Source organism: Schistocerca serialis, chromosome 1 (assembly GCF_023864345.2).
Source record: "Schistocerca serialis cubense isolate TAMUIC-IGC-003099 chromosome 1, iqSchSeri2.2, whole genome shotgun sequence".
Classification (NCBI taxonomy): Eukaryota; Metazoa; Arthropoda; class Insecta; order Orthoptera; family Acrididae; genus Schistocerca; species Schistocerca serialis.
The window spans coordinates 359,361,733-359,433,821 of NC_064638.1; the positions used below are offsets into that span (position 1 = coordinate 359,361,733).

The 72,089-nt window shown below is 41.8% G+C and overlaps 1 protein-coding gene across 1 annotated transcript; it reads left to right on the top strand.

Moving 5' to 3' along the window:
* Positions 1 to 1,823: 1,823 nt before the first annotated feature.
* On the top strand, positions 1,824 to 42,892 carry LOC126473483 (basic proline-rich protein-like). The gene is made up of 3 exons (XM_050100600.1): positions 1,824 to 1,895; positions 27,470 to 28,318; positions 42,818 to 42,892. The coding sequence occupies exons 1-3, from the start codon at positions 1,824 to 1,826 to the stop codon at positions 42,890 to 42,892; spliced, it is 996 nt and encodes a 331-aa protein (XP_049956557.1).
* The last annotated feature ends 29,197 nt before the right edge of the window (positions 42,893 to 72,089 follow it).

Consider the following 72,089-nt stretch of genomic DNA (forward strand, 5'->3'; position numbering starts at 1 on the left):
GATCCTTACCAGGTGGGATTGACGAAGGACATCGAAAGGGTGCAAAAAAGGGCAGCTCGTTTTGGGTTATTACGTAATAGGGGAGAAAGTGTGGCAGATATGATACGCGAGTTGGGATGGAAGTCATTAAAGCAAAGACGTTTTTCGTCGCGGCGAGATCTATTTACGAAATTTCAGTCACCAACTTTCTCTTCCGAATGCGAAAATATCTTGTTGAGCCTAACCTACATAGGTAGCAATGATCATCAAAATAAAATAAGAGAGATCAGAGCTCGAACTGAAAGGTTTAGGTGTTCGTTTTTCCCGTGCGCTGTTCGGGAGTGGAATGGTAGAGAGATAGTATGATTGTGGTTCGATGAATCCTCTGCCAAGCACTTAAATGTGAATTGCAGAGTAGTCATGTAGATGTAGATGTAGATGTAGGTGAACCACTGATTTTCAACACTAAGCCACACCGTGGTGCACGACGCTTGCTAAACGAACCTGTCGTTAAACGTGCGGCTCTTCTTTGGATCTTCTGTCCTTCCTATATACGTCATATCTAGTGCCACAGGCTGGAGAACAACTGTCAAGTAATGGTCGGGTGACGGTTTTGTAAGGTACTTTCTTTGTGGGTGGATCCTTAAGATTCCTCCAATGAGTCTCAGGAATCTGTCCCACCTGTAGTTAGTTTTAAGTGACCGTTCCACTGTGTCTGTATACGTAATGGATATGACTGCTAGAGCTACAGTCCGGAACGCGCGACCGCTACGGTCGCAGGTTAGATTCCTGCCTCGGGCATGGATGTGTGTGATGTCCTTAGATTAGTTAGGTTTACGTAATTCTAAGTTCTAAGGGACTGATGACCACAGCAATTAAGTCCCGCAGTGTTCAGAGCCATTTGAACCTTTTTTTGACTGCTCGAGTGTTTGTTCTGCCATCGTGGAATCATACAATAATGGGTCTTTCCACCTATTCATGAACAGTGTGTCCTAGGAGGCATGGTCATTGTTCAGGGATATGACGGGAATAGTCATTCGAAGCAAAAGAGTGTTGTAAAAATGGGCTCTGAAATGCATATCTTAAGAGCTATGAACGCTTCCATCTTCGATACTGTGAAAGAAAATCTCTTTTACTGCAGGCTCTTCGATTTCCATACTTTGACAGGTGATAGTATGTAACAAAGAAGAACAAGAAGAAAAAGCTCTAAAGAGTAGGCCTGAAGAGGTATGAGGTCTTGTTCATTTTCACTTCTGTGAAACATATCTCTTCTACTGAAGAAGTACTCAAAGCTCATGTTTACTGGACTTCTTTTTTTCGAATGATCGATCCTGTGATAACCTTAAATGTCGACCATTTCTCATGGGACACAGTGTACATGTTTATGACGATGGTCAACTGCCAATCCCTGCAACAAGTGCCCACCCTCTCCACGTCTTTCTCCAGTTCGTTGTAATTTTCTAGCGTTCCGACTTCTCTGTACACAACAGCAGCATCATTAATGCTGTGAACTGGTGTATAACATTCCATTTGGACACGTCTGGACTCTCTTTAGTGTCAGAAGATTCCTCTCCGTTAAGAATGACGTGCTGTTTTCCATTTTGTAGTAACTCTTCATTCCATCACAAAGTTAGTCTGGTAATCCGTACGCTCGTATTCTGTTCATTAGGCGTCTACGCGGATCCGTACGGAACGCATTCCGCGGATAATGTTTGAACCGAGGGGATGGCGGAGATGCGAGTACAGAGGGGGCGAGGAGCCTGACCGCTGATGGTGACGTCTGCAGGACTGGCCGCCGCCGCCGCCGCCTATATACGACGCCGGCCGTGGCCAGCCGCCAGGAGATGGCGACCCGTCAACGCCCGCGGCCACCCATGCTGCTGCCGCTGCTGCTGCTTCTCGCCTCCGCCCTCCAGGTATTGTCTCTGCCTCCTCACACAGGCCACTACCACTTTCTATCTTATAAATACTTCGTATGCTTGGAAGTTTATTATAAATATGCAGGGCTTAATTTCGGCGTGAATGGAGTTCCGTTACCTCCCAGATATTTTTTTGGAACAAATCAGCACCGGAGATTTAACATAGTACGCCGGCATTAAACTGAGAAGTAACTATTCGCTCCTTAGTTGTGATCGGCACATATCGGCAATCTTCGTGCAGGGCTGTAGCTGTATTTTGTTTACGACTGCCAGCAACCTCAGAGATCTACAAAATAATCAAGATAAGTTGAGCTTAGTTCATATTATAGGACGTTCGTGTTAAAGGGTGGTTTATTTGCTGTGATGAATATGAACTTAGATCGGTACCTAGTAACATCTCCCAATTTGTAAAATACTAACGATATTTATAGCATTTACTAACATCTAACTTGGTATCTCTCATGTCACATCGTGTTTTGGTTTTGCTAACTTTTCGGGAAGTCAGAATTGCACGTGACCCCGAGAGGCCAGGAATTTTTTGTCTTCATTCGCCGCTAAATACTTCATTAATTAACAACTAGAACAACTAGAACACAACTGTTCGAAGTTTGCTGCTGGCAGCAGTTGGAAAATGACGTCATAGCCACGGAGACTGCCAACTTGTGCCGATACGTGTCGAGCGGAGCTATGGAGCAAAGTGAATCTGCTATGGGGACAGACACCTGTTGTTTATTTTAAATATTGTGAGTTTATTGTTTAGATTTTAAGAAACAACGTTTTATAAACCTGAATTTCTGAACTGTATTTTGCAGAAAATTATTTCTCATTGTATGCTTTACCAAAGGTTTTTAAAAATCGAATCTTGCATTTTAATGGCTGCAGGGGAGGGGGGGACCGGGGTGGAGGGCGAAGGTAATATGATTGAAGAGATACTTAAAATTTTAGAAATTAAGCGCTGCAAATAGGTGTAATAATATCATTAGCTCAAGATATATACTCTCCTTATAGAAATCTGCCATAATATTGTTAAGTACTCATTTTTTGCTGTAGAATTTTATAATCGCCAGTCCTTACCACGTTTAATGAATTCTCCCACGCTGCTTGACAGGACATAGCAATAATGGTAAAAAGGAAACTCTGACCAGATGTTCCGCAAATATTATTTATTTGATGGCGAATTGGCTTCCAGCTTCTTAGGCAACAACTCAATATTGAAAACCACAGATAACATGGCGCGCGGCTTACTGAGATATTACTGATACAGCTACAAAACATACATGATGAGATTCAGATGCTTACAAACGAAAGAACAATATTTAAATGTTGTATGGTCATCACTACGTTTAACAGGAAAATGAAAAAAAAGGAGTTTACTGTTGACCTCTAACATTTTCGTAACTCACATATGATTTAACAGATGGGAGCGATATTGTATTTGGCCATTTGAAACAAAACTAGCAGTCTATGCTATTCTTGTAAACAATATACAAGCGACACAGGACGCAATCTTAGTTTTAAATGATCCAAAACAATCTCCTTTTTCTCCGTCTATCAGTTTAAGAGTAAGTTACGTCAACGTATGATTTAAATAGTAATTTCAACTTTCCTTGTCTTTTTTTGTTAAATATGACTACTTCCACAGGATATAGAAAAGCAATATTTTCCTCCTGAAAGCTGTGTATTTCATCATGTTATGAATCTTCTGTGGCTGTATCAGTAATTCATGCATTAATCGCGTGCCTTTGCATTTATAGTTGCGACATTCAGTTGTCACCTTACGATCGCCTAAGAAGCCGAAAGCCAGTTCGTCATCAAGTAAATAATTAAACGCCAACCGGTTTCACATAAACGGTAGGTACATTGACCTAGGTTTCGACATCTACTAGGGGTGTCTTAATCAGAATAATTTATTCAGAATAATTTATTCAGAATAGTTTATTCTGATGAAGACACCCCTCGTAGGTGCCGAACCCTAGGTCAGTATACATACCGTCTATGTGCAAAGGGTTGGCTGTTTACTCCTATGTTGAAACCAGTATACGGTTACAGAATAACAGCCTTGTCCAAAACCGTAAAATAAATAATATTTGCAGAGCATATCGAAAGTGTTTCGTTTTCGATATTCGTCAGTCTGAACACCCTGTTTTCTCACTTTGTGTTCTAACCTTGTCATATTCATATACATTTTTTGCCTAACGTCATCGACAATTTTTTGTACATTTTCAAGCGTTCTCTACCCTCACAATAATTGCTTCCTATTTCGGGGCATAAATCCTCGTCAGCTACAGTGGAATTTATTGTTTATTTATTATATCATAGCCAGTTTCGAGGCTAAAACCCCATTACCGAACCCTGTAATCATCATCATACAACCTTAACAATTGCAAACAGCCCAAAAAGTATGGAAATGAAGATTAGAATTACATATGATACCAAGCTGAAAAACCAAGACTGAGCCATACATCCAATAATAAAATAAGTATTATATTACCTAATTTTCGGTTAGTATTTCATACGATTATTATACATGGGAACATTAACTGTGAGCACTGTTACGTCTTCAGCTTGATGTTAGGCTTGGGTACGGGCACAGCCTGTGTTTTCTTTAGTTTGTTGCGAAATGTAAATTTGGCCTTCGTTTCGATTTTTGAGGCTGCTGCAAAGTTGTTAGGCATTTATGATAACGATGAGCAACTAAAGATAGAATAAATAAATAAAGTAATCCCCGTATCTGCGTGTTATGTTATCAGTTACGTACCCACGATGTCCTTCCCTGGAAGAATAGAGAATATTATAAATGATTATCGGAAATGAATTTCCATAAGCTTCTTTCATTGATTCATATTTTTAGTACTTCTTCGTTTAGTATCTTACCTGTTGACCTACACTTTCAAAACGGCTCTCTTGCACCACTTTTCAAATGTTTTCAGTTTGTTTTCTGCAGCTTTTAGCAATCAAAGTTTCATGTTCACTCAGCTCTGTGCTCCAGAGATATGGATTTAGACTCTTCTTGCTCAAAGGCATATCGATATCTTGTGCTTGTGGAGCTGCTTTCTTGCAGATAGTTTCCTTCGAATACGCCAATCTTCTCGTGATGCCTCCCTTTTATAGGTTATCTCGCGTAATCTTCCATTCTAGATAGAAAAATGCTTCCACTGTTCCTTTCCCAGTTATTTGTATTTAACAAGTACCTAGTGTCCTTTCTACTGCTATTCATCACTCTCTTTTCTTTCTCTTCTCTATTTACTCATCCCTAAGCTGTACTAAGCAGGTAGCCCAGATCATGTAACTCTAATAAGCCAACCTTATTTTCAGACATTAGAGCTATGTCAATTGTGGTCTTAAAGATTCGTTTCTGCCTGCCTTGTAATTCCTTTTTCCTGATTTGAAACGTTCTTCGACTTTCTTACTTGTGTCTTCGGCGTAGAAGCTAAGCAATAATAGTGTTAGACTGTACATCTCCATCACTATACGCACAATGTGACTTCGCGCTTTGCTCAGGATTTGCTGGAATCGATTTCGTGGTAAGTTTCTATGGGCAAAACTGCTAAGGTCATCGGTCCCTAGGCTTACACACTAATGCCCGAAGGGGATTCGAACCTCCGACAGGGGTAGCCGCGCGAACCGTGGCAAGGCGTTCAAGACCGCACGGCTACCCCGCGCGGCTGGGATCGATTCTCGCCTCTGGCGAACAGTACTTTCTCATGGCAGGCATCATACAAGATTAATGTACATCAGTGTTTCTACGAAAGCACAGGCAAGGCCTGAAGGTAATAATCATTGAAATGATTTTATGTAATCGAAACAGACGTCTTGTTGCTTCAAATTACAAAATACGACAGTAGAAAGCTACTGTGGACGCTATTATATGCTGACTAAGTTAGCACATTTCTCAAGAAAGATTCACCTACAGTTTACATGTTTCGGCACACTTTCCTGATACTCATGTGTAGTATGAAAAGATGTAGTCCTCAAAACACATAATAAGGAGTTACTTCTTTCTAACGGACTAAAATGCTGGAAAGGAAAGTTAGAACCTGGGTTGTGAGCTGGAAGCTATCATACTTCATCTTTGTTTGTAATCGTATTACCATTCCGTTCATCAAGAGTGGAAACAACCGTCATTTTTCTAGTTTCTATTTTGTTACTGAACTTTCCGTGCCATCTTTCTGTTACTTGTAATTATTAGCACTCCACACTTCATGTAACGGATACACAGTTTTAATCGCTATCAGTCTATTAAAAGGGATTAAGAAGGCCGCGTTAAGTATGGTGAACCTTTCCTATCATTTACGTTTAGGAGTAAAGTTCCTCGTGTTATATAAATTGCCAAATTTGAGAGCCGTCATTACACACTAAGCGAGTGTGTTAGAAAAATCTCAAAAGAGATCTGAAGTAGGCAGCGTAGTATGGTGGACATCGGGCTTGATAAACTATTGTTTCTCGGTTAAAGTTTTGTTTTGGATGAGTAATAAGAACCGAAGGGAGGCGAGAATGAAACTTGGTGCCGGTACATGTACTACGTCTCTCGAATTGCACCGAATGGGACTACGATCTTGACGTCCGCGTTTGATGGACTGGATCATTAGCGACACTGTTTTATGTTTTCACAGTAGTATGGAAAGTCATTTATATGTCTGCAGGGAAGTATTTTTTACCCTCAATAATCATACCAGGTGCATTCTAGCTGAGAGCCATTACATTTTTACGGTTTTTCGACGTCAGGCCTGGAATTATATGTGGCGCTATGTACGTAATTTAAAGTGAAAAGCGACAACAAACTGTTTTTCAGTTTCTTGGAGAAGTTTAGCATTCTCTCAGTACTTGGGTTATTGAAACTAGCTTAACATAAGGAATCCGTTGCTGAAATCAATAACACTTCTCACTTGCGCCTACATTTGTTCCGGAAATAATAACTTTGTTTCTCAAGAGATTTTTTAAATTGATGAATCTGGTATGCGGTGTCGCCCTTTTTCATCAGCACCGTGCAAATGAGGAACATTGTTGCTATATATGATGATTCCACGATGATGTTACGCCGGCCAGAGTGGTCGAGCGGTTCTAGGCGCTTCAGTCTGGAACCGCATGACCGCTACGGTCGCAGGTTCGAATCCTGCCTCGGGCTTGGATGTCTGAGATGTCCTTAGGTTAGGTTAGGTTTAATTAGTTCTAAGTTCTAGGGGACTGATGACCCTAGAAGTTAAGTCCCATAGTGCTCAGAGCCATTTGAACCATTTGATGATGTTACAAACTTTCAGGGATGATGAGGAATGGTAAATCTATCAATGCGAGGTAAGGGTCACTGGTACAGAAACGACCGAGTCGAAAGTTCTAAGCTAAAAATGTTGTGATACCTCTCGTAGTGGAGTACATTGCCAGTACTAATGTTGCTAAGATTATAGCGTTGCTAAGATTATAGCGTGGGAAACTCTGAGATGGCAGTGTGGACCAAAGCAAGAAAAACATGTAGTGAATATGCGCTCTAAAATGCATACTTTAAGAGCTGTGAGCACTTGTTCATCTTCTATACTGTAAAATACATACCTTGAGCTGAAAACCGTTTCTTATCATATTTTAGGAGGAGGTAGTATGGACCAAAACAAGAAGAAATTTTCCAGTAAATATAGGCTCTAAAATACGTATCTTAAGAACTATAGTTTAGACAAAAAGAGAATAGAAGCTTTCTAAATGTGGTGCTACAGAAGAATGCTGAAGATTAGATGGTAGATCACTTAACTAATGAGGAGGTATTGAATAGAATTGGAGAGAAGAGAAATTTGTTGCACAACTTGACTAGAAGAAGGGATCAGTTGGTACGGCATATTCTGAGGTATCAAGGGATCGCCAATTTAGTACTGGAGGGCAGCATGGAGGGTAAAAATCACAGAGGGAGACCAAGAAATGAATACACTAAACAGATTCAGAAGGATGTAGGTTGCAGTAGGTACTGGGAGATGAAGAAGCTTGTACAGGATAGAGTAGCATGGAGATGTGCATCAAACCAGTCTCTGGAGTCAATACCACATCAACAACAAAAGAAGAACTATGGGCACTTGTTCGGTAGAAGAGATGTGTTTCACAGTAGGAAAACGAATAAGTGGGCATAGCTCCTGAGGTACGTATATTAGAGCCTATATAATTACGTCTCATTTTTGTCCATACTAACACCTCTAAACATTTGCTACCCAACAGCCTTAGCAGCAACAGTACCGTTACATGTATTCCACCGTCATCGGTATCAGAACGATTTTCGCTTGTAGCTTTCGACTCGGTGGTTTCCGGGCCAGGGTCCCTTACTTCGGATACATTTACCTTTCTCCACCATCCCTGAAAATCTGTAACATCATCAAGCAGTCACACTGTACGGTGTACCATGTGTGCCATATATTGCTGCATCGAATCAAACAACTATTCCAGGAAAACACATGTTCCGTCTGATTACAAGGGCTGAGAGCTGGAGAACGTGTCACAAGAGTGACTTGTAAGCAGTCCCGTTCACTTTGCCGATTTTGCTTACCATGAGTGATGAACAGTATACGGTGGACAGGAAGACAGTGCAAAAGCTGCAATCGAGCAACCAGGATATCGCAGACGATCGATGCTGACATGATATTTTCTGCTGCCGACGACACACTCTTTGTAACGGCTCGGGAGACGATAAGCGCAGCGTAACCTAAGCGCTGGCTGACTACGATCCTCTCTCGACTGCTGCATAACAAACAACGACTTTCATAAAGAGAGCAATCCTCAAACGTAGCAGCTTTTCATGCTTTGTGATCACCATGTGGTGACTGAAGCACCGCTTGTGGTTGTGTGAGTTGCACGTGTACTCAAGAGACGTGAGGGGGGGCACTGCCTGATCAAGAAAATTCGTGTTTATGTGTGAGGATTAAACAGAAAGGGAAAGGAAAGAACTCACTCGGGAACCTTTAAAAGAAGCTGTGTCAGTGTGGACACGCGCAAAGACATTAATGAAAATCTAATCAGGCGACGACGAAGCGTAGCAAACAGAAGCTTCAAAGGGCGTTGTGAGAGTGGGAACAAGCAGAGCCTATTACATTTAGTGCAGTTTTTAGAAGGAAGGTTAGCGTTGGCCGTAATTTTGAAAGTTTATTGACAGGAAAATCGATTTTCATTCACATAATGATCGTCTTCAGTGCTATAGTGTACAAATTGAAACTCATAGGCACTGGTGCCAAGTTATTATCAGTAACCAAAGCTATGAAACGATCACAATTGTGAAGATGATCATTATGTGATTGAAAATCCATTTTGCTGTCAATAAACCATCAAAATTACGGCCAACGCTGACCTTCCTTCTAATTTCACGTATATGGTCGTTGTGCACACAGCACTCTATGGAGTCGCCAGTCAATTTAGCGCGCTTTTTGTTTTAGCAGTGTGTATGTTAACAGGGACAACAAGACACGAAGAAGAACCAGGGCTACAGCGCCGCACTGACTGCTTGCTACAGTCATGCAGGATCGCTGCTCACTTGTCAGTCTCTGCTGTAGCACCTGCTCTTCTTCGTGCTTTGCTGTTCCCATTAATACACTCCGCTAAATCGAATATCGCACTATACTGCTTTGGGAGCCTCCTATCGGATGGACACATGAAATTCTAGTTTAAAATATGATATATTTGCAACGAGGATAAAACCGATTTTTATTCTCGGCCATAATGGCTATGTTTGTGAACCGTGACTGTGTGGGATGATTATTTATGTGTAATTTCTGCTACCAGTCACTTTTTTATTTTTTGTTTTATGCTTAATCCAATATAATACAACGCGTTTCGAACATGTTATGGTCACCTTCAGGCGTTTATACATACATACATACAGAGAAATGTTACTTAAAAATAAGTCGTCTTAAACTAGATTAATATAGATCTCTTTGTCCATTGTTTGTTACTGTAGCGGCTGGTGTGGTATTTGGGGGGGGGGGGGGGAGGGGGGGGGCACTGGATGGCCAGAAATCGAAGGCAGTGATGTCTTCTGCTGCTTTTCTTGCTTGTGGTTGACTATGTATGGCCTGATTTTTTTTTTCAGTGGACCGTGGGCTATTCACAAAATACGTGAAGAGCAGTACTTGATCAGGCTGACTCTTTTAACACGTTGCAAAACTAAATTGCAAATATCTACTGAAACACTTGAGAAAATGCGCCTGATGACTTTTAGGAGAGTCAGCTAGTACTTAGCTAATTCCTCTACCTCAGCCCTCGTCATCAGCTACTCACAATGACTTAAGCACAAGCCCGAACTGAATCTTCTTCTTTTAAGATTTTCCGATTTAATTCTTTCCTTGCTCATTCTGTCAAATCGTCATAATATTAGCTTCCGCAAATTTTTTGTGCTTTATAAATCTCGTCGACTTGAATCTTCACATGTCTTCTACTGATGATTGTTAATTTCGTTTAACAGTTAATAACTGTTTAGCACAGCTCTGTAGAGTTTATTTTCTAGTTCATTTAAGTTTATTGTTTTAAATACACGATAATCAGTTTGTAGTTAGTAATTTTGAGAGATAGTACAACACATGTCAGCAGCTCACATATGCTAAGAGTGGTGTAACTAAAATTCACAAGTGGTAGCAGAGAAAACTAACATAGTAATTTCGCAATTGAAATGTTACATGACGACTGTTACAAATATAAAAGTTGGTGTATCGAATGACGCGTGGCTACTGATCGGCACAGAACTTTGTATGTTTTTGAATGAAGTCATTTCACTTTACATGTCGACTTCCGAATGGGGGCTAACTAACATAATAACTGTACACCTTGACTACCCAACCACGATATATTACGTGCCACTTACTTATAGATGCTCGTGATACAGAGCTTACAAAATATTGGGGTACGAAGCTATTACTGTTTATATTTTCACATAAAAGATAGAAAAAGTAAAAAAGGAGATGCATAAATGCACTATCAACGAAGTAAATTTGCATAACAATAAACTGTATCCTCTTAAATTAGTAAATATAGCGGTTCTCTTTTATGAGGCACAGGTTTTGGCATACACCTGGGTCTACAAATGCCCGTCAAAAATTTACTGAAAGTTAAATTTACTGATTCGATGTATTTCCCAAATTAATATTTTATTTTAGAAAAGTTATACATTTTTGCTAATCCTTAAACAAACATTAACTAGCGGTACGGATTCTGAAGTGTACTTAGTTTGCTTGATTAATATTGTGAATATCTCTTTAAATATAATTTTGTAGTATAAACTAATTGTACCATTATCATCAATAGCGTGAAAACTATGCTGTGTGTAATGAAGTTTAGCGAAATACAGCTTGTTACAGAATTAGGATATTTCAGCTACTCAATATCCTGTTTTATGTATGGATTAGAAACCAGGACAAAATAATTTGAGTGGAATGATAGTGAGTCAATCTAGTCCACCTTGCTACGTTTCAGTAAGCACTGCTGAATTCAATGCTGAGCGCCGTGATCCCAGTCACCAACAGCATTCTAATCGTCAACATCATCAGTCAGATGTCTCACACTGCTGGACAAAGCCGTTATTTAGATTATCCATGCATTTTGTTTGCCACCGATACGGATCCATAACGCTGTTGCGTTTTCTGTCACCTGTCCATCATCCAGTAGGTCAAGGTTATCTTGGAGTTCAGGTGAGACCTCAGTTGTCCCTCTACCATTTACCACTAATCCTTATGACTCTAAATCTTTTAATACCTTTCCTTGGCGTCACATTTGAAATACTTACTACTTTTCTACGGCCGAAATTTTATTTCCGTAATGTGCTTTAATGGAATTTTAGGTGTTTTTGTTTATTCTAATTGTAAGTATTGATATCATTGGACCTCTTTTGCTGAATTGTTTTTCACTTTTACCAATCTTCTGGCGGCGTATTCCTTGCTTCAGCCATATTATCTACTCCTATTCACTTCATCTAAAGCTTTCAACTCTTCTAGAGTGTTCTTCTCAGCTTTGATGTTTAGTAAATCATTATTCTTTTGCTATTGTTCTTCATCAATTTCATCTTAAATTTGTTTGATCTTGACCTATTATCATTACCACCAGCAACAATGTCCGAATAAACGAATCCGGACACCCTTCCCTCACCTGGAATTGAGCACAGTGGGCGTATGAGGCGGATGCGCAGCATAAAAGGGGACGCGAAGTATTGTGTTGTCAATAGAGAAGTAAACGGTGACGAGAGCTCAGTGACTTCGAACATGGATTAGTCATTGGATGTCACATGGCTAACAAATCCATCAAAGACAGTACAACCTTCCTAAGGCTGCCCACGTCTGTTGCTGGATGTAATCGTGAAACAGAGATCCGAAGGAACAGCTAAACCAAGTCCAGGCAGAACGTGGTGTACTGACAGACGGGCACCGTCGAACATTGCGGGAAGTGGTTGAAAAAATCCCATTAAATCTTCGGTAGGAATCACTCGCGAGCTACAAAGTGCTATCAGCAGTTCACCTAGTACAATTACTCTGTGTTGGGAGTTAAAAATAATGGGGTACAACGGTCGAGCAGCTACTCATAAGCCACACATTTATGCAGTCAATAATAAGCAACGCTTGAGGTGGTGTAAAGAGGGACGCCAACTGGACAGCGGATGACTGGAAGCGAGTGATTTGGACATGTTGACAACACGCTATACCCTGTAGCAATCCGCTGAGAGTGTTTGGTTTTGGCGAAAGTCTGGAGAACCGCACCTGCCACCACGCAGAATGCGAAGAGTGAAGTATGGAGGTGGTCGTGTTACGCTATGTGAGTGTTTGTCGTGTTAACGATGTGGTCGCTTTATTGTGCTTAAGGAGAGACTAAATGCGGAAGGATACGGACGAATTTTGTAGCATTGTGTACTGCGTAGAGTAGAGGACCAGTTCGGAGACGCGGGTGTTTGTATCAGCGTGACAATGCATCGTGTCATAAGGCAGCCTCTGTGGGCAATGGTTTGTGGACAATAACATTCCTGAAAAGAACTGATCCGAACCTCAAGACAATGGTACACTTTTGGGATTTAGAGCGTCAACTTCTGTACAGACCCCGGCGAACAACATCACTATCTCCTCTGATTTCATCTCTTGGACAATAATGTGCTGCCATCCCTCTGCAGACAACTCGCTGAGAGTGTTTCCAACAGGCGAAGGATGGACAGAACTAATGTTAATGTACACTAACAGATGTCCTATTACTTTGGTCCCATGATGTATTTAACATCAATTATTGGATAAAGGCTTCCTCAGTAGTTTGTCATAGAATACGTGTTTCAGCTACACGCATCTTTGTCTTTTCTTTTCTCTTGGAATCCTTGGTCCATCTGCAAAGTTCATTCACCTGGTTGCATGTCTCACCCACACCCTTTTTACCTTCTGTACCATCGTAATTACGTCTTCCATATCAGTCTGTTCCCTGTTCTACTTGTTAGTTCTCCTGTCTCTTCCAGTAATTTCAAAGACGAATGTCTCAGTTACTCACTTCGCAACTCTAAATTTTTCAATGATTTTTGCATTAAATGTGTATGTCTTAGTGGCATAATGCCAGATTTACGGGAAACAAGAACACAGTTCAGAAGAACTGCTTCGAGCGTTTTAGAGCTATAACTATTATCTGTAAAAATATGAGCAATTTTGACAAGATAAAAACTCACTAGTAGACGAATGCTACTTTTCATTTACGTGCAGTAAAGTGCAGTTCCCATGGCATTTCGAAAACAACAAACGATTAACCATTACGCAATTTAAAAATAGTCTCAGAATATCTCTAACAGTTTTCAGTTCCATAACGAAAAGGCTGTGAAAATTACTGTCACACAATAGATAAATTTTTTGAGCTCATCTATCAATTATAAAATGTTACAAACGAAAGAGTCATCATTCTATCTAATTTCTACCTGCAGTTGCATCAACGAGTGTCGAAATATGTTCAACGGAACTGTGTCTGAAACTCTGTTGGCATAATTCTAAAGCTAAGGTTTCAGATTCTAATCTTATCTTTTATACCAAACCTGCGACTTAAAGTTTCGGGTGCATTTCGTCTGTGTACGCTGATTATATCTAAAGTTTTGTAGCGTTGTTCTCCATTTTCCAATACTTGATTTCTGAGTTTATTGTAAGATAGCCTACACTGCAAAACTTTGAACTAACTTTCCGTATACTACTTTAGATAAACCTTCACCAGCAGTCGGTAGGATAGGACACAAAAGCGTACTCTTCAGTGTAGAACAGAGAAGCTAGAAAAATGAAGATGAGTAGTTTATCATGCAGTATGAGTCTGAAGAAAACACGAGTCATATATTCATACATTTTATAGGTAAGAGACGTCTCTACTATGGCATACAAAAGTATTTAATTCTTACTTTGTTTCTTACCAGTATGATCACAATGTGTAAAGACTATTTCTCGAAATTTAGCTGGCTGCAGAAGTCGATTTTATAGATTCCTCAGGTTGAGATAATTAACTTTACTGGAAAACAATTATCAATAATAATGATTTATTTTATAGTGGAAATGTTACATAAAGCAAGGACCATGAGTTCTAAAGTAAAATAGAGTTACTCCTTAGGCCACCTTTTTTTACGTGGGCTACTATAACGACCTGCTGGTCTTATGAGGGCATTATCCTATCAAGCGAGTAAAAATGAATTTATGTAGGAGCGTGGTGCGGGAAAAACGACATGGAAAACAAAACACAGAAGTCAAAGCGATATGAGAGTATCGTTTTCAACTGTAATTAGACAATCCATACATATAACAAAAAATGGATGTATGTATGTGTGTATTTTGCGCATCTCTTCCTAAACCACTTGACCGATTTCAACCAAACGTTCTACACATATCCCTTACTGTGACGCAAAAGTCACTGTGGGGATAAGACCCACTCTCATAGTTCAGAGATCTGACGTCATAACCAATGACATGCGTGAAGTCCGCCCCAGTAGCTGAGTGGTCAGCGTGACGGGTTGCCGTCCTCTGGGCCCGGGTTCGATTCCCGGCTGGGTCGGAGATTTTCTCCGCTCAGGGACTGGGTGTTGTGTTGTGTTCATCATCATTTCATCCCCATCCGGCGTGCAGGTCGCCCAATGTGGCGCCGAATGTAATAAGACCTGCGATATGGCGGCCGGACCTGCCCCGCGAGGGGCCTCCCGGCCAATGACGCCAAACGCTCATTTCATTTCATTTCACATGCGTGAAAAACTGCCGCATAACGCACGATCTTTAAATCTATTACTTCTTTGCTACTAACTCTATTCGCAACACATTTCGCAGATAATATACATATATGCTGCTGAATGTACCGACACGATTATATCATCACAAGACATATAATTCAAGAATAGGACGTCACGAGCTCTGCGATGCGTGAAAATTGCGCACCATGCATGGAGTTGTAATACGTTTATTCTTTATTACTAAGACACTCCTACAGCCGAGTCAGGTTACGGAAATTCATGACACCTAGCAGTGCTTTTGACATCTTTCAACTGCGACGCGCAAGGGACTCTAGGGGAAAAGAATAGCTGTCTGTAGAGCTATGAAAAGGCGTTGCCTTAGAGACGTTTACGAAATGGCGTTGTAGACACGGGAAGCAGCTGCGCCCATGGTACGGAAACTGTCCGGTATCATCTCACACCGAATTTACTGCATAATTTCGAAGCTGTTTTCACAAGCACATGTAAATGAATTTTTTTCAGTATTACACTACAAACACAGTTCATTTTTGAAACTTCCTGGCAGATTAAAACTGTGTGCCCGACAGAGACTCGAACTCAGGACCTTTGCCATTCGCGGGCAAGTGCTCCACCAACTGAGCTACCGAAGCACGACTCACGCCCGGTACTCAGAGCTTTACTTCTGCCAGTATCTCGTCTCCTACGTTCCAAACTTTACAGAAGCTCTCCTGCGAACCTTGCAGAACTAGCACTCCTGAAAGAGGAGTTCGAGTCTCAGTCGGGCACACAGTTTTAATCTGCCGGGAAGTTTCAAATCAGCACACACTCCTCTGCAGAGTGAAAATCTCATTCTGGAAACATCCCCCAGGCTGTGGCTAAGCCATGTCTCCGCAGTATCCTTTGTTTCAGGAGTGCTAGTTCTGCAAGGTTCGCAGGAGAGCTTCTGTAAAGTTTGGAACGTAGGAGACGAAATACTGGCAGAAGTAAAGCTGTGAGTACCGGGCGTGAGTCGTGCTTCGGTAGCTCAGTTGGTGGAGCACTTGCCCGCGAAAGGCAAAGGTCCCGAGTTCGAGTCTCGGTCGGGTACACAGTTTTAATCTGCCAGTAAGTTTCATATCAGCGCACACTCCGCTGCAGAGTGAAAATCTCATTCTGGAAACATCCCCCAGGCTGTGGCTAAGCCATGTCTCCGCAGTATCCTTTGTTTCAGGAGTGCTAGTTCTGCAAAGTTCGCAGGAGAGCTTCTGTAAAGTTTGGAACGTAGGAGACGAGATACTGGCAGAAGTAAAGCTCTGAGTACCGGGCGTGAGTCGTGCTTCGGTAGCTCAGTTGGTGGAGCACTTGCCCGCGAAAGCCAAAGGTCGCGAGTTCGAGTCTCGGTCGGGTACACAGTTTTAATCTGCCAGGAATTTTCATATCAGCGCACACTCCGCTGCAGAGTGAAAATCTCATTCTACAGTTCATTTTTGTTTTCGATTCTAATAGAACATTGACAAAATGAATACCCGGACAGTTCCATGTTTGTCAGCTGATAACCTGTATTACATAACTGAGCAGGACCTGAACTGCAGGAACTGTAAGACGAACTTTCGGTAACGGCAATATGGTGGAAATGATTTATTGTTACTTACATTACCTGGCTTTGTATGTAGCCCAACGACACACTAATGAGAGTTACAATGAAGAAATTACTCAAAAGTGTTTTGGAATCTCATTTCTTTCAGAAGTATTCACTCATCAAAGAATTTTTTCTGTGCCTAAAAAAGTTATCATTGAGTTGACGAGAAATCTAGTGACTCTAGTGGACAAGGAAGAGTTGCATGGTATGAATTGTGTAGTTTCGAGCTGTGCATTCAATGTGTAACTTGAGCTTGCTGTGAAGCAAATAAAACAACATTAATACAGGGTGTTTATAAATGAATGTCCGGGTTTTAACGCTTTATAATATTTATTACATTAAACTTACAGTAATAAATGATATGTGAAATGAAAGAGCAAGTCAAACAGTTTTACCAAGATCCTTATAAATGTTCAATGTGAGCACCATTTGTCACACGGCACACATCAAGTCTATAGCCGAGTTCTTCCCAAACGTTGATAAGTGTGTCTTCAGTGATAGTAGCAATATCTGCTTCAATCCGGTTTCTTAATTGATGGAGGTCTGCTGGTAGCGGAGGCACGTACACACGATCCTTGATGAAGCCCCAAAGGAAAAAATCGCATGGCGTTAGGTCGGGTGAACGTGGAGGCCATACAAAGCAAGCCCTGTCACTGGGGCCCTTGCGGCCTATCCAGCGCTTGGGTACAGTGAAGTTCAACCAATTGCGTACTTCGCTATGACAATGAGGTGGCGCACCGTCTTGCTGGGAAATGACGTTCTCTGGCTCATCTTCTTCCAACTGAGGGAAGAGCCATTGCTGTAGTGTATTAAGGTAAGGAGTGCCAGTTACAGTAGGTTCACCAAAAAAGAAAGGCCCATAAACTTTCCGCCAGGATACGGCACAAAAAACAGTCACTTTAGGGGAATCTCGTTGCATTTGTACCACCTCATGAGGATTTTCTGAGCCCCAGATGCGCACATTGTGAGTGTTCACATGTCCACTAAGGTGAAAGGTCGATTCATCACTGAAGACAACATGATCCAGAAAATCTTCATCATGAAACAGGCAGCCATTTGCGAAGTTGGCACATAATCCATGGTCTGCCGGCTTTAGAGCATGTAATAACTGTAAACGGCAAGGACGTAGATGCACACGTTTACTTAAAACTTTCCAAACAGTCGACACAGGAACTTATAATTCACGACTAGCCTTCCGGACTGATTCCTTTGGGCTACGAGTGAACGACTCTCTCACTCGCTGAACAGTCTCTTCACTAACTTTTGGTCGTCCTGTGCTCTTCCCATTACAAAGGCAGCCGGTATCTTCAAATTGATGACACCCTCTACGAATATTATTATCACTTGGAGGATCACAACCGAACTTCAGCCGCAACGCATGTTGCACAGTAACTACAGATTCGGTCTTTGCAAACTGCAAAACACAAAACGCTTTCTGTTCACTAGTCGCCATCTTCGCTACTACCGCTGTCTAGCGGATTGCGGCAGAAACATTGCGCGCTGCGTATCCGCACTGGTGCCAAAACCAACTGAGTTGATCTTTTATTTGACATATCATTTATAACTGTAAGTTTAATGTAATAAATATTATAAAGCGTTAAAACTCCGAATTCATTTATAAACACCCTGTATTTTCCAGTTTAAGGGACATAAAAATTTTAATATATTTCGTGCAATGCAAATGAAGTTTTTCCCAGTTTTGGAGAGAATATTAAGCGCTTTGTCAAGCGGCCATATCATCTTTACAGTGTGGGACGGATTTACACATAAGAGGCGCTTGCATAACGCCCGAATGGCTTGAAAAAATCCGTAAGTATGCAGCTCAATATTTACTACAGAAAGGGCGTTTTAAGTTTTAATTTACCATCGGACATCCATGGGACAAAGCTGAGAAACGAAATCGTCTGTGTTCTCCTCAAAGAAACTACTGCACCATTCGCTTTAATCGACTTAACGGTGATCCTATGTTTGGCTGACCAGCTAGGAATTTGAAACTCGTTCACCCAGGATGCGAGTAGAACGTCGTAAACCTTAAACATTGTGCCAAAATTCTACACGCTAGCCATTTATTAGGATGTATAAAGAAAGAGGTGACAGGGGATTCGAGATCTGAGCGCGTGCATTCGGCGGGCGGCAGTGTGTGGTTGAGCCCACAGGTTGCATCCTAGGCAACTATTCGGCTCTGTTCACCCGGACCCAGATCCCTGTGGAAATCTAACTACAAGTTGACTGCTTGTGAAGTGAGAAAATCCTGCTCTTTTCAGCCACATACGTAGCGAGATCTTCTCCCTGAACGCTGGGACTTTCCACTCTCCTTCTCATGGCGAACATTTTTATTGCTTCCGTAAGTCCATAAAAGAACCTTGTCTTAATTGAGGTCTCTTACTCGATAATAAGTGACTGCCTCCATTCCCATAAGGTAAATACGTTGATTTGTTTGATACTGAGCTCTGCAGCAAATCCTATAAAGAAGAAAATTATGTAATGTTCATCATGCAGATATGAATAAACATTATTTGTCTTTTGTAACTGAATGTTCATAACTGCTTTCAACCTAACACGTTTCACCTATTCGTATTAGTCGTCACCAGTGGTGTGTATAAAAAAAAGGCACAATAGTTTAAATATTTTGTTACGTTTCCTGTCAGCACATTTATGTTATCTCACTATTTACATTAGTGGGTTATGATTTAGCAAATGTGTGGGCACTAGATGGGCACAATATTAGTTTTTCGTTAACCGTATTTCACAATTAGTTTTTTCAATGAAAACAGCCATTTTTCAGTTTTAACACTTTGTTGGTAAAGGAGCAGCAAACTTGTTAATATTTAATGAAGCCTTTTATTAAGAAATCTGTCATAGTTGTAGTATGTATGTCTGGCGACTAGTTTCGAACCAACTTGTTCATTCTCAAGCCTAGCCTACTGAGGCTGCACTGAAAGAGCCTTATATTAATAACGAAAATCAGAATGGTGATAAATGCTTTATGAAATCTTCGCAGATGACAGTCGCAGTCAACAAAGCCTACTTAGCAAGTTAGAATAAAACTCAACGTTCCATTCTGACGTATATAGGCACATGTTGATTGTGATTACGTGTCATGCATATTACTTGACTGCCCCGCTTCGCCGACGCAAGTTGCAACTTTCTGCCGCTAGAGGGCTCCGAATTGCCGAGTGTATCATGACAGTGTGTAACGTAACTATACCGATGCGTGAGAAACAGCATGCTGTAATCGAGTTTCTAATCGAAGAGTTCGTCCACACATGGATCACCTTCTTCTTTAGCACGACAATGACAGTATGAGAACTAAGACTTCTGCAACAGTCCAACGCCTTGGGTTCACTGTCATCGACCATGCTCTATTTTTATGTGTTTCCAAAGCTCAAAGAACATCTTCGAAGACTTCACTTTGAGGGTGATAGAGCGGTACAAGCAAGGTGAAGTTGTACCTGCAAATATTAACAGCATAAAAATATTTTGCTGAATATGCTTTAGAATAGAAAACAGCCAGCCTAGCAGAGCGAACTGAAGGAGAGCATCGTAGATACGGTTTCCATATTAAAAACAAGTGCCGACAGGCTATAAAACCTGTCTGACTGCAGTGATCAGCAATCACTTGCGGCGTAACGTACTCTAATACTTCTTCCACGAGTAGCCACAAATTCTCAAACTACTGATACTTTATCTCAGTGTAACAGCAATTTAAAAGGTTTGCAAGAAAAAGTACGAGTAATTTCACACTGTGTATATTATTGCAACATACTCATTTTTCTATACGAATGGACGGAGTGTAGTCACCACAAATAGTGGGATATTCATGGGCGTTCAACAATGAGAGCAGTCATATCAATTCAGGCATTCACATTTATCGCCTACCAGCACTTACTTTTAACGTACACATCGTATATGAGCGCATCTTCCTTAAGTTTTTGAGCTATGCTAACTGTTCCCTCCATCTAAATTCTGCTATACCGTGTTCGGCTATATAATTTTATTCATTATGTAAGTATAATATGCTACGATTCTCCGAGAGTTTACCATACAAATTAACCCAATTATTCTAGAATAATGGAACAATCAATTTTTCGCAAAACACTTCAGTTACGATATGATCTACATACTAAAATATTACCGGAAGAAAAACCAGACGATAATTATAGTTGGCGGCTCAATGCAGAGTATGGCAGAACAAAATAACGCTGATATTTACATACAGCTATTACACACACTGAGGAAGTGGCTGTATGAACACGATCACACGTGTGAGTGTCACTCAGTGCCACTTCTGTGTTACAGCTACAGGAAGAGCTAGGGATTCTGTGCTTTCGCAGTTCCTTTTCTACAGAGACGGTTTGTCACCTACTGCGAAGCCTTATCAAAGAAGCTTAAGGATTATTTCACCGTAAGGCTGGCGTGATTTCCGGGTACCGACAGGATGCAACGGCAGGGCTGTGTCCCCACGTCACGGTACTGACCGTCCGGTGTATGCTCAGCAGAGGTGTAAGGCAGTTGCACAGACAGCTGCATAGTAGCGAAACACTATTTCGTCCAGACACATGACTCAGAAACCTCCTCTCGTTATCATTCCACACTACCATATAGGATGAAGCAAAATTCGCGCACTCGGATTTCGCAGCGACATTTTTCGCATACTTGCAATACAAAAATGTCACTCACAAAATTTCGCCCTGCGCATATTTCGGGCAGTAAATGGACGTTAAAGATGGGCAATCTGGCAACACTGTACTCACGTGTACGGCAACTACCTGTGTCAGGATATAACAGCAGTGCTCTGCAGTTGGTGCAGTAGATAGTGTTTTGGGTAAGGATGCTGGAGGCCGACAGTTGGATTCTGGGTAGAGGCTTATATATTTTTATTTACTAAAAGTAGTGTGCGTAGTCCTCTTAATCGTCATACAACGTTTACAGTCGGTCTTCTGCAAAACATTTGCAGTTACGTACTACGAACACAGAAATGGAAATGTTTTCATAGAAACTTTTTGCAGTCTTGCACGCGAATCGTTTCACACCACTGCATCTACTAGATTCCAAACGTTTTTGGGTGTATCCTCCATCGATGGTCCCATCGATTAATTATTCTTGCCAAGTTCAGGTCCGTTACATTTTGTTAGGGCTCTACATCACCAGTAGGGCTAGCAACATTCTTTGCAAATAATTTCGGTTGGACAATTGGGGGAGGGTACATAGAAAACAGATTTGGAATCTAGTAGATGCAGTGGCGGAACAATCGTGTCCATGACTTGCAAAAGGCTTCTTTAAATCTGACCAATAAAAAGATTGTATTTTCATTTCTGTGTTCATAGTATGCAATTGCAAACGTTTTGTATAAGATCGACTACAGTCACTATTTTGGATTAAGATGCCAAATACTGTACAAGCAGACTACTTTTAGCAAATAAAAGCAAATAAGCCTCGATCCAGAATCGAACCATCGACCCTCGACCTCTTGCATGCTAACACAGAACGCTATTCTCTGCACCAAGTGCACAGCACAACTGTTTTTGCTGACAGATGTAGTTACTGTACTTGTGATTACAGTGTTGCCAGACTGCCGATCTTTAACGCCCTTTTACTGCCCGAAATATGCGCAGGACGAAATTTTGTGACAGACGTTTTTGTATTGCACGTATTTGAGGAATCGCGTTGCGAAGTCCAAGTGCGCGAATTTTTCTTCAACCTGTATGTCGCTTGTGTGGAAAAATGTTCTCGAACTAGCTAGCACTGGTCTCACTTAGTAAACAGTAAATTAACTGAACACTATACAGCGTACTGTCACTACGCCGTAAGATCATCTAACGAACCAAATTACATTTCATAGCACAGCATTGTATTTCGCGACTTAAAAAGTCTACTTTTTAATGTCATAATATTTAAATACCTCATTTGCGGAATAATATTTTCTGGGGTCGGGTTCTTTGGATGCGAATGATAAAATGAGGTGAAATAAATGGACACAGAAAAGTAATATATTACATTTACTTTATTCCAGTGTCTACGTCTAAGGCGCTGCGGTCATGGACTGTGCGTCTGATCCCTTAGGATAATTTAAGTAGTGTGTAAGTTTAGGGACTGATGACCTTAGCAGTTAAGTCCCATAAGATTTCACACACATTTTTTTTTTTGCCTACGTCTAATGCAAATGTGCCCATTCTGCAACGACGCGTTCTTACTGCAATAACACGAAAACCAAATCGGAAAGTGATCTGTCATCGTCTCAAAAAGGAACAGAAAAATAAACCAGATCCACATCTACATACTATTCAGCACTTTTAAAACGGGGAAATATGTCTCGACGATAGGCGACGCATATACAATGATTGTAAAATAAAATTACGGCAACTAGTACTGTTTAGGACATAATTGTTTTAGGACATAATTGCAAAAAAAAAAAAAAAAAAAAGTTTCAAATGGCTCTGAGCACTATGGGACTTAACTGCTGTAGTCATCAGTCCCCTAGAACTTGGAACTACTTAAACCAAACTAACCTAAGGACATCACACACATCCATGCCCGAGGCAGGATTCGAACCTGCGACCGTAGCAGTCGCGCGGTTCCAGACTGAAGCGCCTAGAACCGCTCGGCCACACCGGCCGGCACATAATTGCACATTTGTAGATAGTGACAATTACTTTATATCCATTTTATTTTCCGTAAGAAGCTGAATAGTAATTAAGTGCTACTAACCGCAAATAATGCGGCTGAGGTGCTGAGATCGTTAGGTCATTCGACAACAGACGCGCTGGGTCCACAGATATCTGGTTTGAATCGTAAAGAGAGAAGAAATTCATCGGACTTTGGGTGGAAAATGATGGAAAGGTATTCTGTGAAATTCGTGATCACGAGACAATAACAATGTCCTGAGACAAATCACACACTTCTTCGCAAGCTCATGATAATATTAAACGTGATTCGTACTTCGTGTTTTCTGCCTGGCAATTCCTTCCTTCTATCTGGTGGAGTAGTCAATAAGTCATAACCATTTTTATTTGTCACTTTCAGTTCTGTAATTACAACAATATATAACAAAACAAACAAATACGAATAAAAATTTAACGTGAAAAAACATGACAGACGGGAAACACATTATTTCAAAATTCCAAACAAACAGTTCCAGTTAATCGGCTGGCTCCTTGCTTGTTCACCCTAGTGTATGCCCGCCGATTAACTCATGTTTAAGTATCTCTAAGTCATATCTTTTTATTTTATTTATAACATTATGTTCTCTAGCTATTCAATGAATATTCCTCGCAAGTTCTATGCTTAGCACCTTCACTTAGTAATTCGTCAGCCGTTGGAATTTGCCTCTGGTTGCGTTTTTTGATACTGTAACAACTAATTCTGATATATCACTAGCAGTGATATTACTTAGGCGATAGATATGCACACTCTTGTCAACTTCATAGGTCAAATCGTGACTTTTAATTCGAATGTGGATAGTTTTTCCCTAAGAACTACGGTGATTTTCATCAATATGAGTTATACAAATTTTTATGTAAAATGAAGACTAGACAAGCATTTTCGTTTGTGCGCCGGATTTTTTATAATGTCTGTTTTTGGTTTTTGGTGATGTTTGAAATACTCTATTGTAACTCTTCTACTTCAAAATAATTCCGATGCTAACCAGTATGTGTACATATTCTGCTTTGTTACGTCTCTTGTGCAGGTAGTCTTATTAACGCTAGTTGTTGCATTTTGTAGGTTTGAAGGAGTTTTACTATTACGCTTCATTTTCTATAATGCCAACTAGTGTTATAGCTTGAAATATACTACGCGTATACCCGTCGTTGGTAACTTGCAGGGGCATGAAGTTTGCCTTAATGAGATGCCGAAATTAGTCGTGTAATTGAAAACATATGGCTGTTTCGTGATTTTTTTGGCAAAAATTCTCAGTGTAAGCCAGCATCCTACACGACTGGCCATTAATATTGCTAGACCACGAAGAAGACGTGCTGCAGACGCGAAATTTAACCGACAGGAAGAAGATGCTGTGATATGCAAATGATTAACTTTACAGAGGATTCACACAAGGTTGGAACCTGTGGCGACACCTACAACGTGCTGACATGAGGAAAATTTCCAACCGATTTCTCATACACAAACAGCAGTTGACCGGCGTTGCCTAGTGAAATGTTATTGTGATGCCTCGTGTGAGGAGGAGAAAAGCGTACCATCACGTTTCCGACTTTGATAAAGGACGGATTGTAGCCTATCGCGATTGTGGTTTATCGTATCGCGACATTGCTGCTCCCGTTGGTCGAGATCCAATGACTGTTAACAGAATATGGAATCGGTGGGTTCAGGAGGGTAATACGGAACGCCGTGCCGGATCCCAACGGCCTCGTATCACTAGCAGTAGAGATGACAGGCATCTTACCCGCATGGCTGTAACGGATCGTGCAGCCACGTCTCGATCCCTGAGTCAACAGATGGGGACGTTTGAAAGACAACAACCATCTACACGAACAGTTCGACGACGTTTGCAGCAGCATGGACTATCAGCTCGGAGACCATGGCTACGGTTACCCTTGACGCTGCATCACAGACAGGAGCGCCTGCGATGGTGTACTCAACGACAAACCTGGGTGCACGAATGGCAAAAAGTGTTTGGCGACATCGCGGTGAACGCACATTGGAAGCGTGTATTCGTCATCGCCATACTGGCGTATCACACGGCGTGATGGTATGGGGTGCCTTGGTTACACGTCTCGGTCACCTCTTGTTCGCATTGACGGCACTTTGAACAGTGGACGTTACGTTTCATATGTGTTACGACCCGTGGCTCTATCCGTCATTCGATACCTGCGACACACTACATTTCAGCAGGATAATGCACGACCGCATGTTGCAATTCCTGTACGGGCCTTTCAGGATAAAGAAAATGTTCTACTGCTGCCCTAGCCAGCACATCCTCCAGATCTCTCACCAATTGAAAACGTCCTGTCAATGGTGGCCAAGTGACTGGTTCGTCACCATACGCCAGTCACTACTCTTGATGAACTGTGGTATCGTGTTGAAGGTGCATGGGCAGCTGTACCTGTACACGCCATCCAAGCTCTGTTTGACTCAATGCCCAGGCGTATAAAGACCGTTATTACAGCCAGAGGTGGTTGTTCTGGGGACTGATTTCTCAAGATCTATGCACCCAGATATCGTGAAAATGTAATCATATGTCATAGTACAGAGTGGCGCAGGGAAACGGGAAATTTCGAAATAACGTTATTTCCATGAATAAATTCATAAAACTAGTAATTTATTAACGAAAGTGAATGTATTCAGTATGCCATTATTCAGTATGTCTTTACAATCAAAATGTCCAAAAGTGTCTCTTTACTTTTTAATGATGACATCGGAAAGATGTGCTCCCATTCGGCGTTCACACTCTAACAGCCTTTTATGAAAACTCTGGAATGCGCGGTGTAGCCAGTCTTGGGGAATGGCAGTGATTTCGTTTTCAATGTTCTCCTTCAGATCATGGATTGTTGCAGGATGTGTACGGTACACCTTGCCTTTAAGATATCCCCACAGGAAGAAGTCGCACACACTAAGATCAGGGGATCTCGCAGGCCATGCAATGTCACCGTTACGTGAAATAATGCGTCTTCCAAACAATTGACGAACTGCTGCCATCGATTGTCGAGCATTGTGTGACGTGGCTCCGTCCTGCTGAAACCACATGTTTTCGACGTTAAGATTAAGCTCGTACAGTCTCGGTGTAAAGAATGTTTGAAGCATTTCAACATATCGAGCGGATGTTACTGTCACTGCACTACCATCCTCACGTTCAAAAAAATAAGGGCCAATAACACCATGACATGATGCAGCACACCATATCGTGACCTTGGCACTATGTAGTGGTCGCTGGTGAAACTCACAAGGATTGTCCTGTGCCCTATAACGAAAATTCTGTTTGTTCACGAATCCGTTCAGGTGGAAATGGCTTCGTCTGATATCCATAAGTTACCAAGGAAATTCGCGTCCTCATTGATTTTAGCCAATATCTGGCTACTAAACTCCATACGTGACGCTGGGTCTCGTTCATGTAAGTGTTGCACAATCTGCAACTTATAGGGATGGAAGTCTAATTCGTACAGTATTCTTTGTAAGCTTAATCCCTAGCGAAGATGCATGCTGTCGAACGGAGCGGCGAGGACTTCTCTCGATTGCAGCTCTAGCAGCTGCAATGTTCTCTGGGGTACGTACCGTTGAAATGCCACCTGGAGGTTTCTTTTTCAAGGCAGACCGTGTTTCTTTAAAATTACGCACCCACGTTGTAATCGCATGAGCAGATGGGACACGTCCATGACGTCCAAGCTGGTAATGCTGTCGAAATGTTCTCTGCGCTGCAGTCGCACTATCACCATTTTTGTAAAACGCTCTCACAGCTACTGCACGTTCCGCACCAGTCCATTTCTCCATGATTACTAAATGACAATGCGTTCACATCAACTGTGAAAAGTTTCGAACATCTGCCGGCGCTACAGTGCCGCCAACTGTAACGTTCAAAATTTCCCGTTCCCCTGCGCCACCCTGTACAATATATTTGTACAATGAATACCCGTTTATCGTCTGCATTTCTTCTTGGTATAGCAATTTTAATGGCCAGTAGTGTACTTTCATAACACGATGCTGGTTCTGATGATGAATCTAATGAGGCGAAACAGACAAACTATTGAAGTCCACCGAACGCGATCAAATCAGTTGTGAATAAACATTAAATTTCAGCAGTGACGTTGCGGAAACGTGTACAATGACATCCCTGTCTGGTTTCAGGGGCAGGCGTATCCGCAACCACTGCCCGCCTACCATGCGGACGATATGGGCATCGGAGGCGAGGACGGATACAGAGCGGCGCAGAGCCCTGTGGGGTTCCCGCCGAACTTCTTCCTGCCTTCGGCGTTTGGCCCAGGCTTGTTCCAGCCGCAGCGGCAGACAGACCCCTTCGGGCTGCCGCCTGGGCAACCACTTCCGCCTCCAGGGCCGCCACCACCACCATCAGCGCCAGCGCAGCCTCAAGCACCGCCCCCACCGCAGTCACCGCCACCGCCGCCTCCACAGCCAGACGGTCCTCCGCCACTGCCACCACTACCGCAGCCCCAGCCTCAGTTCCCACCCGGAGCTCAGTTTCCACCGTTTCCTCAGTGGCCACCGGGAGGGCAGTTCCCGCCGGGAGGCCAGTTCCCACCCAGCCTACCGTTCCCACCGGGAGGCCAGTTCCCACCCAGCCTACCGTTCCCACCTGGAGGCCAGTTCCCACCCAGCCTACCGTTCCCACCGGGAGCCCAGTTCCCACCAGTGATGCCGCAGTTGCCTCCCGGCTGGCCTGCGACGGGGTCTGGGAACCCTCTGTCGGCGGTGCCGATACTGTCGCCGGTCCCGACTGGGTTCGTGCCTCTCGGGTCGGGCCCCGTCCTGCCCATGTCCCTGCCCCCGCAACAGCTGTCGGCGCCGCAGCTCCAACAACAGGCTCCTCAGCCGGCGCCGGGAGCGCGCTCTGTAGGCCCTGACCACGCGGAGCACTCCAGGTCGTCGCACCTCCTGGAGCCGGCGAATCTCTTCAAGACTGCGCGCCACTGGCACCGCCCTCTCACCACGCTCGTGCTGCCGCCGCCCACCACCTACGTCCTCCCTGCGTCGCCGCCGCCGCCACAGCCTCAGCCGCAGCCGCTGCCACTGCCGCAGCCACTGCCACTGCCGCACCGAGGCTGGTGGCAATTCTGGCCATGGTAAGCCCACGCTTAGCTATCCATACTACCCAGGTACTAAGTCTTTTTTCAGCTAATTTTGATCTAGTTCTCCCCTGCTAGCTACTGCAGAGTCTTTTTCGTCTTCTTTAGTGTATCTCTCTTATGAGAGGTTTCAAATGGAGGCTCTCCATTGTGTCCTGTTCTGAGCATCTCCATTCATCAGTTTGTAGCAGGTGATCAAAAAGTCAGTATAAATTTGAAAACTTATTAAACCACGGAATAATGTAGATAGAGAGGTAAAAATTGACACACAGGCTTGGAATGACATGGGGTTTTATTAGAACCACCCATATTGCTAGATGCATGAAAGATCTCTTGCGCGCATCGTTTGGTGATGATGGCGTGCTCAGCCGCCACTTTCGTCATGCTTGGCCTCCCAGGTCCCCAGACCTCAGTCCATGCGATTATTGGCTTTGTGGTTACCTGAAGTCGCAAGTGTATCGTGATCGACCGACATCTCTAGGGATTCGGAAAGACATCATCCGATGCCAATGTCTCGCCGTAAATCCGCACATGCTTTACAGTGCTGTTCACAACATTATTCCTCGACTACAGCTATTGTTGAGGAATGATGGTGGACATATTGAGCATTTCCTGTAAAGAACATCATCTTTGCTTTGTCTTACTTTGTTATGCTAATTATTGCTATTCTGATCAGATGAAGCGCCATATGTCGGACATTTTTTGAACTTTTGTATTTTTTTGGTTCTAATAAACCCCATGTCATTCCAAGCATGTGTGCTAATTTGTACCTCTCTATCTACATTATTGCGTGATTTATTCAGTTTTCAAATTTCTACAACTTTTCGATCACCCGGTATGTTCGTCTCTTGCAATGTCAGTCATTATTTCAGGTCTCTTCCTATTTCATACTTACACTCCTTCCACTTTTCCCTCTATGACTCTTTGCTTTAGACAGTTCCGACGCAGTTATGTGCCAGCCAAAATTTCTTCCTCTGTCTGGTCACTACCAACAATCTTCTTCCTTATTCAAATGAAATTCCTCCAGCTGTACTTAATATTTTTTATTTACTTCGCTACTAGTTTGGGAGTTGCGTCAACGCCATCTTCAGGCCCGTACACTTTGATGAAATCAGTTGTGTGTGGCTCACTCTAGACTGAGCCATACACAAAATGTACAGGCCTGAAGATGGCGTTGACGCAACGCCGAAACTAGTAGCGAAGTAAATAAAAAATCTTAAGTACAGCTGGAGGAATTTCATTGTAATAAAAATTGTACCAGCTGTGGCCCACCTTGATCCAGTTTAAATATGGATGTACGAAGAATCTGCCTTCTTTCTCTATTTTCTTCATTCGTAAATAAAAAATCTTAAGTACAGCTGGAGGAATTTCATTTTAATAAAAATTATACCAACTGTGGCCTACCTTGATCCAGTTTAAATATGGATGTACGAAGAATCTGCCTTCTTTCTCTATTTTCTTCGTTACTTCTTCATTCTTAGGTCCATCAGTCCACTACACCTTAAGCATTTTTTCCCATTACCAAATTTCAGAACTTTATAAATATCTTTCTTCTTTCTTTTTAACTGTTCATGTTTCACTGCTGTATAGCACAACACTCCAGATGTAACGTTTAGTAAATCTTTTCCTTTCCTCTATCGGAATTCTTCTACATGATAGTAACTGCTTCAATTTTTCAAATGTTCACTTTCCCATAGATATTCTCCTTATTTCATCTGTAAAGCTTCTACTCCGCATCAATAAACTTCCCTGGTACAGAAATGATTACCTACTTTGCGTCTAGGAATATGTTAACTGCAATTTCCTTCTTGCTTATTCTCATCAGTTTTGTCTTTCTTTTATTTATCTTCATTTCATACTCTTTGCAATGCTCTTCAACATCTTCTGTAGCTCCTCTTCTGACTACCGCAGCACAGCTTGATCATTCGCGTATTTTACAGTCTTTATCCTTTCTCCTCCAATTACAGTGCTTCTTGAATGGTTATGGGCTTACGTATCAGCTCTTCTCCGTATATGCTGAACAGATTCTCTGACAGTGAGCACCCTTGCCTTACACCTTTTCCAATGATCATCTCTTCCGTATCCTCATTCCCTATTTTAACTGTCACTTTTTTCTTTGTACACATCTCCTTTATTAACCCTCTATCTTTCCAGTCTATATCTATACCTTTTAAAATGCTCAGCGATATAATTCCGTTAACTCTATCGAAAGCCTCCTCCCAATCGATAAAATAAATATACACCTCTTTGTTCATTTCCACCATTCTTTCTCCAATCATCCTAAGACAATCTAATAGCATCTCTTGTTCCTCTATTCCACGTACCAATTTTAAAAATCTTGAGGACTGACGTAATCCAAGAATGTTTTCAAAAATTCTCAGCCACAGAATGAAGTAATGTTACATTTTATGTAAAAATTCGCTTACATGTCGACCTAATTTTCTTACAGGTGTAAGAAAACTCCTCTCGCTATATTTTGAATGTTTATCTATTGGTCGTAAATTTAGTCATAGGAATCAAAAATTATTTGCACAACCTAGACAGACTGCCTGAGGGAAACACACGACTTTCTTGTAAATTTTTTAAACCATATATTTAAGCCTCAGGCCACAAGCGGTACCATTATCTGCTCCATATCATTACCAAGTCATCACCAGATTATTCGATTGCGTTAATAGTAACAATTTACTACGTAATGTATTGAATTCATCTAACAGTGACGTGGTAATAAGAGGAAAATGTTAATGATACCACCTTTGGGACCTATGGCTGAAATATACAGGGTGTCTCAGGACGAATGGTCAATAGTCATGGACATAACAGGAACGACCATTCGAAGCAAAAATGTCTAGTAAACATGGGCTCTAAAACGCATTCCTTAAGAGCTGGCCGGACGGGGTGGCCAAGCGTTTCTAGGCGCTACAGCTGGAACCGCGCGACAGCTACGATCGCAGGTTCGAATCCTGCCTCGGGCATGGATGTGTGTGATGTCCTTAGGTTAGGTAGGTTTAAGCAGTTCTAACTTATAGGGGACTGATGACGTCAGAAGTCAAGTCCCATAGTGCTCAGGGCCATTTGAACCTTAAGAGCTATGAGCACTTCTTCATGAAATAAATCTCTTCCACTGCAAGGTCTTTGTTTCTATACTTCGGGAAATGGTAGTATGGATCAAAAAAAGAAAACAATTCCAGCAATCTTCGGCTTTAAAATGCAGACCTTAAATGCTTTGAGAACTTGTTCATCTTCGCTAGTGTGAAATAAATCTGTTCTACTGAACAAGTGCTCAGAGCTCTTAAGATGTACATTTTAGAGCCCATATCTACTACTCTTTTTTTGCTTCGAATCATCGTTCCCGTCATATCCCTAAATACTGGTGACCCCTTCCGGGACAATCTGTATAATTAAAGAAAGGAAATTCCTTAGTTGGAGGTGAAAAGGTACGAACAGGTGAAGAAAAGAAGCCTGTGAGATCACCAATCCCCACGTCCTTTCTTCGATCGTTTGATATGCTTGCAGCACTATTCATTATAATTTAATAAATAATAAAATGTACTGATTTGCACTTAATAATTAATAGGAAGTACTTTAAATTATAGTAACTATTTCCTAGATGAAAACATCGACCTATCAATATATTTCACTTTGCACTCTTTGTCATTGTCGTCTTTACAACACCATTCTTCTCTGAAATATACCGCATCAAAATAATTGAAGCTTAAATCGATCACCGTTTAGGATAATTAACGTTTCTTATCATGTGTGCGCGAATGCTTATATTTAACAATTGTGACACAGGAATACGACATAACTTCCTTCATAATTTCACATTGCGTTACCTTCCTTTGAATTCTTTACTATCCTTCTTTTCAACGCACTTTCACTTCTCAAGTTTCGTTGACATTAATCTCGCTCCTAATAAGCACAATACTCAACACAACTTCGTTTCATCGCTCTTCGCGCCACGGTACCAAAGCCAACTCTCGGTTCCTACACTGCGACTCCTTGAAAACGCACGCTCACTCAGCTCGACAATTCGCATTGTCGACACGACAGTATCTAATGAATGTCAGTCTCCCAAAGAACTCTGCATCACAGTCGATATGGTACCATTACGTAATCAAGGTATACTTGTCCAGCATTTTCAAATGGTTCAAATAGCTCTAAGCACTATGGGACTTAATATCTGAGGTCATCTGTCCCCTAGACTTGGAACTATTTAAACCTAAATAATCTAAGGACATCACACACATTCATGCCCGAGGCAGGATTGTAACCTGCGACCGTACAGCAGCGTGGCTCCGGACTGAAGCGCCTACAACCGCTCGGCCACAGCGCCCGGACCAGCATTTTCGCACCTAGAAGATTCCAAACTTTAGTTAGTACTGTGAAACACCTGATAAATATCGGTAAACAGCTGCAGTAATCTCTCCCTTGGACTCAGAAAGTTTTCTAGTCACAAACTGCTTTACCTGTGGGACCAAGTGGGAATTAGAGAGAGCCAGCCTCGTGAATAACTTGGCGTTCCAACAATTTCCACTTGAAACCCTTCAGCTTTCGCATAGTCAAAGCGCCTTCGTGGCAGAAATATTATAGACTAAGGGTGATTCAATTTCTCAGATAATGTAGGCGTCTTCCCATATCTTCCCTTAAGCGGCTTTTTGACGTTGGCAAAATGAACAATTCAAGACAGGTGTTGTCGAAGCCACCATGAAATCGTTAATGAGTACCACAGTGAGAATTATACAACATTTAAAGAAAATTTTAATGCTTGTACAAATTACTTTTCAATGAGATCATCAGTATTAACAACATTTAAACAGTGAAAACATCAATAATATTCAGTCATAATTCAAGGAGTTGAAACAAACACAGTCTTTCATTAATCAGATGTTGACAGTGCACCAACTTGAGCTTTGCCCAGATGTCGCTCGGTCCCTTCATTCAGTTTAGGTTAGGTTCTGTAAAACACACATGGGGCACAATTTAAAACAACAAAGATCCAAGGTGCCAACAACCAGCATGAATCACAGCAAAAATATATCATAATGCTTTTTCCACCTTAAAATGTGACACAGTAATCTTAAAAATAACCTTGGTAATTTAACACATGAGTATTTAGAAGAAAACAGGCACTTTAAAAGATAAACCTGTCGTAATAATTTTATCATATTGGTCTTTAAAATGAAGCACACAATGTAACAAAAATTCGTTTTGTGGTAAACATTGGTTTGGTGCATGAGTTCGTATCCCTTCTTTCATTAAGTTTAATAAACACAAGAGATAAGCGTAACAGAGACATTAGTCATCGATAAGATATTCTCCTTCGCTACTTACAACAGTCTGCCATTTCTGGGGTAACTTTCCGATTCCGCGACTGTAGAAATCACTCGTCGAGCCATGTTCGGATCACATTTTCGTCCGGAAAGAAAGTCCCTTGAAGGTTGTTTGGCAGAGAGCGGGAAAGGTGAAAATCTGAGTGCACTAGATAAAGTGAATAAGGCGCATGCGGAATGACTCCCCAATCCAACTCTTGTATAGTGTTTTTTGTCAGTCTAGCAGGATGCGAGTGGGCGTTATCGTGGAGTACCGTCACTTCAGGCAGTCTTCTTGGTCGTTGTTCTTCGACTGCGTCTGCAAGACGTCTCAGTTGTTGACAGGTAATGTCAGCAGTGATGACGACACCTCGGGGAAGCAATCTATAGTATACCAGGCCGTCGCTTTTCCATCAGATGCATAATGTTATCTCTTGTGGATGCGCCCACGTCTTTGTACAGGCAGTTGCTACTTCGTTTGGGCTCGACCATTCCTTTGTTTTTCTTATATTAGCGTAAAGACACCATTTCTCTGTACCAGTAGCGACACAGGATGGGAATGGTCGGTGATGTTCACGAGCCAACTGATGGCGAACAAGCAAAAGGCACATATGGCCACCCGCTGATCTTTGTGTTTTTCTTTTAACATGCTGTACCCGTACACCCGATTTTTGTACCTTCCCCATTGCATGCAAATGTCGCACGATGGGAATGATCACAGTTCATCACATCTGCCAGTTCTAGAGTTCACTGACGGGGATCCTTGTGGATTAAAGCTTTTAAACGATCTCCATCAAACATCGAAGTCTTCCAGAACGTAGATGGTCACTAATGTCAAAATGATCCTCCTTAAAACGAGAAAGTCATTTTTTTGCCGTGCGCTTTCCAATGGCATTATCCGCATAAACACCGAAAATGTTTCTGGCTGCCTCCGCTGCTGTCACCCCACTATTGAACTCAAACACAAGAATATGTCGGAAATGTTCCGATTTCTCTACTTGGCTCTCCATTTTCTAGCGTCCGCAGCTTCACTCACAATCTCCAAATGACAAATGACCATAGTTAAACTCAAATAGCAACAGTGAACTACATTTGAAAAATGACACTCGAAAGATAAACCCATAGAAACTGGAATACCACCATGCACAACAAAAACGCTACGAAGTTATGCACCGACCTAATAAGACAGAATTAAGACTTCTATCAAAACAACCAACACTAAATCTAAATTCTGTTTTTGCTTTTTTCAAGTAGTCTTAAATAATTCATGAATGTACTGGTAACTCGGAACGCTGTTGTACATTGGGGACTAAAGCCAATATGAGGATCGCTAATCAAGCTGGAGACCACTACACGCGAGAAGACAAATTAAACCCCTGTAACAAAGCCTCGATCAAAGAACAAGGGTTTTCGTGAATCAGAATCAGCACTTAAATCATACGTAACCAGAAGGTGCTCACTGCTTATATTGTGACGGGTTGTCACAAATTAATTCGGTTATAAACAGATGATAAATGACATGACTACTGCGCCCTTAAAATGTAAGAATTTAAATATTAGAACTCGAGGCACTGTTCAATATAAACTCTTTCTTGCAGCACTGAGATTAGATTAGATTACATGAATTATCCATTCCATAGACCCACAAAAGCGGGGATCCTCCTGGGTGTGCAAAATGTCACATAAACACATTACAAAAATGTAATTAGAAAAACTTGAGTTTCATTAATTTTAATGATCCTCAGTCAATAAACAGTAAAGTTATGTACATGAATTAAATTTAAACTTCTAATATTTACAGGTTTAATACCTATATCTGCTTTCATTAAATCCATCATTCATACATTTGCTAATTTCTTGGCTATTACAACCAAGTATTGTCAAAAATTATAGTAAGTTATTCAATTCAGTGATCCTCAGTTAAGATCAGTCAGATTATGTACAAGACTTAAAATTAAACTTCCACTATTTACAGACATAAGACTTACATCTGCTTTCCATACATCCATCATTCACACAGTGGGTAGTTACTTCGCTGTTACAACCAAGTATTGTCAAACATTAAAGTATAATAAATTTTCATTACAATGGTCTACTCCACTTGTTGAGAAACTCTTGGATGGAATAGAAGGAGTTGGCCACCAAAAATTCTTTTAAATTATATTTAAACTGTGTCTTGTCTGAAACTAATCTCTTAATGGTTGCTGCTAACTTATTGAAAATATGCGTTGCTGAATACTGGACTCCTTTCTGGACAAGAGTAAGTGATTTTAAATCTTTATGTATATTGTTCTTATTCCTAGTATTGATACTGTGTACTAAGCAGTTAGGTGGAAAAACAGATTTATTATTTACAACAAACTTCATTAAGGAATAAATATACTGAGAAGCTGTGGTTAATATGCCCAATTCCTTGAATAGGTTTCGACATGTGTTCTCGGATTTACACTACTCATTACTCAACTACTGTTCAAAGACCAAGTTCAAGGACTTGCAGAGTCTAAATGGTAGTATCTAACTCTGTTGTCGCCAGACACAGCACCCTTCTCGCTACTTGCGATGTACTAGACGTTGACTGGGACGTAGCTTGTCATAGAACTGACCTCGTGTCCTTGTTTCCGCCTATTTCAAGACAGGCGACGATGGTGGCACGGAGAACTATGGGCGTGTCTTGCTACTTCCATCTCACTGTTGTGGCCAGCGATGCTCCGATAGCAAGGAGCATCTTTGTCGATAGAAGGCGCCAGCGCTGCGCCTATCGACTAAGCACTGTTTTTCTTCCTGCTCCAGTCCTATGATGTATAGTAAATACTGGCAGCTCATCATCCGATATCCAAAGCAACAGAAATAAGAAACATGCTAACTCTGAAATTACAAACCTGCGGCAATTAAATCAGAGAGAGGCAGTAATTTTCCAGATTTGAAAAGAACCTCTCCACAGTTAAGGGTCACCTCCCCATTTATAACACGATGAACCGCGCCTCAGTCTCAGTGAGCAAACCTAAACATTGACACAGGATAGTGGGCGACTGCATTTAAATCAGCTCAGTTACAAAGGACAGGGAGGTCTAATGAGCGGCTGGTACCGGTTCTAACGGATGCACCGCTCACCCATTACTGGTTTAGAGAAACCGTAGAAAACCCATATCTTGATGACCGGACAGGAAAATGACTCTTTCTTCTCCGGAATATGAGGCGAGTGTATTAAACAAAGCACCGCCACTCACTTGGATATTGTAGGCAAACTAATCACTTGCAAGAATCTCTTTTACATCCCACCAACCGCTGGACTTAATCTTCAATATGTGTTTAACACTTTTTTAAAGAAGAGTTGCTTTCTCCTAACCAGTTTTTGTAACTATTCCGATTCTGATGTGCACTCATGCTTCTACGTCTCACCCACAGCAGCAAGCTGGCGCAGAAAACCAGTTGGTTTATTTTTAAAACGTCCCTAACACTTCTGAGAACAATTTCCACTTTTGATTTTGAGCAAATTTTACCAAATGTGGCACACATCTTGCACAAAGATTTTTCACAGATATAGTTTCAAGTAAAGTATACTCCGGGTAGCTCATATACTTATGGCATTAACTGTTTCATAAACGTTTACTGCCAGATGGTTCAACATCATATTGAACACATTTTAGAATTTTTCATCAGTGATTGCAATCTTCGCGTGTCCTTTATCTGGATAATTTTCACGAGAAGTAATGCCAACTTTCAGTTAAACTACCTTTCCCTTAATCGTTTAAAGTGAAGGAGCAACACCATCAACTTTTGATGATTTTTGCTGGCGAGAAACCGGCCAAAAAGTGGAACTTTATGAAAACGTAGTATTCTAGTTTATCCACGAACACGCAGAGACGGCAGTTTTACGAAACTGAATTAACAAAACTGTTTCGTAAATCAAGGTGGCACTTGACTTCCAATATTAACTACCATCTGCCAACTTAACAAAAACAAAATGTCCTTGGGATCAACACTACCTCTACCAGTTCACAAGTCTCGTAAGATCCGCCTCGATAGTCGAGTGGTCGCCGGCGCGGTAGCTCAGCGTGATCGGTCAGAGGGCTGCGTGCTCTCTGTAATAAAAAACTGAGTCAAGGAATCAACGATCAACTTGAACGGATGTCCTTTGACGTCCACCCAGACCAAACGCAACGAACTATATCGAACAAAATGAGAAAAAAAAAGATGGTTAGGGCTGGGGCTCCTACGCCAGAGGTTTCTAGTCCGATTCCTCCTCCGGAACATTATTTTTGCCGGCACGGCAACTCAGCGTGTTCGGTCAAGGGTTAGCTGCCCTCTGTAGTAAAAAAAAAAAAAAAACTGAGTTAATGGATCAACAACGAACTGAAACGGGTGTCTTCCGACGTCCACCCCGAGCTGGTACAACGAACGAAAAAACGAACAAAATGAGATTTAAAAAAAAATGGTCAGTGCGACAGAATGCCATGCAAAGGGTCCGGGTTCAATTCCCGCCTGGGTAGGAGATTTTCTCCGCTCATGGACTGGATGTTGTGTTGTCTTCATCGTTACCTCATCTCCATCGTTACGCAAGTCGTTGATGTGGCGTCAACTAAAAAGACTTGCATCAGGCGACCGGTCTACCCGACGATAGGCTCTAGCCACACGACATTTCAATCTCGTAAGACTTCCATTTCTCAAAGTATGAGAAGTTTTAGGATCAGTCTTTCATGTAAATTCACACTCATACAATGTGGTGGTCATACAGTGAGCTCGAAACTTCTGAACCTACACTCAGATTTCATATCACGAAGATGACAATCTTGATTAATTATGTCTATCTATCTTGTCCCTTCGAGGTCATAGACTTCTGAAACGTAAAGAAGTCGGATGGTGCATGGATACGAGGGTTCTGAAGTCGACGCAAGTGGCGTGTATCGTCTGGAAGAATTTGATTTTATCCACAGACTGTTTTGTGGAGAGATCACATTGTCAAAACCATGTTCCATTAGCGACATCATTCTTCAGGATATGTTGACATAAAAAAGCGAATTCAATAAGGTTCGGCGATATTGTCACCCGTTGCTCCAGGACTGAGAAATGCAAGATTCTGCAGATATCAGAATAGTTACATATCGGCTGTAACCAGACAGCTCCTTCTCAAAGCATGTAATGCGCTGTTATCGTCTTCGAGTATAACACACCTGTCTTCCGACGGCTACTGGCAAGAAGTTTTTTATCGTACGTGTTTTCCATGGACTGAACTGGCTTTGATGAACCTTTTTCTCTCGGAAAGTAAAATTTTATGTTGTGACGCCTTTCTTTTCGCAGCTAAACACCAACACCCCTGTCAATCCCTGCTGCGATAATTAAGGAGTGAAAAGAAATCCATAAGAAGAGAAACGTTCTGAAACAACGCGCACTTGTAGAGGTAGCAATCACAAATGTGTTGCATATAGATGCTGCCTCTAGCACACCTAGAAAAATGTGAATGACCACAATGGACCGAGCGAGGTGGCGCAGTAGTTAGCACACTGGACTCGCTTTCGGGAGGATGACTGTTCAAACCGGCTTCCGACCATCCTAATTTAGGTTTTCCGTGATTTCCCTAAATCGCTTCAGTCAAATGCTGGGATGGTTCCTTTGAAAGGGTATGGCCGACTTCTTTCCCCATCCTTTCCTAATCCGACGGGACCGATGATCTCGCTGTTTGCTCTCCTCCTCAAAATCAACCAACCAACAACGACATTCACAATTGAAGTGTTCCAAAAATGTATGCATTATTCATGAATTACGAAATCGTGTACCTACCTTACACGTTGTATTGTATCTAGTGAAAACTAACTACACTGCTCGTATACATATGACGAGAACTTCCGGGCGCTAGAAAATGGAGAGAAAAGTAGAGATATCGGAACATTTCCGACATATTCTCATGTTTGAGTTCAATAGAGGGGTGACAGTAGCGGAGGCAGCCAGAAATATTTGCGCCGTTTATGTGGATAATGCCATTGGACAGAGCACAACAAGAAAATGGTTTTCTCATTTTAAGGAGAATCATTTTGACGTTAGTGACTGTCCACGTTCAGGAAGACCTTCGGGGTTTGATGGAGATTGTTTAAACGCATTACCCACAATGATCCACCGTCAGTGTACTCTAGAACTGGCAGATGTGTTGAACTGTGATCATTCCCGTATGATGTATTCGTTCCCTTGAAGCTGTTTGAAGCATGGCGGTCCTTGAACAATGGTCACTGTTACACAGGTTAATGATTATTTTGGTTCACCGTGTATATGGAGAAAAACTATACTTCCCGTTCACGTGTATTGGTGCGTCAGAAGCTTGTATTACGACGTTTACGTCAAGATAACGAACACCAAAGTGTCTTCGAACAACCAGCTGGTTATATCAATATGATGCTAAGATCGCACATTTTTGAGCACGAGTCAGTTTTCATCCACAATACTGATCAAATGCGTCCAGTGGTGTAAAGACTATTTTTTGCCGAACTAGATACTAAGGCCAACCCATTCGTTGTGTATTTACTCACGACCGACACAAAGTGTTTCAATATAACAAGAACAGAAACATTACTTACAAATTTATAAGAACAAATCTCTTTGTCACCCACTTTAATGCGATCTAGATATTTTTGACCACATTTGCCAAGGAATAATTGCTGTAATACACAAAGTGATATGAAGAAAGAGCAGTAGGGAAGTGTTGGACGAGATATAAACTCAGCACCGTGGAATATCTAGTGTAGTGGTGCCCTTCTGTGGCAACAAACTGCGTGTAACATTGCAAACTAGAGCATAGCATGAGGAAGCAGCATTTATTTTAAGTCGTTTCCCTCTTTTTCCACTATCTCGAAATCCAGAGCAGACTATCCGACTAATGAAACGCATTTCCGCCGCCCATAAACTGGAGCATACAGATAAAGAATGCCGATTACGTGTTCTAACTACACGAACATATCGTCAGATGGCTAATGGATGTCGACCGTATCTGATGGAAACGTTTCATGGAACAATATAAATGTTTCAAGGAAATTCGTTTTCCAGAAACTGGGTGAAGTGAACATAACCCAGAGCGATTGCAACAAAATGTTCATAATGGTTCACTTTCGCTTTTCATGAACTGTGTCTCTGATACGGGTTGAATTTTGTAATTTTATAGTGCAACGTCGATTATTGACCATCTTTCACAGTACAACTGCAATATTCCTTACCTATTGTTTGCATATATTACGGCTTCTTTATTGGTATCTTTGGATTTCATTGAACACTCGCTAGTGGCTCACGTAAAGGGCATATAATAGTCGTTGGCGTTACTGGATGTCTACATTTACATCTAAATCGGTTCTCCGCGAGTCACCTGACGGTGGGTGGTGGAGGGTACTTCTGGCAGAACTAACTGATCCCCTCCTCAGTGTTCCACTCGCAACGGAGCACTAGCGGAAGTGGGCAAAGAATAAGGAAGTAACTGGTTGTTCATTGTTCTTAAAATCACCGTAACTTTCCTTTTTAGTAATTTAGAAAAACGACGAGAAACTTATCTCATGTACATGAAGATGGTGTCTGTTCTTCTGTCCCTTCATACAGATAACGCTTACCGGCCCATGATTTTCTTCAGTGGGGATGCTCTCACATTGCCCGAACTCTTATGGGAATCGGTAGATTGACTGCCTCGAGTAATGAGAATAGTGGGCAGGGGCACTACAAATGTAGTGTGTGGGCAGAAAGTTGGAAATGTGGGTCTCACGGGGAGCGTGTTAGAGATAAGTCCCTGCATTCGCACTATACTCCCTGTCCATGATGGCTGAGTCGGATAGAGTGTCTGCCATGTAAGCAGATCACGGGTTCGAGTCCCAGTCAGGGCACACATTTTCAACTGTTCCCGTTGATATTTATCAACGCCTGTAAGCAGCTAATGATCTGGTTTTCATTGTAATTTCTTTATCTCATGTAGTCCAAACATTGTTCTTTCAAAACACGAGTCGTTTTCTTAAACCACATCACCATTTCGCTTGGTGTCGCGTATGGTGAAAGATTGCCCCTTGACAAATTGACAAATGATTTTTTTTTAGTACAATATACAGGGTGTTAGAGATATATGTGTATATATTTTTTTAGTAACTGAGGATAGTATACTGAACAACATTACATCAGTATTTACTTCTTCTGAAGACTAATAATTATAGCTATTGCGAGTAGTAAGCGTTTAGGTTGGTTAGTACCTCCAAGTGCACGTGACATAGGCGAGACGTCAGCGCTTATTTTCCTCTTGGCAGCACGTGTGGACACGAGGACGCAAAATAGAAATCTATACTGACAGATGTAATGCACTTCTCGGCGCAGCTAAATACGCAGAGAAAACATCAGGTAGTACATTATATGATTTGTCTGTGGTAAGAGCGTTACACGCAGAGAAGAAAACAACTAACCCACCGACGTGGTATTAAGGGAGCAATTATCACAATATCTGTACGTACACCCCTAACATTCTATATATAGAGCTATGTGACATATGTCTTCTTATAGTTAAATTCTATGCCGCAGCACTTTTAATTCTGAGTGTAATGGTAAATGAAGAAGTAAGCAGTTCGTTGGGTGATTATGTTTATGTCGCTCGGCCGGCGTGGCCGAGCGGTTCTAGGCGCTACAGTCTGGAACCGCCCAAATTTGTGATCCCTTGATGCCTCAGAACATGTCCTACCAACCGATCCCTTCTTCTAGTCAAGTTGTGCCACAAACTCTTCTTCTCCCCAATCCTACTCAATACCTCCTCGGAACCGCGGGACTGCTACGGTCGCAGGTTCGAATCCTGCCTCGGACATGGATGTGTGTGACGTCCTTAGGTTAGTTAGGTTTAAATAGTTCTAAGTTCTAGGGGACTGATGACCACAGCAGTTAAGTCCCATAGTGCTCAGAGCCATTTGAACCATTTTCTATGTCGCTCAACGAGAAAAAATGTTACGACTCTGTTACTTCTTTGCTACAGTTGATAAGCACAATGTTTTCGGCAGTCAGTTGATAATTTTCTTTAAACAATAACACTTTTGAAACTTTCCGACAGATTTGTAGTTAAGATAATACAATTTATGTTTCAGGTACCCATGGATATTCGTGCAACATCTACCCTATGGAGCAGTGGAGGCGTGAGCGCTGTAAATACTTTCATTTAGATCAACATATGTACAGTTTTCACAATAAAACATTCATCTCCCTCAAAAACCATAGTTAAGGCATGTGGCTGTTTATTTATGATATGTATTATCGCGTAATGTACAGCACCTCCAATCCTATTATTCCTTACACAGCAATATTTCTGGAGAATTTTAGTTGCGCCTGCATTCTATTAAATTTAAGGCTCTTTTTTTTCTCTCCCAATTGAAATCATTCTGACATTGATAATATATACGCATATTAATCGAAGAACGTCTTCTATATCCTGATTTCGGAATGTTTATGTTTGAAACATTTCGTCCTTAATGATTTAATATGAAATATTCTAGACACTAAGGAGATATTGTGATGTGTGAATTGAAGAGCAAAATTCTCTCTTTCAGCTACACAACGTATCAGATATTCAACCAGCTGTACATGAACATGAATTTATGATCCAGTTTTATGCAATTACGATGCTAGGATCACAAACTAGCAAACCATTTTACCGAGCGATCCTTAACAGCAAGTAATTGTGTGATTCACATAGGGCAACTATGCACACAGGACAAAAATTGCTCACCGCCAGGAGTCATCGCGCCAATAGCCTGTGACACTGCCTGTCTTCGGGTACGCCACATCCAGCTGAAGCTACTAATACTGATGATTAGATACCGTAGAGCTATCAGATTGCGGGGATATTGATTGCTGCGTTTCACCCACTGTTCCAAACAAAGTATTTTCTATAGGATTAAGATCAAGTAATTAAACAAGCACTCGGAGAGCAGTATGGTGCATGAGTGTTAGTGAAACGCACGAGTGCTGCCTTATGAACACGGCTGTCGTCATCTTGGGAGACGTGAGTGTTAGCAGCATATTCATCATAGAAATGTTGAAGAAAGGGCAACATTTGGTCACCGAGAGTCTATATCTACATCATACTCTGCACCCACCTAATGTTGAGTTTCGGAGGACACTATTTGTGCCATTAACTGTCTGCAGTGGTTGGGAAGGGAGTGAGACAGGGTTGTAGCCTCACCCCGATGTTATTCAATCTGTATATTGAGCAAGCAGTGAAGGAAACAAAAGAAAAATTCGGAGTAGGTATTAAAATCCATGGAGAATAAATAAAAACTTTGAGGTTCGCCGATGACATTGTAATTCTGTCAGAGACAGCAAAGGACCTGGAAGAGCAGTTGAACGGAACGGACAGTGTCATGAAAGGAAGATATAAGATGAACATCAACAAAAGCAAAACGAGGATAATGGAATGTTGTCGAATTAAGTCAGGTGATGCTGAGGGAATTAGATTAGGAAATGAGGCACTTAAAGTAGTAAAGGAGTTTTGCTATTTTGGGAGCAAAATAACTGATGATGGTCGAAGTAGAGAGGATATAAAATGTAGACTGGCAATGGCAAGGAAAGCGTTTCTGAAGAAGAGAAACTTGTTAACATCGAGTATTGATTTAAGTGTCAGGAAGTCGTTTCTGAAAGTATTAGTATGGGGCGTAGCCATGTATGGAAGTGAAACATGGACGATAACTAGTTTGGACAAGAAGAGAATAGAAGCTTTCGAAATGTGGTGCTACAGAAGAATGCTGAAGATTAGATGGGTAGATCATATAACTAATGAAGAGGTATTGAATGGGATTGGGGAGAAGAGAAGTTTGTGGCACAACTTGACTAGAAGAAGGGATCGGTTGGTAGGACATGTTCTGAGGCATCAAGGGATCACCAGTTTAGTATTGGAGGGCAGAGTGGAGGGTAAAAATCGTAGAGGGAGACCAAGAGATGAATACACTAAACAGATTCAGAAGGATGTAGGTTGCAGTAGGTACTGGGAGATGAAGAAGCTTACACAGGATAGAGTAGCATAGAGAGCTGTATCAAACGAGCCTCAGGACTGAAGACCACAACAACAACAACTCCGTAACGCTCTCGTGCCGACTAAACGAGCCCGTGACGAAACGTGCCGCTCTTAATTGGATCTTCTCTACCTTTTCTATCAGCCCTACCTGGTAGGGATGCCGGAAAGATGAACAAAGCTCAAGAATTAGTCGAACAAGAGCCTTATAAGCCACTTTCTTAGTGTGTGAGTTACATTGCCGCGCGGGGTAGCCGTGCGGTCTTAGGCGTCTTGTCACGGTTCGTGCGGCTTCCCCCGTCGGAGGTTCGAGTCCTCCCTCGGGGATGGGTGTGTGTGTTGTCCGTAGCGTAAGATAGTTTAATTAGTGTGTAAGCCTAGGGACCGATGACCTCAGCAGCCTGATCCCATAGTCCTTACCACATATTTCAAAAAATTTGAGTTACATTTCCTTAAGATTCTTCTTATGTATCAGAGACTGACATCTGCTTTTCCTACTATTTGTTTTATGCGGTCATTCCACTTCAGGGCGCTCCGGATAGTTACTCCTGTTTCCAGCGATTTGTTATCAAAAGTGTAGCTGTACAGTAGTGAATTACTTTTCCTTTGTATGCGCAATATGTTACATTTATTTATGTTCAGGGTCAACTGCCAAACCCTGCACCATTCATCAATTCTCTGGAGGTCATTCCGCAAATCGTTATTCTCTCTGGCGTTGGTACTTTCTTATAGACAACCGCATCACCTACGAACAACGTTAAAGAGCATCCAACGCTTTCTGGTAGATCAGGTACATATTATAAACAGTGACGATTCTTTGGGGTACTCCCGAAATTACCTTTACATCTATCGATTTTGTGCCATTAAGACGACGTGTTGAATTCCATTTGCAAGGAAACCTTGAATCCAGTCGCAAATTTGCTACGATACTCGATAAGCTCGTATTTTTTTCACTACACGGCAATGCAGGCCAGAAGTCAAGGAACACAGCATCAACCTGAGCGCCGTTGTCTATGGCGCTAGTGATCTCGTGGAGGAACAGAGCGACCTGTTTCGCAACATCTCTGTTTGCGGAATCCATGTTGATTTTTATAGAGGAGATTTTTGTTTTCCAAGAACGTAATAAGTCACGAGCATAAAACATGATCCATAATTCTACAATATATTGACGCCAACGATATGGTTCTATAATTGTGTACATCTGTTCTTCGGTCCTTCTCAAAAACGAGAATGATATGCGATTTATTCCAGTCACTACTTACCTTTTCGTGCTGAAGAGATCTACCATAAATTATTGCTACAAGGGGGACAATGCTGAAAGCTGAAGAAGCATCCTGATCACTTGAATGAGGAGGTGCAAGTCATGGTAAGAACACATCCAAAAGTCACACGGCGACAGTTCCCCCCCCCCCCCCCCCTCCCCACCCATCCTAAGTACACCCTCCACACACTGCGGGCTTAACGCTGTGTCGTCCGTGCTTTCCGCGCCTTGCGTCATTTGATGAAAGTCAAAATCAGGACTCTTCTGCTCACTCAATACGTTTCCATTCGATTACTTTGCAATGTTTGCGTTTGTAGCTCTATCTGCTGCTGTGAGCAATGGCATTTAGCGACGCATCCGACTCCAAATGTAGGCTGTGTGCAGTCTCCTCCGCAATATTTGCTCGGAAAGATTTTTAAAATATCATTCATTACTTAGTGTGACAATGAACCTCCTAGCTGGAAGCATCTCAACAGTTTCCACAATGTGGCTACAACCACAAACGTGTAACTCGGATTGTTTGTGTCGACACAATTATTTCCATTTTTTTGAACTTTAATAGCTTTTCCTTGCATACTTCTAAGATGTCTGGAGGACACCGAGTAGTCGATGAACTGAAACATGTATGGAAGACGTATCTCTTTCGTGCTACGAGAACAAACACGCAAGGCAATATGTACATCCTTTCCCTCCTGTCTCTGCTAGGGAGAAGAACGGTAGCAATTTATTGTAACTCTGGTATTTAGTACGTTTCCAAATAAATAATTACTGTGCTAATTTTTCATCAGTGATTGCAGTCTTCGGGTGTCCTTTAGGTGCATAATCAGTACGAGAAGTAATGCCAGCTTTCAGTTAAACTATCTTTCCCTTAATCGTTTAAAGTGTAGGAGCAACACCAACTTTTGATGATTTTTGGTATCGAGAAATCGGCCAAAACGAGGAACTATATGAAAACGTAGTATTCTAGTTTATCCATTTGAATGAAAACGCATAAACGGCAGTTTTACGAAACTGCATTAACAGAACTGTTTCGCAAATCAAAGTGGCACTTAACTTCCGATATTTACTACCATTTCCCAACTTAACATAAACAAAATGTACTTGGAATCAACACTACCACTACCAGTTCACAAGCCTCATAAGATCCGCCTCGACAGCCGACTGGTCAGTGCGACAGAATGCCATGCACAGGGGCCCGGGTTCAATTCCCGGCTGGGAAGGAGATTTTCTCCGCTCAGGGACTGGATGTTGTGTTTTCATCATCACCTCATCTCCATCGACACGCAAGTCGCTGATGTGGCGTCAACTAAAAAAATTGCACCAGGCGACCGGTCTACCCCACGAAAGGCCCTAGTCACAAGACATTTCAGCCTTGCAAGACTGCCATTTCTCAAAGTAAGAGAAGTTTTAGGATCAGTCTTTCATGCAAATTCATGCTCGGGCACTCATACAATGTAGTGGTGATACAGTGAGCTCGAAGCTTCTGAATCTACACTCAAACTTCGTATCACGATGATGACAGTGTTGAGCAGTTATACATGTCTATCTATTATGTCCCTTCGAGGTCACAGACTTCTGAAACGAAAAGAAGTCTGATGGTGCATGGATGCGAGGGTTCTGAAGTCGATGCAAGTGGCGTGTATCGTCTGGAAGAATTTGATTTTATCCACAGACTGTTTTGTGGAGAGACCATATTGTTAAAACCATGTTCCATCAGCGACATCATTGTTCAGGATATGTTGACATAAAAAAGCGAATTCAGTAAGGTTAGCCGATATTGTCACCGGTTGCTCCAGGACTGAGAAATGCGAGACCCTGCAGATATCAGAATAGTTACATATCGGCTGTAACCAGACTTCTCTTCTAAGCTCCTTCTCAAAGCATGTTATCGTATTCGAGTATAACACATCTGTTCAAAAATGGCTCTGAGCACTATGGGACTTTGTGGTCATCAGTCCCCTAGAACTTACAACTACTTAAACGTAACTAACCTAAGGACATCACACACATCCATGCCCGAGGCAGGATTCGAACCTGCGACCGCAGCAGTCGCGCGGTTCCGGACTGCGCGCCTAGAACCGCTAGACCACCGCGGCCGGCAACACATCTGTCTTGTGACGGCTACTGGCGAGAAGTTTTTATCGTACGTGTTTTTCATGGACTGAACTGATTGTGATGAACCTTGTTCTCTCGGAAAGTACACTACTGGCCATTAAAATTGCTACACCCCGAAGATGACGTGCTACAGACGCGAAATTTAACCGACAGGAAGAAGATGCTGTGATATGCAAATGATTAGCTTTTCAGTTTGGGAGAAGCTTTTCTGCTTGGGAGAAGAACGATAGTAATTTATTGTGACTCTGGTATTTAGTACGTTTCCTAATAAATAATTACTGTGCTATCAACGCCCAATGCTGACGGCTCTGAAACAGTAGAACAGAAACAGATGGCTACTGATAGACGTGTGGACTTTGTCAATGAGGCTGGTACCGGATTAGTTAGATGTTTGCAGATGACACCCTTTCCCATCACTGTTGCCCTCTTATTTTGTCAATAATACAGACTACATCTCTATTAAAACTTTTCTATATTAATTACTCTACTTCGCCTACTGCCATCATAAGATATCCGCTCTTGAGATAAGAGGAACACAAAGAGCGACACCACTTGCTATACAGCAACAAGGTACAAAAGATGAAAAATTACGAGGTTAAAAAAGTTTCAAAATACTTCTTATAAAAATGCACTCAAAAAGAAGCTTAGAACGTGCAGGACAAGGTTCAGTGTCAGTATTCAAACCTATGTCTAATAGGGGCATCAACTAACAGATGGTTCAAAAATTTTGTACCGAGATATAAGTTCCAGGTGCCTGGTGGCGCTAGTGTGGAGGGGCTATTGCCTTCAAATTTTATTTTATTACTTACATTTATCTCTCTCTTCATAGCTGTAAAATATGGATAGTTTTTGGAACATAAACATTCAAATTCAAATGTTGAACACAATTCCAGTGAATATAGTTGCATACACATCAGATTAACTTTTCAGATGGTGCCTATTAAAGTATGTAGACTCAGTTAAATTAACAATTATTCTCTGAGTTTGATGCACACTGTTCTATAGAACAGCTTCATAACTTTATTATTATTATATACATTTTGCACTGACTAATATAAGAATAAAGCTAGCTGTTACAGGTGTCTGATAAATGAAAAACTGTGGCGTGCCATTTATCATTGAAATTATGTTTAATATTTGACTTTCAATGTCTTTTTATAAAAAGCTATTCATCTTTTTATAAATATGAAGAGAGCGAAAAATGTAAATTATAAAATAAAATTTGAAGGCAAAGTACCCCCACATTAGCGCCACCAGGTGCCTAGAACTTTTATCTTGGTACAAAAATTTTGAATGATTTGTCATGGCCACATCTTTGTTTGACCTTCAGGAATGTGTAATGAAGATGTTGAAACAAATGAACCGACAGACTCTTCAAGATTGAGATAGACGTAAAGCATCTCGAGAAAGCCTACTTAAAAAGGTTTCAGAGACCCGCTACGAATGATGAATCTAGGATTATATTACAGCTCCCAACGTATCGCTCACATATGGATCGTGAGAACAAGATCAGACTATTTACAGCACTCACAGAGGCATTCACACAATCATTGTTCTCGAGCTCCATACGTATGCGGTACGGGAAGATGCTCTAATAACTTTTACAATGGGAAGTACCCTCTGCCATTCACTTTACAATGGTTTGAAATGTATGGATGTAGATGTACAGTAATGCATTCAATTGTTTGGAAAACATTTGACACCATGTGCTGTCAGCTACGAGATGCCGCAGTAGTTGGGACACTGGACTCGTATTCTGGAGGAATGCAGTTCAGATATGAGTCCTGGCCTCATTATTTAGGTTTCTCATCTTTTTCCTGTATTAGTTTTGGTGAGTTCTGTCATGATTTCTTTGAGTAGGGCAGATTATGAATCCCGCCCCAGTGTGAGTCGGTATTAAGTCTCTGATGGACCTGGTCAAAGTACACTACTGGCCGTCAAAACTGCAACAGCAAGAACGATAGCAAATAACAACATTTTAGTTATTGTGCGCGTGCAGTAGATTAGGAAGAATAAATTATTAAATTTTCAGGTGATGGAGGGGTGTACTGAATGCGAAATTTAGTACAGACTTTCCATCTCAGGCAGCAGCAGTGGCTCTAACTGGGATGGTAGCGTGTACGCTGTTTCAACTTTGTGTCATATTTCAACAATCGCCGTGGCTGGTAAGCGGTGGCGGACCAGTCTCTCGGAAAGTCATGATAAGATGTTCTCAATGGGTGAGAGATCTAGAGGCCAAGGCAACAGTCACACAGCCTCTGTACTTCGGTAGGTGAAGACAGTATGTGCAACGCGCGGTGAGCTTGTTGAAAGATAACGTCAAGGACCTCGCAGACAGGGCACTGCCACCGGCCTTAACGTGTCAGAAATGTAGCGACTGTAGTCCAAATTACCAGTTATTCTAAACAGAGGTAATCATGTTGTATATCCAGTAGGATCCCATACAATAACGTTCGTTATCCTCGGAGCCTACACACGCGGGTGCATCCGTCGTAATTATGTATGCAGATCCCCACGACTCGTCTGAGCTGTCGCCGTGGTGCAGGACGCAGACGGGCTCTTTTTCAGAGTATACCCAGTTCACCTCCTGGTGAATCTGCAGTACCTATGCGGCTGAGTTATTTCTCGAGGACCAGCGGATTGTTGTTGAAAGACTTCACTTCTTGTAGTATGAGTACCCGACTCATACAAATATAGTTGGTGGTGACTTCAATTTATCCTCGATATGTTAGCGAAAATACATGTCAAAATCCGGAGGTAAGCATAAAACATCATCCGAAATTGTGCTAAGCGCATTCTCTGAAAATTGTCTGGAACTGTTAGTTCATGGCCGGCCGGGGTGGCCGAGCGGTTCTAGGAGCTACAGTCTGGAAACGCGCGACCGATACTGCCGCAGGTTCGAATCCTGCCTCGGGCATGGATGTGTGTGATGTCCTTAGGTTAGTTAGGTTTAAGTAGTTCTCACTTCTAGGGGACTGATGACCTCAGAAGTTAAGTCGCATAGTGCTCAGAGCCATTTGAACCATTGTGTTGGTTAATGAGCCCAAGTGAATAGTAAACGGTTGTGAAAACACACTTCCACTCTTAGCAACAAATAATCCTGAGCTAATAACGAGCATCAAAACGGATGCAGAGATTAGTTGGCGTAGCGACACTGAATGTTGTATCCTCCAAATCCTTCAAAAATAAACGAAAAATATACCTATTTAAGAAAGAAACAGATAAAAAGTTACTTGAAGCCTTTCTGAGAGACGATCTTCGCTCCTTCCAAATTAACAATGTAGAGCAGATCAGAAGTGGCTTGAATTCGAAGAAATAGTATCGTCAGCAACTGAGAGATTTATATCCACCAAATTAAAAAACAACCCCTTGGTATAAAAAACGGGTTGGAACACTGTTGTAGATACAACGAAAAAATCATGCCAAATTTAAACCGACACAAAAACTCTGATCTCGCACAGAAGCCCGAAATTTAGCGCAGACGTCGATGCGAGGGGCTTATAACAGTTTCCACAACGGAACTATCTCGAAATCTGGCAGTAAATCCACAGAGATTCTGGTCGTATGGAAAGTATGCTAGGGGCAAAACACAGTCAGTGCCTTCTCTGCGCGGTAGCATTGGAGTTACTATCGACGACAGTGCTGCGAAAGCTGAGTTACTAATCACAGCCTTTCGAAATTCCTTCACCAAAGTAGGTCGTAGGTCGCGTTCTAAAAACGAACAGCATAGAGACAGAAATGATGACACTTTCTGTAGGACCTGACCATCATTTTGCAGGACCACACTCAAGCATACACAGTGTAAGCTGTTACTGATTTGTTTGACTGATGGCGCTACTAAGTGCTATACCACCTACTGCAATTCCCTGACTTAAGCCCTCGTAAGTTCAACTCGATTTCGAAATTGAAGGAAACACTTCACGGCATTCGCTTCAGAACTGCTACAAATTCGTCGGGCAATAGTCCGCGCCGCTCGAACCGTCAACACAACTGGCACTGCTAAGAGTATCCTACGACTTCCACATCGCGGTTTTTTAAACATGCAACTCAACCCAGACTCCCGCAAGCTCCCCTGACTGTAATTTACCCACGCGCAGTAGCCCATTGGTGTAAGTCGCGCATATCCATCCACTCCCAGTTACTCTTTCTCACTAACTCATTCCGCTCAACTCTTGTCATTATCTCTGTTTCTCTCTGTCATTGTCTCCTGTTCCATAGCTAGAGACCCCTTCGTTCTGTCCTACTACTAGTCTCCTCTCACTCTCACTGTCTCCCTCTTGCTCCCTCTTAATGCTAATATCTCATTCCTTTCTTCCTATTGCTGCTCTTCTTATTGTCACTGTCTCTCTCTTCGTAGTTGTCATTGTCATACATTCTGTCTCTTATTATCACTAGTTCTCACCTCACTTCTACTTTCCCTTTCTCTTTAACCGCCCGCCCCCCCCCCCCCCTCTTTCTTCGCACTGTCACCTTCACTCTTTTCGTAGCAGTGTTGTGTCATTGTTAAATATGTTCACAATACTGCGTCCATCTCTTTCTTTCACACTGACATTGCCTCCTTCGCTTTTTCCATAATACAGCAGTGTATGAGCTAGCATTCATTAATTTTCCGTCTCTTTGCTACTGCCACTGTCTTCTTCTCCTTCAACATAAAAAACGCGAATATGTTAGCACTGCAAATTTCTTGGGAAAATTTTTAAACTCGCTGAGGATGGTAGGATGAGGCAGCCAGCACCCTACTTTTCAGTCACAGTCTTTTAAGTAAACGGGAACACATTCACATCTTTTGTAATTGTCCGCAGCTCGTGGTCGCGCGGTAGCGTTCTCGCTTCCCGCGCCCAGGTTCCCGGGTTCGATTCCCGGCGGGGTCAGGGATTTTCTCTGCCTCGTGATGACTTTGTGTTGTGTGATGTCCTTAGGTTAGTTAGGTTTAAGTAGTTCTAAGTTCTAGGGGACTGATAACCATAGATGTTAAGTCCCATAGTGCTCAGAGCCATTTGAACCATTTTTTGTAGTTCAATACCAGCATTTCTACGCTGGTTCAAATGGCTCTGAGCACTATGGGACTTAACATCTCAGGTCATCAGTCCCCTAGAATGTAGAACTACTTAAACCTAACTAACCTAAGGACATCACACACATCCATGCCCGAGGCAGGATTCGAACCTGCGACCGTAGCGGTCGCGCTGTTCCAGACTGAAGCGCCTAGAACGCCTCGGCCACCAGCGGCCGGCCCCATTTTTATGCTGGTTCCCTTCTTTTCCCTGTCACAGCATGGTGTGTCATTGACGTGAAAAGAACTTGATGGGTCAATGAAAATTTTGTTAATTTACTTATGTGAAATTGAAATAACGCAAAACCAATCTTAGACCTCGTACCGGATTTTGTGTCCGCGAAGTGGAGACAACTTGCAGTATATTTCTGCGTGTTACGACACTTTATAAGTTACGCCTTCGCCTCACACCTGATTTTACGTGCGTATTTTACGTGTACAATTAGGCTAATTTTAAATCTCTGTACTTCGGAAACGGATAAAGATGTGAAGAAAATTTTGAAGGTTGTTCGAGGTCGGGATCTTAGGAACACATTGTAAAAGTAATCGCCATCTTCTGTGAATAGCCGTTTCGGAATCCACAGCTGCGTCTTGGTACAAAAATAATTGTTATTTGTTATGTAGATTTTGCTTCATACTGGCTTTTACGTGTAGAAAATGGTTATCTTTGAGCCTCTGTATCTTGGATGAAGATATGAAAATTTTCAAGGTTATTCGAGATCAAGATCTTAGGAATACATTGTAAAAATTTCAGTCATTTGCTGTACATAGCCGTCTTGGAGTCCTCGGCTGGGTTTTTGTCCGCTGGCGACGGCGAAAATTTACTGAAAAACCTTTTAAAAAACAAATAAATAACTCTTTTTGCGAATCTTTCCGAAGAACCGCCCATGAACTAATGGTGCCTCCATAAGTCCCACCATGCTCACCGTAGACTACATGAAATACAAAAAGAACCAACCGGTTTGCTCCGTTTGCCTAAGCAGGAGGAAGTATTAATATTCATACTTTGACACTGTACTGTAAGATAGTGACACTAAGACATCCTGCTGTTGGGCGTACAAATGGTCCCTAGCCCTAGGGATATCCGAAACACTTGATGATGATGATGACGATGTTTGGTTTGTGGGGCGCTCAACTGCGCGGTTATCAGCGCCCGTACAAATTCCCAACCTTTGCTCAGTCCAATCTCGCCACTTTCATGAGTGATGATGAAATGATGAGGACAACACAAACACCCAGTCATCTCGAGGCAGGTGAAAATCCCTGACCCCTCCGGGAATCGAACCCGGGACCCCGTCCTCGGGATCGAGAACGCGACCGCGAGACCACGAGCTGCGGAACCGCAACATTTCACCCTGCCTGTTTATCACGAACAGGACCCGAGGCAGGAGCACCGGAAAATCCCGTCCTTATGAGCGTGGTTTTGGAACTAATTAGGTAGGCGCGCTGTCGCATGCATACCGATACACAGTGTTGCGGCAGTACTTTTATCGGCTGCATCGTTAGCAAATTCTCGCGCTACGTGTCGTTGTACTGATGTCTGGCGGCTACTGGTGTGGGGTGAGGTGCATTGCGTAAGAGCGGTCTGTGGGGCGGCCGCGGCTTGCGTCGCGGCGGCAGTGATGGCGGCGCCTCGGACCCTGCTGCTGGTGGCCGTGTTGGCGGCGGCGGCTCTGGTGGCGGCTGCGCAGGTGCCGTACGCCGGCGTCCTGCCGTGGCGCATCTACGCAATGCCGCGCTCCTGGATAGACCGGCCCATGCACAGACACTACCGCCAGCACATACGCAAGAAAAAGCCCCCTGGCTCCAGTGAGTATTAACCCGTCTCCCCCTTCCGTCAACGTGGCTTGCATTTTTGTCTCTCGCCCTTCACTTTTTTTCTGCCCACAGTCTTCTGATCGGTTTGCTGCCGCTCGCCACAATTTTCCTTTCCTGTGACATGCTCTTTGTATCGGAGTATTTTTATTTGTTGCATACGAATTACACTCAGGTGACAAAAATCGTGGGAAATGGCTTAACATCATGTCGGACTTCCTTTTTCCCACCTACATCTACATCTACATCTACGTGATTACTCTGCTATTCACAATAAAGTGCCTGGCAGAGAGTTGAATGAACCACCTTCCTGCTGTCTCTCTACCGTTCCACTCTCGAACTGCACGCGGGAAAAACGAGCATTTAATTTTTTCCGTGCGAACCCTGATTTCTCTTATTTTATCGTGATGATCATTTCTCCCTATGTAGGTGGGTGCCAACAAAATGTATTCTCAATCGGAGGAGAAAACTGGTGATAGAAATTTCATGAGAAGATTCCGTCGCAACGAGAAACGCCTTTGTTTTAATGATTGCCACTCCAATTCACGTATCATGTCCGTGACACTATCTCCCCTATTTCGCGATAATACAAAACGAGCTGCCCTTCTTTGTACTTTTCCGATGTCATCCGCAGTCCCACCTGATGCGGATCCCACACCGCACAGCAGTACTCCAGAATAGGGCGGACAAGCGTACTGTAAGCAGTCTCTTTGGTAGACCTGTTCCACCTCCTAAGTGTTCTGCCAATGAATCGCAGTCTTTGGTTTGCTCCACCCACAATATAATCCATGTGGTTGTTTCAATTTAGGTTATTTGTAATTGTAATCCCTAAGTATTTAGTTGAATTTACAGCCCTCAGATTTGTGTGACTTATCGCGTAGACGAAATTTAGCTGATTTCTTTTAGTACTCAGGTGAATAACTTCGCACATTTCTTTATTCAGTGTCAATTGCCACTTTTCGCACCATACAGATTTTGCAAGTGGTTTTGATCATCTGATGACTTTACAAGACGGTAAATGACAGCATCATCTGCAAACAATCTAAGACGGCTACTCAGATTGTCTCCTATGTCGTTAATATAGATAAGGAACAATAGAGGGCCTATTACACTTCCTTGGGGAACGCAGGATATTATTTCTGTTTTACCCGATGACTCTCCGTCTATTATTACTAACTGTGACCTTTCTGAATCCGTGCTGACTACACGTCAATAAATCGTTTTCTTCGAGGTACTTCATAATGTTCTAATACAGTACATGTTCTAAAACCCTACTGCAAATATACGTTAGTGATACAGGCCTGTTTGCGTGTTGGTGTGACTTGAGGAATGTTCCAGTCTTTAGGTACGGATCTTCCTGTGAGCGACTGCAGCAAGGCGACATGACATGAACTCAACAACTCGCGGGAAGTCCCCTGCAGGAATATTGATCCATGCTGCCTCTATAGCCGTCCATAATAGTGGAGGAGATGCCAGCGCAGGTCTTTGATCATGAATTGACCTCTCGATTATGTTCGGTGGGATTCATGGAGGCGATATGGGAGGCTGAATTATTCGCTCGAATTATCCAGAATGTTCTTCAAACCAATTGCGAACAATTGTAGCCCAATGACATTGCGCGTTGTCATCAATAAATATTCCATTAATGTTTGGGAACATTAAGTCCATGAATGGCTGCAATGGTATTCAAGTAGCCGAACATAACCATTTCCAGTCAATAGTCGTTTCAGTTAGACCAGAGGACGTAGTCCATTACATGTAAACATAGCCCACACCATTATGGAGCCACCTCCAGCACGCGCATTATGGGGACCACACCGTGTTTCAGGTCGAAAAAAATCGATTTTCGGTTTTCATCATATTTCGATAGGTTAAGGTTTTATTTAAGTACTCTGAAAAGGATTTTGCTGAAAAAATTAAAGAACATTTTCCCGCCACGTGTATTTATGTGCCTTGCTCACTTTTCTGTCACCCACTTTTCTGCATATATTTTAGTTCTTTATATCCCCTTCATTGCACGTTAGGAATTTTTTTTACTCCCTATCCTTGGCTATCCTTGAAATGCAACGGTCGGCATTCTTTTGTTTCAGCTGTTTGTAAACAACACGCTTTCAAACACGCGGTTAGTTTTGTTGAAGTGTGATTGCGAGTAGTTGTTATAGAAAACTTGAAAGTATACTATGGGTAGAAAATTAGTAGAAATTAAGAAAATCTGGGGGCAATGAAGAGAGATGTTGGGGCCATATTCTTCCATAAGTCCTCTACTCATGATAAGCCATGTCATGGATTGTGTCCATCAGGAGACAATTTGTAGTGCAAAGACAATAGGGCTCAGGCAACTCGAGAATCTTATTCTCACCAGCATTCTCTTCCTGCTGCTGTTATTACAGCAATTGAACCTATTTTTAGAAACTTGGCTCATCCTGACCTTCTAAGGAGATGTCTGCATGGGCAGACACGGAATCCAAATGAATGTTTCGACAGTATAATTTGGAACAGCCTTCCTATAACTGTATTTGTAGGCATGCATACAATGAAACTATGTGTTCATGATGCTGTTATTACATTCAGTTGTGGTAATATTGGAATGTTTTGGGTACTGAAGAAACTGGTGAAAATATGATCACTGGGCTGCAACATTGCGATGAAATGAGGATAGCCGATGCAGACAGGTCTGCATCTAATGTGACCAAGAAAGCAAGTCAAACATCCAGGAAAGTGAAAAAGTTGCTGGAAGACCTGGTAGAGGCCAAAGAAGGCCATCATATGAAGCCGGACAGCTTTAATTAACTGTAAGTAACAAATTGCGAAAGTTTTCTCTTTAAAGTCAATATCCCGCAAACTAAAATTTTCGGTGCATATACCCCATTATTTCAGAAACTATCATAGATAAATGAATGAAATTTTCAGAGACTCTCAATAACACAAAGAGCCACCTGTAGTACTACGTTCTTTAATATACCACCATTAGGAAGTTTACAAAAAATATTTTCTGCAGAAAAAACTTAATATCTTTTGTTAATAAATTTAAAAAGTATTTCTTAAAAACTATAAAATAGATAAAGTAGATTTTAGTACAGTCGGCTCTATTAGCATCATGTAACATACAGTAATAATATTAAGGTCCTACATCAAATAGATTTTTTCAGAAATGGATCAGATACTTACCTAAATTAACATGGGTTAGATAGGCAGGGTGTGGTCTCCTTAACTTGTTGACAACTTGGGTCTATGGTTTCGTTGGGTCTGCGCCACACTCGAACGCTACCATCAGCTCTTATCAACTGAAATCAGGACTCGTGTGACCAGGCGACGGTTTTCCAGTCGTCTAGGATACAACCGATATGGTCACGAGCCCAGGAGACGCGTTGCAAGCGACGTCGCGCTGTTAGCTAAGGCATTCGCATCGGTCGTCTGCTGCCATAGCCCACTAACACCAAATTTTGCCACACTTTCCTAACGTCCTACGTCCAACATTGATTTTTGGGATTCCTTCACGCAGTGTTGCTTGTCTGTTAGCACTGACAACTCTACGCAATCTCCGCTGCTCTCGGTCGTTAAGCGAAGGCCGCCAACCACCGCTTTGTTCATTGTGAGAGGTAATACCTAAAATTTGTATTCTCGGCACACTTTTGAGATTGTGGATCTCGGAATATTGAAGTTCCTCACGATTTCCGAAATAGAATGTCCCACACGTCTAGCTGCAACTACCGTTCTGGGATCAAAGACTGTTAAATCCTGTCGTCACGTAGGAAACGTTATCACACGAATCACGTCAGTACAAATGACATCTTCGACAATGTACTGCCCTTTATTATCTTGTGTACGCGATGCTACAGCCATCTGTATATGTGCATATCGCTATCCCATGAACTTTGTCAAAAAATGGTTCAAATGGCTCTAAGCACTATGGGACTTAATATCTGAGGTCATCAGTCCCCTAGAACCTAGAACTACTTAAACCTAACTAACCTAAGGACATCACACACACCAATGCCCGAGAGAGGATTCGAACCTGCGACCGTAGCAGGTGCGCGGTTCCAGACTAAGGCGCCTAGAGCCGCTCGCCCACAGCGGCCGGCCGACGTTTGTCACCTCAGTGTATTTAAATCGGATATATTCTGCAAGAAAAGTACAACGACAGACTTCGAAGGGTTGTTGAGGTTATCTCGAGGAAGAAAGAGATGGCAGAAACCCATATCTAGAAAAGCACTCCAACAACTCTAGGGAACATCGAAATTAAAGAAGAAAATGAGAGGCGCAAACGTTATTTGTAACACTGACGCCCTGCCGTCACTACCCTTAGCAGTCTCCACAATGTTATTGTGGCTGTCGACGACACATTAAATATCATCTACCGTCTTGAATGCTGCCAGGTCACTGCGAGAAGTTCGCTCTGCGGTCCGTCACCATTGCAGCTCAAGTTTTCTGCATGTTTTACATCGTCGAAATCAAAATTTACATTAGTTTTCTTCATATCGAGTGCCACAGCCGCAAATTTATTAAAACACAATTCCACTTTCCATTTTGACTGTATAGGGATAAAACTCTTTTGACGAGATCGGCTAATTTCGGCGATGTGTCATTTTCAGATGCTTGCTCATAACCTAATTCTGCAGTCACCTTGTACGGATGATATTTAAATACACAACTGCTGTCGTAGTAGACTCGAACACAAATCACGTTCCACATCGCCAATCAGTTGATCGTGTAAAATAAATGACTGTCATAGAAATACAGCCATGATTCGGATCTGTAATTCCTTGCAAACGTATATCAATCGATACTTGGTAGTCATTTAACCAACGAACGTGGCAGATGTAACTTCGTTGCTCTGCTGGATGACGTTTGCGGACATGGGTTCCTATCGCCAGTATCCTTCTCGAGAAACACCCTGCCAACCCTCGAATATTGTCGGTTCATTCTTGTTAGACCCTGTATTTTCCAATCTCTTTCCCTACAATTTTTGTGCTCTACTGCCCGCTGCATTGCTAGTGTGTTCTTGTCTTTTGTGTTTGTGGGTTAGGTCCTTTCCTCACTAATTCTGTGGAAAGTATCCTCATTTCTAATACTATCAATCAAGATAGCACCTCTTTACACTGTCGCATCAAAATTTATCTATCATCGTATTATTCTCTGCCTGTCTGCTAGGGCACTCATCGCTTTCTTGCCACATCAAGGCTCTCCCGTTTTACCGGTTATAATTTTTAAATTTCGGAGTTGATATCTCATTCTCGTTCTTGGACTCATTCCAGTTTCTTGATTGTTCACATTTTTATATTGTAAGTTACAGATGTTCAATTCATCACTAATACCACTCTCTCCGAGTGAGTCTAGTATTTTAATCGCTTTTTCTGAAAGATCTTAAACATGGCTGCTATTCAGAAACTATATAAATGTAAAGAGGTTGAAAAAATTAGACAACCATCTGCAAAACAAAGATTTATTTAGCCTTTGACCTAGGTTTCGATATTTATAAAAATATCTCCTACAGAAGGAGTGGGCCCTAAAATGTATATAAACGATTACAAACTAATTTTACATATAGAACGAAATATTAATAATAGAAATTTTTTGTGAGGTAAGCGTCCTCACTTGTTACATCACATGGTGGCTAGCTGCAGCCGAGCGGCTCTTGTCATATATAAAATTGATATAAAAACCAGAAACGTCACATGACATGGATTAATACGGAAGTCAGATTACACTCAGCGTACATCAGAATAAGCGCACAACTGTATTCACCCCCTGGCAAAGGCTCCTGTCTACATAATATTGTAACACGAATCCAAAGAATAAAATATTAGATCGCCGGGAAAGCCTGAAGAGTTACAATAAAATATTTGCCTAATGTAATGATTCACGAAGCCTCAGACAAACACCAAATGTTCAAAGGTACAGGCTCAAGCGATAAGGAAAATCGTGATGTAGAGGGCGCTAAATACATGGGTGTATTGCAGTTTGTATTACACAATGAGGTTCTCCTGTTCTTTGTTACAATCAGTTAGCTGCTTTCGTTACAGGACTTCTCTTTAAAGAATCGTCAGGGCCTTTCTGCGGTGTTTCGTAAGATAATTTCAGATTCGCCCCAGTAAGGTGTACATTGGAGCGCGACTCTTTGCCATTGTCTTCCTACAACTTGCGCATTGTGTGCCAGCTGTGTACCTGTGTCGCGTGATATACTGTAATGGGCGCCTGTGTTTTACGTTGTTGTTAACGAGTGTGGAATGGAATGAAGGCTAGTTCCAGTATCGTACTACTGCCGTCCAAACTCACCAGAGGAACTGCCTGGCATACGTACTCAGCGGAACAATGGATCGACAACAACCGAGTCTTACAACATCTCTGCTATAAACTGGACTGTGCTTTATAGCTTAACGCTAGACACCCGCTAACAATTTGATGGCCAGCAAGTATATTACCCGCTAGGCCGTCACATTCTTGAAATGTAAAATCTATTTTACGATCATATTGTCTAAGTTGAGGTCTTCATCTATAGAGCAACTGTTTACTTCCCGACATCATGGTTTTTTCCCAGCTGTATGTATGTAAATAAATATGGAAGGGGAGTTAGTATTCGGAAATCGGGTTTTCACTACTGTTTTAGATCAGCTACGGTCATTAACAACTCGAAAAAGTTCTACTTGAGTCTTACTAACTAAACATGAAACAGGTAGAAACAGGCTAGTAATTTACAAATATAGGTGCACGAATTGATTAATAAACCATCATAGGCGCTTTTATATATCTAACTTGAATATCATATTTTTTTCTGTGATATTTTGTACCATCAGCGCCGTATTCCCACATAAAAAAATGAGAAATCTTCTGGCCAACAGTGGGTTGAGAAACTTTCGATTGAAATTTAAGCCGTTCCATGAACCGCCCAGGTTCCTGATTTATCTGTAGTGTGCTTTCAAGCTGAGAATTCTTTACAGAAACTCTCTCCCATTCTTGTGATAGAACCAGTTACTTTGGTACACAATGATTTGAACAAAATCCATTGAAGATGTGTGGCGAATTGTGTGCGTCAGTTTCACACCCAACAGCATTGTGATAGACACTTAAACATAAAACCACTTTACGGGGTGAAGACATTCTCGATAAATTTCATTAAAGAAATACTCTAAAGATATCAGGCCACTGTCATCTTCACCTGAGGATGATGAGTAGGAAACTCGTTGAAACCTTACTACAGGCCGACGCTGCCACTCGGTTGACATCCAGAGAATGTTTCATCAGTGATACCATAATTTATTTATCATAGCAGCTCAGGTTTGTCATAACTAATAGCAGATGTTCGGCACTTCTTTTCAGGAATAACTTTTCTGAAACGAGGATATACATCTGCTTAACTTCATTAGTTAAATAACGCGAATGCTCGATGTATGTACGTTTGCTAAGGATTTTAGTCCTTGGTTTCAATATACAATTTTGATTTCGAACAGGTGTCAGCGATTTACACCAACGTGTCAGGAAAATTTTCCGTGCCCGTTGGCCAGTTGAACGCCACGTATAGCACACCGTAGCAAGTTAGTGGAATATTCGTTACTTCATGTTTCTCTTGTTTCGTCCTACGTATACTACTGCACCTCGAAAGAAATGTACAGTCGACTTACTGAAACTTCCAGAATTTTTCGTGATATTTCTTGAGTTTGCCGAGATACTTAATTGCCTGTCTGTAGCTAAGATGCATCCTTTTCTAAACATTAGAATGGGATTAGAGAGAGACCACTGAAGTCGCTGCCTGGACGAGAAAAGTCCAATCAGTTTGCACAGAAGCAACCAATAAAAGGAAGTTCCAGTACTAGTTAAACGAGTACAAGATCATTCATGTGGTTTAATAATTCGTTGCAGAACCTGGCTACTGTGGAAGTATACGATAATAGAAGCAAAAATCTTTCACTTAAAATAGGGGCATTTGCGAGATAGTTACGAATTTGCGGTTACTAGCCGCCACTGACTACAGAAAGAAATATTATCGTAGTTAGAACAAGCGTATTGGAATGATAAGCTTCTCAATTAAGGTCCCGTCTAATTATACGACAAACGGTTCATTTGCAGACCCATGTTCACTCGAACAGTTCAGCTTCTGCTGTCACACACTTTCGCCGTCTCAACTTTCGAAATTAATTATGGTACACCCTGTACATGATTCAGGTCTCTGTGTTATATCGACCATAATGTAAAATACTCTTCAGGTAGCAACGCAACCTACAAATTCTAGAAATTCTTTGATCGTAATGAGGCACTGGTAGTGAAGTACGCAGGGGGAAAGTTCAGACATAGTGCAACAAATTTAATAGATGAGTAAATGCGTTAAAAGTAAACTTAACAAAAGTTATATACATATTTGTGTGTGAATTCCTAAGCGACCAAACTATTTAAACTAACTTATGCTAAGCACAACACACACGCCCATGCCCGAGGGAGGACTCAAACTTCCGGCGGGAGGGGCTGCGCAAACTGTGACATGGTGCCTCAAAGCATGCGGTCACTCCACGCTGCAAAAAGTAGTATACGCGTAGACGTAATTCATCAAAGTAATCGTTTCTCAGTTTCTTATTACAAGTTAGGTCTCGTTGACTGAATACTAATCAACAATATGGTTTACCAAGCGATGAAGTACCCCTGGGTGAATTTGTGAATCACAGTCATTTTAATGTGTGTAAAGATAGGCACAGTGCGGTATAAGAGAGAAATTTTATCAAATTGCTAGCTAATGCCTGACAAGCGTTGCGATGCCTCTTTCAGTTGCTTTGTAATTAACTGGTAGTAAATACACACAAACGAAGCAGACACTTACTCACGTAGTAGATAAATAAAAGAATAATTTCTTCATCATTGCGTTACACTTGAATAAGATTCATCCTTTTCTAATCATTTGAATGGGATTAGAGAGACCACTGAAGTCGCTGCCTGGACCAGAAAAGTCCAATCAGTTTGCACAGAAGCAACCAATAAAAGAAAGTTGCAGTACTAGTTAAATGAGTACAAGATCATTCATGTGGTTTAATAATTCGTCGCAGAATCTGGCTTGAGTGGAAATATACGATAATAGAAGTAAAAAGTGTTTTATGATATGTAATATTTTTGGCCTTTCCGTCTTGTCCAAAATGCGCCCATCAATGTACCTAGTTTCCCAATTTTCATCAATTTCGAGTAAATTACGTTTTCGGAAAGTTTCTCTGTATGTCTGGCATTCTACGCCATCGATCGTTTTCAGATTCGCAAATGAAGTTGGACATTTCACATTAATCAGCAACAATCTCCAATAGTACCATTCGGCATTATTTGTATGGACCGTGTAAATACGCCCAGCTGCAGCAAAGGAATATGCATTTTGATAGCCTTCTACTGAATCGGATGAACTAATTATTTTGCTTACGTATGAAAATTACTGAACAAATTGTTACACAGGACTATTACCAACATGTGAGAACTCACAGAAATCGTACCATGTAGAGATGACGAGATGTCTAGAATTGCAGCATTATGTTTTTCGCAATCGATTTTAACGGAAAACTGGTTATTACTGGAAACGCTATACAGTAACAAATAAACAGAAAACCGGCGTTGTTCGACCATATGTACATCAGATGATATACTCCGTTCACAGAAACGTTAGGATTTAGACAGCTACGGTCTAAGCGATTTTTCTGATAGAGGCTCGAGATGAAATTGCTTAAATTCCAATATGCATTGACAGTAGCGGCTATTGTCTTTCGATCCTGCAAAGGCTTACTAACAGGTTATAAACAACTATGGAATGCACTCTTTTTTGAAGCAAGCTCATGGAAATAATATCTATATCTGCACATGCATATAACCAAATTTAAAACTTCAATTGCTGGACATGGTTTCAACAGCCAGGAAAATCTTTCTGGGACCACAACAAGGAGATATAAGTGTCCTCTAACAGCTAAATCTACCTCTACGTTACTACTCTGCAATTCACACTTAAGTGCCTGGCAGAGGATTCTTCGAACCACCTTCAGACCATTTCTCTGCCATTCCACTCTCTAAAAGCGCGTTGGGAAAATGACGACTTAAATATCTCTGTACGGGCTCTGATTTCTATTATTTTATAGTTATGATCATTTTTCCCTAGGGAAGTTGGTGACAATAAAATATTTTCACATTCAGAGGAGAAAGTTGATGATTGGAATTTCGTAAAAGATCTCGCCGCGACTGAAAACACCTTTGTTTTAATGATTGCCACCCCACTCCGCTTATCATATCCGTGACACAGTTTCCCCTATGTCATCCGTCAATCTTGTCTGGTAAGGGCCCCATACAGCACAGCAATACTCTAGCAGAGGACTAAACATGTTACGAAATCGCTGTTTTAAAAATGTCTGGGGCGGAGGTGACACATCTCTATCCTTTCGTCAATGCGTGTCCGTTCTAAAGACGACAGGCTACCTACTAGACGTTCTAAGACACAGATCTGTATGGTCATTATGTGGTGAAATGTTTGGTACGATCCATTTACGAGTATGTGGATACGCCAGAGTACAAATTCAAGGATATGTAATTTGATCTAGGATGGCTATAGTATATTTTTTCTCTGCTAATGCTTTTCCTATGCGAAAAGATGAAGTTGCGGCTTGATTTTATTTCATGTAAAACTGTAAGTCGTTCTGAAACAGTCTGAGTCAACAGCTGCTCCTCTTATTGGTGAAAGGCAAGGAGATGTCGAGTACGACCACACGTGGAAAAAGACTGTAATGTTACAATCAAAAAATGATTCAAATGGCTCTGTGCACTATGGGACTTAACATCTGAGGTTATCAGTCCCATAGAACTTAGAACTACTTAAACCTAACTAACCTAAGGACATCACACACATCTATACCCAAGGCAGGATTCGAACCTGCGACCGTAGCCTAGAACCGTTCGGCCACACCGGCCGGCCAATGTTACAATCAAACCTCGGGTTGAGCATCTTTTTCTGTGATTTACGTTAGTATGACCGAATGCTTACACCACCTCCACATACTGCGAATACTGGATGAGGCAAAGCCTTTCAAGAGCAAGCTTTTTTAAAGTTAATCACACGTCAAGTATGGAACCTTTTTCATTTGTTCAGGGGCACGTTCATTTTTTTATTTATTTTAGTTCAGGGAGCACGTTTCATTTTTTAAAATTTTTTTATTTATTTTTTTTCTTAGTTGGCGCTACTGTTGTGGAATGCATATGGAATGTAAAGTCGTGTTTGTGATGTTGATGTTATGTTAGGAAGGCGAAATGATGACATTCCCACGTGATGGGTGGATCCACATCATCAACACCGTGTGCTCTCACTACATGAGACGCTGCTGAGAGCTGCATTTCAGAACCATACATTTGTCAGTTCTGCATTTCCAGATTAACGTTTTCTCTCGTCTTGTCCTACTATCCTGAATAGATACTTATCTATTTATTACCGCGAGATGCTCCTTCCTTTCTGTCATGCTGGCAGCAGTTCATTTACAATTCTGCTATATTTTCACCGCCCGCATCTCGTGGTCGTGCGGTAGCGTTCTCGCTTCCCACGCCCGGGTTCCCGGGTTCGATTCCCGGCGGGGTCAGGGATTTTCTCTGCCTCGTGATGGCTGGGTGTTGTGTGATGTCCTTAGGTTAGTTAGGTTTAAGTAGTTCTAAGTTCTAGGGGACTGATGACCTAAGATGTTAAGTCCCATAGTGCTCAGAGCCATTTGAACCATTTATATTTTCACCATTTCCTTCATATCCTGTTATTCATTTCTCTTCTGGTTGTTTCCAATGTCCAGATGATTTCCTGAGTTTGTTGTGGTTCCCCTCCCGTCACGAATATTACGCTGCTTCTTCCGTTTATAGCCATAAGGAAGCATCAGCAATGCTTTTATCAGGCTCCAGTGATACACGTTTAGATTCTCCACTGCAAATTGTTGTACGTTTTCACGTACTTAACTGATCACAGTTGGTACACTCGCGCTTTTATGGCTACGATTATTTTGATGTTATGTATTGACAAGCAGAAGTCAGCAGTCACTATTGTAACCACCTTGTGCTTGAATTTGAAGTTTTTTCGCGTACTTTGGTTATGTGCTATTACACAATGGTCCTTCATCGAAGAAGACCACAGAGAATCGATGCAGTTCGTTGTATATAATATACATGTCAAGTAGTTTTAGAAGGTTTCTGCTTCTAGAAAGAATGCTCCCAGCAAAAAGTACGTTGTCTTCCTAACTAACATCTGAAGTTCATTTGCATCGCTTATTCTCTGTATAAGCGCCAGAACTTTATTTGTGTTCTGGTCAAACTATGTTCCCACCTGCCAGATGTTATCATCATTACGTTGCTAGAGGATGCGAGTACTCGGACTAGAGTGTACCCTTGTTAGGGAATCTAGAAGTGGTTTAATCATTATGACCACGAAATCTGACACTAAGTTGACCATTGTGTACTCCATTATTGACACAAGGCGAGCTATTTCATAGAACATAGGCTTATGAGTCATAGCTAAAGGAAGTGTTCAATATGCTGTCCATTCATAAAGGCATGCTTCTCTCCAACGTCCTAGGGAATCCTCCTCTTTGGAAAACTCCAGGTTAGTCACACAGGCGCCAGCACGCATTGAAGACGCATTTCTGTAAAAGATTTCAAGTGTCTCCGCAACCAAAAATCCAAGGAATTCTGTCGAGCAAAGTAGCTGGCCGACGCACTGGACCTCCCGCACCAATATATTGCCCGTTAACTCTCTGTGTGAGGTGTTCTGGGATATTTCGGAGAAAATATGCTGGCGCTCCATCATGCACTGACCACATCTCCAGCCGCTGTTGGGATGGCACCTCCTTCAGCAGGACAGGCAAGTCGTTTGAAAGATACTGACGATTTATTATACCTGTCAACCTATTTGGTAGTATGCACAGTCCTATTAGTACATCGCCAATAATTCCTGTATGTACATTAATTGAAAATAGGCGAAAATGTACAAGTCCCCATAGCTCTTAAAGTACACATTTTACATCCTACGTTTACTAAACATTTTTGTCTTGTTTTGGTTCATACTAGCACCTCTCAAAATACGAAATACTTTTATTTTAACACTCTATATATATCAGACTGTTAAAAAAGAATCTTGGCACTTTCAAAGAAACTGTACGAGTTAACGTTCAGTCAGCGATGAGGTTAGGCGCTTTCAGTTCCCAAAGTTTCGAGAAAAGTAGTTCCACAACATATTGCCGGAGACGCCGGAGACGCCGGAGACGTCAGTCACCACTCCACTTATGCATTTTATATTCGCTACCTTTCGCTATATTAGTGACGTGCACTGAATGATTTTAGTGTATCACTTTCAGTGCTCGATAGGCTGTAAGCCTACTAGATAAAGGTCGCTTCTACTTGTTTTGCAGAAAAATCTCTCTGAATGGCTTAGGTTACGTTTCTAACTTTACTTCCACCTTCATTCAGAAGGAAATTTGACCTAGTGTTAGGCAGTTTTTGAACACAGGGGTCTGCTTCTCGAAGCAGGTCTAAAAACATTCTGTACCATCTGATGTGATTTTTCTCTTTTTGAAATTCATCTTTATTTATTCTTTACAAACGACTTCACTCACTAGCGTGTTTATTTAGGTCATACTGTAAAAATTTTTTGATTATTTTGTGATTGGGTTTCAGTGTCTCGCTAGTCAACAATTCCAGCAGATATGTTGCCGATTCCCAGCGACCTGCTGTCACGATGTTGTCTACATTTCGCTGCAAGAACAGTTTATTCCGTACCCTGTTTCAACAACAGCTAGTTGACGATCTTCACCCACAGCGTCTTCTGGTCTCTAAATGCCTGCAATCGTAGTCTTCTGATTGGGAGTGTAGCATTTGTAGTTGACATAGGCTAAGCGGCATTTTGATGTGAATGTGACTTGATTTTTAGGTATAGATTTCCTTTGCAATTTAGCTGCTTGACAATGTCTTCACCATCAGAACCCACATTACCCAACCCCGTACAAGTGTGTTCTGTTGTTTTTCGCCGGCCGAAGTGGCCGTGCGGTTAAAGGCGCTGCAGTCTGGAACCGAAAGACCGCTACGGTCGCAGGTTCGAATCCTGCCTCGGGCATGGATATTTGTAATGTCCTTAGGTTAGTTAGGTTTAACTAGTTCTAAGTTCTAGGGGACTAATGACCTCAGCAGTTGAGTCCCATAGTGCTCAGAGCCATTTGAACCATTTTTGTTGTTTTTCAAATCTGCGTTTATCATCGTTTATTTTCTTAAGCCCGCGCCCATAGCCGAGTGGTCAGCATGCCTGACTCTCACGCAGAGGATCCGGGTTTAATTATCGTTACTGCCGGGATTTATCCTTCATGTGAAAACTAGAATGGGGAGCATTCACAAGGGAACTGTCTAATCCGACATGTTGAAACCTGTCCTGAATTTATTTTTTATACAGGAAGAATGCACCGATAGTAACACAATGTCGAAATTTTAGCTGCTAAGACTCACTGCAACTATTTAAAAAAAATGAAAATTGCCAAATACATAGCTCGCCAGGTGGCTGGAGAAATCTATACTCCCACGTCGTTCCGTTCTCTTGTCATTCGCCGATCCGCGGGCCAGCCAGGAAGGGCTGTACAAACCGCTATTATAAGCGGTTCTACGTGCGGAAAAAAATGAGTAACTTTACCATTTTTTTACTTGCAGTGCGCCTTAGCAAGTAAAATTTTGACAGTGGATTTCTTTCGGTGTACCCTTTCGGCATGAAAAATTTGAGGTTGAGTTTCGACTTGTCGGATTGGACCATTCCCATGTCAGCCTCGTGATAATACTGAGGACCTACTTGGATGACAGGCAGGCTCCAAGGCCAGGCAAGTCGACAACGGCCGGGAGAGCAGAATACCGAGCCTCTCCATATCACACCCGCACGACGCCACGTAGCCGAGAATGACGGAGCGGTCGGTCGACTTCTGACTGACTGACTGCGGAGTTAAGATTCGTTTGGTTTCAGTTGTTTTCTTAACGATTGGTAGAGTTTTGAGGCTTATTTTCTCCTCCGTCGTCATTTTGTGTGTCGCGACTCATGATCGAAAGATAAAACGAATCAGAACTGTGACGTCAGAGCTGTGGCTTCTCCTGCTGTACTCTGACACGTTCCACACTGATCAGGTATGTCGAGAATCTTGTTCGCCTACTTCCGCAATCAAGCTCTCCATTTCATTCATCATTTCAGTGCCCATGCTAGAGAGATTCTTCTGTGGTCTTTGTATATAAAAAATTTAAACTAGTGGACGTAAAAGTTCCACATAAGATCGCCCTGGTGAAAGATGCCCACTTGACTATATGAACAGTGCCCAAAAAAATAAACTCGTGACGCAATCTGACTGCTCCTCAGGAATAACTTGATTGCAGACAGACGTACTAAGCGCAAAATGGTTCAAATGACTCTGAGCACTATGGGACGTGACATCTAAGATCATCAGTCCCCTAGAACTTAGAACTACTTAAACCTAACTAACCTAAGGACATCACACACATCCATGCCCGAGGCAGGATTCGAATCTGCGACCGTAGCGGTCGCGCGGATCCAGACTAAAGCGCCTGGAACCGCTCGGCCACACCATTTGGCTACTAAGCGGAACGGATATTCACTGACGGAAAGAAAATCGCAGCGTAAAGCACGAGATGTGCGATATAAACAATGAAATATGTCAATAGAAAATCAACCAGGCCAAAACATTTTTTATTTATTTATTTATTGTTCCGTGGGACCACATTAAGGAGAAGTCTCCATGGTCATGGAACGAGTCAATACATGAAATTGTAACACGATTGTAGAAACAGATAAAATGGAATATAAGAAACATATTCAGGCGACACGTCGTTAGTTTAAATAAAGAAAATCAAGAATGTAACACTGGAATTTGCTTAATTTTTTAGCTCTTCCAGGAGCTCCTCGACAGAATAGAAGGAGTGAGCCATGAGGAAACTCTTCAGTTTAGATTTAAAAGCGTTTGGGCTACTGCTAAGATTTTTGAGTTCTTGTGGTAGCTTATTGAAAATGGATGCAGCAGAATACTGCACTCCTTTCTGCACAAGAGTCAAGGAAGTGCATTCCACATGCAGATTTGATTTCTGCCTAGTATTAACTGAGTGAAAGCTGCTAACTCTTGGGAATAAGCTAATATTGCCAACAGCAAACGACATTAAAGAAAATATATACTGTGGGGCAATGTCAGAATTCGCAGACTATTGAATAAGGGTCGACAAGAGGTTGTCGAACTTACACCACACATAGCTCGAACGGCCCGTTTTTGAGCCAAAAATACCCTTTTTGAATCAGAAGAATTACCCCAAAAAATAATAACATATGACATAAGCGTATGAAAATATGCGAAGTAGACTACTTTTCGTGTTGAAATGTCACTTATTTCAGATACTGTTCTAATGGTAAATAAAGCGGCATTTAGTTTCTGAACAAGATCCTGAACATGGGCTTTCCACAACAGCTTACTATCTATTTGTACGCCTAGGAACTTGAACTGCTCCATCTCGCTTATAACATGCCCATTCTGTCTGATTAAAATATCAGTTCTTGTTGAATTGTGAGTTAGAAACTGTAAAAACTGAGTCTTACTGTGATTTAGCATCAAATTATTTTCCACAAGCCACGAACTTATTTCATGAAGTACATTATTTGATGATGTTTCAATATTACACACAAGATCCTTCACTACCAAGCTGGTGTCATCAGCAAACAGAAACATTTTTGAATCACCTGTAATACTAGAAGGCATACCATTTATATAAATAAGAAACAGCAGTGGCCCCAGCACAGATCCTTGGGGAACGCCCCATTTAAAAGTGTCCAATTGGGACTGAACATCATTACCACTCTCAATATTGCGGAGAATTACCTTCTGCTTTCTGTTCTTAAAGTAAAGGCCAACCAATTGTAAGCTACTCCCCTTACTCCATAATGTTCCAACTTCTGCAGTAATATTTTGTGGTCAACACAGTCAAAAGCCTTCGTTAAATCAAAGAAAACACCTAACGTTCGCAACCTTTTATTTAATCCGTCCAAAACCTCACAGAGAAAAGAGACTATAGCATTTTCAGTTGTTAAGCCATTTCTAAAACCAAACTGTACATTTG

Coding starts and splice junctions, on each gene's coding strand:
- LOC126473483 (XM_050100600.1), top strand. CDS start 1,824: ATGGCGACCCGTCAACGCCCGCGGCCACCCATGCTGCTGCCGCTGCTG. Junction 1,896..27,469: donor TTCTCGCCTCCGCCCTCCAG/GTATTGTCTCTG, acceptor GTCTGGTTTCAG/GGGCAGGCGTATCCGCAACC. Junction 28,319..42,817: donor TGCCGCCGCCCACCACCTAC/GTCCTCCCTGCG, acceptor TTTATGTTTCAG/GTACCCATGGATATTCGTGC.